This window comes from Carassius carassius, chromosome 12, assembly GCF_963082965.1.
Source record: "Carassius carassius chromosome 12, fCarCar2.1, whole genome shotgun sequence".
In the NCBI taxonomy this organism is placed as follows: domain Eukaryota; kingdom Metazoa; phylum Chordata; class Actinopteri; order Cypriniformes; family Cyprinidae; genus Carassius; species Carassius carassius.
The window spans coordinates 18,149,140-18,221,006 of record NC_081766.1 but is presented as its reverse complement, the minus strand read 5'-3'; the positions used below and the strand labels follow the sequence as shown (position 1 = coordinate 18,221,006).

At 42.9% G+C, this 71,867-nt stretch overlaps 3 protein-coding genes and 1 long non-coding RNA gene across 4 annotated transcripts in view; 1 reads left to right on the top strand and 3 right to left on the bottom strand.

The window, feature by feature from the left end:
* LOC132155001 (vasoactive intestinal polypeptide receptor-like) overlaps window positions 1-26,253 on the bottom strand; it is a 41,487-nt gene extending 15,234 nt beyond the window's left edge. The window contains exons 1-3 of the mRNA XM_059563763.1: window positions 25,891-26,253; window positions 23,762-23,849; window positions 18,117-18,221 (exon numbers count right to left, since the gene is read on the bottom strand). Coding sequence (XP_059419746.1) covers window positions 18,117-18,221; window positions 23,762-23,849; window positions 25,891-25,944 — 247 coding nt within the window. The 5' untranslated portion in view covers window positions 25,945-26,253. The remainder of the gene's footprint in view (window positions 1-18,116; window positions 18,222-23,761; window positions 23,850-25,890) is intronic.
* A 17,189-nt stretch (window positions 26,254-43,442) lies between these two features.
* Window positions 43,443-44,191, top strand: LOC132154225 (uncharacterized). The gene is made up of 3 exons (XR_009437115.1): window positions 43,443-43,566; window positions 43,655-43,693; window positions 43,840-44,191. It is a non-coding gene; the product is annotated as an uncharacterized LOC132154225 (long non-coding RNA).
* A 1,340-nt stretch (window positions 44,192-45,531) lies between these two features.
* si:dkey-29d8.3 (uncharacterized protein LOC556220 homolog) lies at window positions 45,532-48,705 on the bottom strand. Its single transcript, XM_059563762.1, has 7 exons — window positions 48,219-48,705; window positions 48,002-48,146; window positions 47,794-47,892; window positions 47,530-47,674; window positions 47,178-47,323; window positions 46,472-46,611; window positions 45,532-46,309 (listed from the first exon to the last, which is right to left on the bottom strand). Exons 1-7 carry the CDS (start codon window positions 48,325-48,327, stop codon window positions 46,173-46,175), a joined length of 921 nt encoding a protein of 306 aa, XP_059419745.1. The 5' UTR covers window positions 48,328-48,705; the 3' UTR covers window positions 45,532-46,172.
* Window positions 48,706-56,003: 7,298 nt separating this feature from the next.
* LOC132154998 (dnaJ homolog subfamily C member 1-like) lies at window positions 56,004-68,910 on the bottom strand. Its single transcript, XM_059563758.1, has 12 exons — window positions 68,530-68,910; window positions 67,322-67,423; window positions 67,140-67,186; window positions 66,450-66,615; window positions 65,785-65,882; window positions 64,991-65,081; window positions 64,817-64,904; window positions 64,508-64,671; window positions 64,310-64,429; window positions 61,299-61,347; window positions 56,663-57,108; window positions 56,004-56,549 (listed from the first exon to the last, which is right to left on the bottom strand). Exons 1-12 carry the CDS (start codon window positions 68,680-68,682, stop codon window positions 56,481-56,483), a joined length of 1,593 nt encoding a protein of 530 aa, XP_059419741.1. The 5' UTR covers window positions 68,683-68,910; the 3' UTR covers window positions 56,004-56,480.
* Between the last annotated feature and the right edge of the window lie 2,957 nt (window positions 68,911-71,867).

The following is a 71,867-nucleotide window of genomic DNA, read 5'->3' as shown; positions in this document are numbered from 1 at the left end:
TGTCCTTCTCTTTCAACCGCAAGCTGCTTGACGTATTATGACAGCAGATCTAAAAGTGGAACTGCTGTGAGAATTTGCAAGAATGTGGGTAATTTAAATATTCTGGTTTCAATACAAGTTAAGCTCAATCAACAGCATTTGTGGAACACCTCCAAAAAATAATTTAGTTTCCTCCCTTGTTTTGGTAACAAAACATTGAGGTACAACTTACAACAGAAGTGGATGGGGTAAATTTTTGGAGGGTTTAAAAGCAAAAATGTGAAACTGATTTGAATTATTTTGTTAAAAATTGAGCATTCTTTGAGCCGTAAAGCTCAGTTCAGGGGTTTTAAGGTTAATATCTTGTGTTGTCATGATGAAAATGCACAATTGGATGTAACTTTACCAACAACTAAAAACATTGAGATGAAATAAAATATAAATATTGGATGAATAACTTTCGAAGAATATATTCAAGGTTTTTTTTTTTTTTGCATTGCCTGCAAACTGAAATAAACTTTTAAGCTGAAGAACTAAAATTATTTTAATTAAAAACTACAATTAAAATAAAAGTTTCAATTAAAAACTGAAATAAAATTAATTTAATAGAAAAATAAAACATTACACATACTATATATAATAAAATATATAAAAACTACTATAAACAAATTTAAAATAAAAAGCACATAATAAAATGAGTAACAGAAAATAGAAAACATTATAAAATGACTAAAACTGAAAATACAAAAATAAAAGCTAGTTCAAAATAATCAGATTGGCCCCATTCACTTCTATTGAAAGTGACTGATTGTAGACAAGAATTATTATTATATTAATTTTTTTGTGGTAATCAACAGGACACAAATTTTAGGACTTGATTTTCCTTTGCTTGCAAGCATGTAAAGTGACCGTGAACAGCTTTGGCTTGGTAAACTTTACTTTCTGAACATTTATAAGAGGTGTGATCATGAGGTCACTGCACTATTGACAGTGTGTTTGACTAAAGCATGAAAGTGAAGTCTGAGTTATGAGCAAAGAAACCACTTTGAAGAGTTGAGAAGATTAATGACTGTATGTTTGCTGTAAAGCTCATGGGTGAAAGGTTCACATGCATTAGGACACTACAAGCTCCACCCAAAATAAATTTATGACATGTTCATGGATCTGTTCCTGCCAAGTTTCGTAACACTTGTTTTCCTTTCCATGCTCCTATAAAAATGAATGCTTCTTGATTAGACCATAACACAAGATCTGGTAGATTCTTTTGAATCTATAATGTGATACTACCACTGGACAGATTAAGCTTCAAGGAAAGTATTTTACTCCTGCTGGATAGGAACAGCTGGAATACCGGGAGTGAGATTTAATCTTCAGGCTTGATTACACAAAGCATCAGTGCTATTAGGAAAGAACCATAAATTGATATTTCTACACAGAGTGGTCTCAAATGAATTCATTTGAACAAATTAAACCACTTTAAAATCTCTGAATGTGACTAAACAAATGCTTCTAGAGCTTTTCTCAGAAATAACCTCACTTTTCTGAGCCTTTTTCCATTATTCTTCACCAACTGCTCCCAAGGTGACTTTTTTTATGGACGTGTGAAGTCATTTCTCTGTAAGTTCATACAGGTGAACATCCAGAAAGGGATGAAAAGTCTTTAAATCTATTTTTTTATCCTTTGTAATCTAATAAAATAATGTATTCAATATTTTGTTTGATAAGTGGTTTTACACTTTCTATAAAATAAGTGCTAGAATGTTTGGTATTGTCTTATTAACCTGCAAATAGATTCAAGTGAGGCTAAAGTAATTTTTAGGGCCACTGTACATCTGTTTGGCATACAAACGGAAAAAAAGGGGAAACTACACAATACGGTCTAATCAAGCTTTGGTGGACAAAACTGTGCATGATTCGTTCTGAGGGCATTAAAAGAAATGAATACAATGAACTGGCTTTCCAAAAGCAATCCAATCCAATTTACGGTTGCATAACTTTCACATAGTTCTGATGAAATAAGCATAATCGCAGCGATCACTGATGCAGCGTAAACTCTAGTGTGTATTGTAGGAACCCTGATAAAACAATTGTAGCTAAAATCATCAACTGTATTTTAAACACTCTTTCTGGACAATAAACAGGGAGCATTTCTGGGAAATCGGGGCTAAGGAGAACAAATGTTTCCTTTGATTAGTCCAGAAAGCCTCAATCTGTTTGCTCTAAATGTCACATTGTCTGGGTTGTGTCCCTGGGTTTCCACTAGATGTCCTCCTTTCCCACGGTGTCTGTCACCTTATTAACTGTCTGTTCCCTTATTTGGTCACCTTCCTCCTTGTTGAGTTAATTGATTATTCCCCACCTGTCTCCAGTTCCCTCAATCACCTTCTGTGTATTTATACCCGGTCTGTCTGTGTATGTGTCACGGAGTCCTTGTTGATTGTTTAATTCATGTCCGTCAGCTCTTGTCCTTGCCTTGTGTTCGTGTCTTGTTTATGTTTGGATGGATGTTTTGGTCTCGACCCCTGCCTGGACTGTTTACTCTATTTGGATTACCCTTTAATAAAAGACTTACCTGCAATTGGTTCCCTCTCCCGTGGTTCTTTGTAAAACCGATCGTGACAGAAGGACTCCGTCATGCAAGGAACCAGCGGTATGTCTTTTTCCCGCTCCCCAGCCAGGATGGCGGAGCGGAGGGCGAAGTATCGGAAGTTGATCGCCCTCCGCCAAGAGGGCAATGAGGTGGGTGCCCTGGCACAGGTGTTCTGGTACCTGGCCGAGGGCATGGGATACAATGACGCAGCCCTTAAAGACTATTTTAATGGCGGGCTGGATGATCCAGTGTCTCAGGAGGAGATGGCGCAGTTAGAGACACTGGAAATCTGGGAATTCGTGCGCTACCTGCAGCATCGGCTTCGGTGGGATGCCCCAGCCACTTCTGTCTCTTCCGGCGGGGTGGTCGTCAGCCCAGCACCACTGCCCAGGATGGCAACCAGCCAAGCGCCACAACCCAAGATGGCCGCCAGTCCAGCACCACTGCCCAGGATGGCTACCAGCCAAGCGCCACAACCCAAGATGGCCGCCAGTCCAGCACCACTGCCCAGGATGGCTACCAGCCAAGCGCCACAACCCAAGATGGCCGCCAGTCCAGCATCACTGCCCAGGATGGCTACCAGCCAAGCGCCACAGCACAAGATGGCCGCTAACCCAGCGCCAATGCCCAAATTGGCCACCGTTCCAGCGCCACAGCCCAAGATGGCCGCCAACCCAGCGCCAATGCCCAAATTGGCCACCAGTCCAGCGCCACAGTACAAGATGGCCGCCAGCCCAGCGCCAATGCCCACTTTGGCTACCGGTTCAGCGCCACAGCCCAAGATGGCCGTCAGCCTAGCGCCACAGCACAAGATGGCCGCTAACCCAGCGCCAATGCCCAAATTGGCCACCGGTCCAGCGCCACAGTACAAGATGGCCGCCAGTCCAGCACCACAACCCCAGATGGGCGCCAGCCCAGCACCACAGTACAAGATGGCCGCCAGCCCAGCACCACAGTACAAGATGGCCGCCTGTCCAGAGTCATGGCCCAAGATGGCTGCTTGCCCAGCGCCGCTGCACAGGATGAGAGTCTCAGCTGACCCTCCAGAGTCGAGTCAGGTGCCAGTGGACCCTCCAGAGTCGAGTCAGGTGCCAGTCACCGCTGTTCCTCCAGAGTCGAGTCAGGTGCCAGTCACCGCTGTTCCTCCAGAGTCGAGTCAGGTGCCAGTCACCGCTGATCCTCCAGAGTCGAGTCAGGTGCCAGTCACCGCTGATCCTCCAGAGTCGAGTCAGGTGCCAGTCACCGCTGATCCTCCAGAGTCGAGTCAGGTGCCAGTCACCGCTGATCCTCCAGAGTCGAGTCAGGTGCCAGTCACCGCTGATCCTCCAGATTTGAGTCAGGTGCCAGTCACCGCTGATCCTCCAGAGTCGAGTCAGGTGCCAGTCACCGCTGATCCTCCAGAGTCGAGTCAGGTGCCAGTCACCGCTGATCCTCCAGAGTCGAGTCAGGTGCCAGTCACCGCTGATCCTCCAGAGTCGAGTCAGGTGCCAGTCACCGCTGATCCTCCAGAGTCGAGTCAGGTGCCAGTCACCGCTGATCCTCCAGAGTCGAGTCAGGTGCCAGTCACCGCTGATCCTCCAGAGTCGAGTCAGGTGCCAGTCACCGCTGATCCTCCAGAGTCGAGTCAGGTGCCAGTCACCGCTGATCCTCCAGAGTCAGGGCTAGTCACCGCTGATCCTCCAGAGTCAGGGCTAGTCACCGCTGATCCTCCAGAGTCAGGGCTAGTCACCGCTGATCCTCCAGAGTCAGGGCTAGTCACCGCTGATCCTCCAGAGTCAGGGCTAGTCACCGCTGATCCTCCAGAGTCAGGGCTAGTCACCGCTGATCCTCCAGAGTCAGGGCTAGTCACCGCTGATCCTCCAGAGTCAGGGCTAGTCACCGCTGATCCTCAGGGACTGAGTCAAGTCACCGCTGATCCTCAGGGACTGAGTCAAGTCACCGCTGATCTTCAGGGATTGAGTCAAGTCACCGCTGATCTTCAGGGACTGAGTCAAGTCACCGCTGATCTTCAGGGACTGAGCCAAGTCACCGCTGATCTTCAGGGACTGAGCCAAGTCACCGCTGATCTTCAGGGACTGAGTCAAGTCACCGGTGATCTTCAGGGACTGAGTCAAGTCACCGGTGATCTTCAGGGACTGAGTCAAGTCACCGGTGATCTTCAGGGACTGAGTCAAGTCACCTCTGATCTTCAGGGACTGAGTCAAGTCACCTCTGATCTTCATGAACAAAGGCAAGTCACCTCTGATCTTCATGAACAAAGGCAAGTCACCTCTGATCTTCATGAACAAAGGCAAGTCACCATTGATCTTCATGAGCAAATGCAAGTCACCAATGATCTTCATGAGCAGTGTCAGGCAAGCACCAATCTTCTGGAGTCCAGTAAGGACACCAGGGAATTACCAGAGTTTCGTCGTCCCGTTGGTCCAGCCGCACGGAGGTCTGCTCCGCCTTGGGGGGCTCTGGTCCTGACCATATGGCTGTGGTGGTCTTCTGCTCCGCCCTGGGGGCCTTCCGCCCTGACCACACGGCTGTGGGGGTCTTCCGCTCCGCCCTGGAGGACTCTGGCTTCTTCCACAAGGACGTGGTGGTCTTCTGCTCTGCCCTGGGGGGCTTCCGTCCTGACCACATGGTTGTGGTGGTCATCTGCTCCGCCCTGGGGGGCTTCCGTCCTGACCACACAGTTGTGGTGGTCTTCTGCTCCGCCCTGGGGGGCTTCCGCCCTGACCACACGGTTGTGGTGGTCCTCTGCTCCGCCCTGGGGGACTCCAGTCTCCACCACACGGACGTGGTGGTCTTCTGCCCCGCCCTGGAGGGGCCTTGTTTTTGTGTTCACTCCTGTCCCTGTTCCTCTCTGTCAGTCTGGCCCTCCGTCCCTCACCCTGAACCTCCTCCAGTCCTCCTCCCTCCTGGTCTCCCTGTTTGGTGTTCACACTTCTGGTGTCTGTTCCCCATGTTTTTCTTTTCTGGCCCTCCGTCCCTCCCCCTGAGCCTCCACCTGTCCGCCTCCCTCCTGGTCTCTGTTTTGTGTCTGTCGTGGAGCGTCTGGGAGCCGCTCCGTAGAGGGGGGGTACTGTCACATTGTCTGGGTTGTGTCCCTGGGTTTCCACTAGATGTCCTCCTTTCCCACGGTGTCTGTCACCTTATTAACTGTCTGTTCCCTTATTTGGTCACCTTCCTCCTTGTTAAGTTAATTGATTATTCCCCACCTGTCTCCAGTTCCCTCATTCACCTTCTGTGTATTTATACCCGGTCTGTCTGTGTATGTGTCACGGAGTCCTTGTTGATTGTTTAATTCATGTCTGTCAGCTCTTGTCCTTGCCTTGTGTTCGTGTCTTGTTTATGTTTGGATGGATGTTTTGGTCTCGACCCCTGCCTGGACTGTTTACTCTATTTGGATTACCCTTTAATAAAAGACTTACCTGCAATTGGTTCCCTCTCCCGTGGTTCTTTGTAACACCGATCGTGACACTAAATTAATGAGGAGTTTTGTGTCCACTGGATCCGTGCATGTCCTTTGTTCTTCTCTCTGGTTCATAAATTGTTCCATCAACATGTTCGTTATATATGTCTCTGTCTCCCCTAAAATCCAACTCAACATTCCCAGTCAGTTAGTTATCAGTTTTTTTCCCATCACATGATCTTCAAGTCAGCCCACCCCCAATCTAATACATGCAGGTCTTTTCCCAATCAAACCTGGCCTGTATCACAGCTCACCCAAGGCTATATCCCACATTAGCCGCATTTCCACTGTCGGACCAGTGTGAGCCAGGGCTTAAAATGGGCCAGCGGGGCTAATAGCCTCGGGCCAGTAGCACCGAGGCCAGAATAGTGCAGTGTTTCCACAGTCAGGGCCTGAAGCTCCGCTGCGAGTCACTAAAACACGCCTCTCATGAACAACGTCATGCAACCTCATCATTTCACCGACAAAGAGAAGTTATCAGAAAACTGAAAAATAAGTCACTGGAACATGCCCGATCACACACAAACATGATACTATAGAATAACAGATACATTGATCATAATGAATTAATTTATCAGGACTCAAAATTAAACACACAGAAATAAATGTATTTCTATTTTATTTATTTATTTTTAACGCTTATGAAAATAGCCTGCTTATTCAGTCGAGTCTGTTTCTATTTATTTGTAGCCACAGTAGCCTATACGTCACATTTAGAATGAATGATAATATCGCTATTTTTATAAAAGCTCCCAAACATAAAACTTTATTATATTTTTATGATAGGCTACGTGGAGCTAAACTCTAGAGACGAGACTTATGACAGATAATATAAGTTACTAAATAATTACACAATTGTGATAGAGAATAAGAAGCTGACATCTGATTTCCTCAAACGGTTCATATTTACCATGTTTACTATGGTAATGTTAATGCCCAGCGTGCACAGTCTTTTGCATCGCTTATAAATATTTCTTCCTAGTATAGTGATTATAATCCACATTGGATCAAGTTATTGCAAACACTCCTGCTGACTGAAAGTGAGTTTTGAGCTCAACTTATTTAAAAAAGTGTTTAATGCTGGTGTTATAGCATTTAACTTTCCGAAATGCTCCGCAGCGCAGACTCTCTATTTTTATAAAAGCTCCCGAACAAAAATCACTATAATATTTTGATGATTGGCTATGCTACGTGGAGCTAAACTCTCGAGACAAGACGACAGACGCTCTCCAGACACGGAGAAACTCCGCCTTTGTTCATAACCACTCCTCTTGCCCCAGCTGGCCCACTTTGGCCCAAGGTTTTCGTCGGGCCAAAAAAGCTTGGCCATTGGTCCCGAGGAAGCCCCGATGAGGCACGATCAAGCACCGGAAGTGACAGTGGAAACGCGACTGGCCCTGGCACGCACTAGCATGCCTGGTTTTAACTCCATGAGGAAGATAAATCCAGAGCATTTCACCCTGTACCATCTAAATCCCTCAATCCATGTTTTGGATTTCTTCCAAAAGCACTCTCTCAGAGCACTTAGGTAAGACATGCCCCTTTCAGCAATACACAGTTATGACCTGGAAACCATTAGATGTGTGTAAACAGTTCATAGGATGAAAATTAAGGTTGTAAATCACAGTTGAAATTCTGACAGAAAGCACAAGTGAGAAGGACATGGAAATAAATAAATTTAAATTCTGGATCATCCTTATGGAGATCCCCTAAAGAAAAACAAAGACAAATTCTATAAATGAAAGTCCATGTGTCACAGCTACTTTTTCGACTTTATAAGAGCTGAACCAAAAGTGCTGTATTTTCCACAATGATGTGTCATTACATAAATGGGCCCTACATTACATGCCGCTTTTAAAGCAGGATCATTTTGAAAAAGGTATTGATCTACACAGTCATTTTCACTCACTATTTCATGATTATTGAGCAACCCAACCTCTTGAAATACTTTCATTGGTGTTCTTGCTGCAAACTTAACAGCTATAGACAGTACTCAGTTCCTAGACATTTTATTTCAACTTCAAAAATGACTCTGTGTGCTTGAAGGGAAAGGTAGAGTCCTTAAAAAAATGTAAGAGGTAGAGTCAAAACAAAATGAAAATTATTACTGTATGAAAATAAAAGCTGATACATTAACTATGTGACAAAAGGTCAGTTTTTTTTAGATGGTTACGTACACTAAAATAAATCAGGGTAAGTTTTCATTTTAATGACATCTGGCATGATATAAGTGCTCATATCTAAACCTGTCTATCAAAGGTCTGTATGATTGACAGGTCCATTGGACAGTCTAGCAGAATAGAGAGGTCAGCAGTGATCCACATGACTGCAAGCTAGTAATATTTTGCTGAAAGCAGCTTAGTTACTAGCCAGTCACCAAATAGTACCTCAATAAGTCAAGGACTCAAATGGACATTCACTCATTCAGCAACATATATATGAATGAAACAACATAAGTCAGTAGTACACATTCAGAATGTATCTGTATGTATGTATTTACCGTTCAAATCTATATATCATGCGCACCAAGGCTGCATTTATTTGTTCACAAATATACTTGAAATATTATTACAATATAAAATAATTGTTTTCTATTTGATTATATTTTAAAATGTATTTTATTCCTGTGATGGCAAAACTGAATTTTCAGCATCATTACTCCAGTCTTCAGTGTCACATGATCCTTCAGAAATCATTTTAATATGCTGATTTGATTACTGGTACCCATGTCATCTCTGGGTTTTGCACTTTGTGGGTGAAGTCTGTGTGTTACGCGTCAGCACTGATTAGTTTGTGGGCGTCTCCGTTAATTGTCATCAGCAACAGCTGTCACTCATTACTCATCCCTATATATTGGCTTGTCTAGCGTCTTGTGTTCTTGTTTCATGTTTGTGACCTATGCTTTGCTTTCTTGTGTGTTTCTGCGTTGGATGTCCGTGTCTCCCCAGAACCCCATCAACTCTACGCAAACCCACCACGAAGCAACACCACTTACCTTCGGCTCGCTTCCCCGCAGTTCCTGTGTCACCCTCTCCTGCTGCCAACTCACCTCCGCCTTCCGGATTCATCATTCATCACCACCATCTTGGACTGTGCATTCCTCCCAGCATTATTTGTGTCTCAGTATTGTATTGTTTCATTGTCTTCATTAAATCTCATTAATCTCGCACTTGCTTCCTGCCACTCCTTCACCCAGTTGTTACAGAACGCTCTCACCCAAACATGGAAGCAGCGAGCACCACTTCACTGTCTGAATTCATTCACCACAGCATCAACCGCATGGATCAGCAGCAGGTGAGCATCGTGAACACCGGGCGCACGATCCAAGCACTGGTGACACAGGTGTCCGAGCTCACCCAGCGGATTCTGCAACTCACCTCTCCCACTGCGCCCATCGCACCGCCTGCGCCGCCCGTCCCCCGGGAGACCTCCAAGGACCACTTCCGGCCAGAGCCGCGACTTCCGGCATCAGAGAGTTAGTCCAGTGAGCCAAACTTTTGCAAGACTTTCCTTAACAAATGTTCCATGCATTTTGCATTGCAGCCCCGCACCTTCGCGACAGAGGAGTCCAAGGTTGCATTTGCTCTTACCCTACTCTCTGGCAGAGCCGCCTTATGGGGGACGGCGGTGTGGGAGAATCAACATCCGTGTTGCGCCTCGTTCCACTCCCTCTCCGAAGAGATGAAACGGGTCTTCGATCGAGCCGCGGCTGGCAGGGAGGCCGCTCACCATCTCTCGGACCTTAAACAAGGAAAATCATCAGTGGCGGACTATTCCATTCAATACCGCACCCTGGCGGCCGCGTGCCAGTGGAACGAGGCGGCGCAGTGGGATCGATTCCTGCATGGGCTGGCCGACCGTGTTCAGAAGGAAATCTACTCGAGCTGCCCCCAACACTCAACGGCCTAAACGACCTGGCACTCCGGGTGGATGCTCGGATTAACTGCCTGTAAGATTTAAAAACAGTAAGTTTGAGGCTACTATCAGGTGGGATCTCCGCCGGGAAGTCCTCAACCACATCATCGACTCTCCTTCCGGTGAAACTGCAGTAGGAGAACCACACTCACGACTGTCATGCCCTTCTGGACTCTGGGGCTGAAGGTAATTTCATTGACTCTCTCCTTGCACGTCACCTGAACCTTCCAGTCCTTCCTGTGTCTCATCCCATCCATGTCACCGCACTCAATGGCCAGGAACTGCCACACGTCACCCACTACACTGAACCCATAACCCTGCTCACCTCAGGCAACCACAGTGAAACCATATCCTTTTACCTCATGGACTCCTCTGTAGCTCCCATTTTTTTAGGTCACCCCTGGTTAATCAAACATAATCCACGAGTGGATTGGGATTCCAACACAGTCACCTTGTGGAGTGAAAGTTGTCATGAGTCTTGTCTGGTTTCTGCTTGTCCTGTTGTGCCTGTTTCTGTCTTTCAGAAAGAGACCATGGTGTTATCAAACGTGCCCGCAGAGTACTTGGACCTGAAGGAGGTGTTCAGTAAGTCCCGTGCTGCTTCTCTTCCTCCGCATCGTCCCTACGACTGTGCTATAGATTTAGTGCCAGGTAAGTCTCCGCCTAAAGGCAAGCTTTACTCTCTTTCTCTTTCGGAGAGGGAGGCCATGGAGAAATACATTTCTGATTCCTTGGCATCGAGGTTCATCCGCCCTTCCTCTTCTCCAGCGGGGGCGGGATTCTTTTTTGTGGGTAAGAAGGATGGTTCTTTCCGACCTTGTATTGACTACCGAGAGCTGAACAACATCACGATAAAGAACACCTATGCGTTACCATTGATGTCTTCAGCTTTTGAGAGGTTACAGGGAGCATCCGTATTCACAAAATTGGATTTACGTAACGCTTATCATTTGGTCCGCATCAGGAAGGGGGATGAATGGAAAACCATCTTTAACACCCCTAAAGGGCACTTTGAATATTTGGTGATGCCGTTCGGGGTCTCCAACTCGCCAGGGATTTTCCAAGCACTCGTTAATGACGTGTTGAGAGACATGGTAGATCAGTTTATATATGTTTACCTGGATGACATACTGATTTTTTCTTCATCTCTCCAGGAACACGTTCAACACGTCAGACGAGTGCTCCAGAGATTACTCGAGAATGGGCTTTTTGTCAAGGCGGAGAAATGCATATTCCATGCACAGTCTGTCCCCTTCCTAGGGTATATAGTCTCGTCCGAGGGAATACGTATGGATCCTGACAAAGTTAAGGCTGTGATAGATTGGCCATCTCCAGATTCCCGTAAGGCCCTACAGCGGTTTCTGGGGTTCGCCAATTTTTATCGACGTTTCATTCGTAATTTCAGCCAACTAGTCTCACCTCTGACGGCCTTGACCTCCCCCAGTACTCTGTTCAGGTGGTCGGATGCAGCTGAGACTGCATTTACCAACCTCAAGAGACGCTTCGTTTCGGCTCCCATCCTTGTAGCCCCTGATCCCACACGGCAGTTCGTGGTGGAGGTCGACGCATCAGAGTTGGGGGTAGGAGCAGTTCTTTCCCAACGTGCTGCCTCGGACAATAAGATGCATTCCTGCGCATTTTTTTCTCATCGTTTATCTCCTGAACGCAATTATGACATTGGTAACAGAGAATTGTTGGCCGTCAAATTAGCTTTAGAGGAGTGGCGTCACTGGTTGGAAGTGTCAGGGGTACCTTTCATTGTTTGGACCGATCACAAGAATTTAGAGTACATTAGAACTGCCAAAAGACTCAATTCCAGGCAGGCTTCGGTCGTTTTGATTTTACTCTGTCGTACCGCCCAGGTTCCAAGATTGTCAAACCTGATTCTTTGTCACGTCTTTTTGATCCCTCTGCCCACCCGGTGACTCCCGAGTGTATTTTACCTGAGAAAATAGTCGTCTCAGCACTCGTATGGGAGGTCGAATCGAAGGTCAAGACGGCCTTAGAAGGGGTAACGCCCGGTTGCCCACCGAATCGTTTATTTGTGCCGGAGGAGTTACGGTCCGAAGTTATTCAGTGGGGTCACTGCTCTAACGTTGCTTATCATCCAGGGATAAGCCGAACCAAGGGGTTAGTTAAACAACAATTCTGGTGGCCACTTATGGTTCGTTATGATTTTGTTTTGGCTTGCTCAGTTTGCGCCAGTGGTAAGTCGTCTAACCGGCCTCCTGATGGGCTACTTCAACCGCTGTCTGTCCCTTCGAGACCCTGGTCACATATCGCACTAGATTTTGTTACCGCCCTCTAATGGCATGATGGTCGTTTTGACCGTAGTGGACCGGTTCTCGAAGGCGGCACATTTCATTCCCTTGCCCAAATTACCTAAAGCCAAGGAGACAGCGGTCACTGTCTTAGATCACGTCTTTCATTTACATGGCCTCCCCGTAGACGTGGTTTCTGACAGGGGATCCCAATTCATATCCAAATTTTGGAAGGAATTTTGTAAATTGCTAGGAGCGACGGTTAGTCTATCTTCGGGTTATCATCCCCAGAGTAACGGGCAGTCTGAGCGAGCCAACCAAGATTTAGAGAGAACGTTGCGATGTTTGGTCTCCAAGAATCCTTCTTCCTGGAGCCAACAACTCTCTATGGTGGAGTACGCTCACAATTCGTTACCAGTGTCAGCCACGGGCCTCTCTCCGTTTCAGTGCAGCTTAGGTTACCAGCCACCAGCTTTTCCTAGTCTGGAATCGGAAGTCGCAGTCCCCTCTGCTCACGCATTTGTCCAGAGGTGCCACCGAGAGCCCGCGAGACTCTGCTCCGGATGCGGGAGCGCACTAAGGCCAAGGCCGATCGCCACCGGTCAAAGCCTCCTGTTTACGTCATGGGTCAAAAGGTGTGGCTTTCTACGAACAATATTCCTCTCCGTGCCGTTTCTAACAAATTAGCTCCCAAATTCATTGACCCGTTTACTATCACCAAGATCATTAGTCCAGTGACAGTCCACCTCAGACTACCTCCAGTGTACAGGAGGATACATCCTGCCTTCCATGTGTCCAAAATTAAACCCTCGTTTAATTCACATATTAATCCGCCTACCCCGGTTCCCCCGCCGCCGCGTCTCGTAGATGGGGAACCGACCTATTCGGTTAATCGTATTCTGGACTCGAGACGGAGGGGACGAGGATTCCAGTACTTGGTGGACTGGGAAGGTTACGGTCCGGAGGAGAGGAGTTGGGTACCTGCTAGGGACATACTGGATCACTCCCTTATTGATGATTACAATCAGCAGGTAGGCCCTTCTGGGAACTCCAGGAGGCGTTCTTAGAGGGGGGGGGGTACTGTCACGGTTGGTAAACCGTGATCTCTGGTTTTGCACTTTGTGGGTGAAGTCTGTGTGTTACGCGTCAGCACTGATTAGTTTGTGGGCGTCTCCGTTAATTGTCATCAGCAACAGCTGTCACTCATTACTCATCCCTATATATTGGCTTGTCTAGCGTCTTGTGTTCTTGTTTCATGTTTGTGACCTATGCTTTGCTTTCTTGTGTGTTTCTGCGTTGGATGTCCGTGTCTCCCCAGAACCCCGTCCACTCTACGCAACCCACCACCAAGCAACACCACTTACCTTTGGCTCACTTCCCCACAGTTCCTGTGTCACCCTCTCCTGCTGCCAACTCACCTCCGCCTTCCGGATTCATCATTCATCACCACCATCTTGGACTGTGCATTCCTCCCAGCGTTATTTGTGTCTCAGTATTGTATTGTTTCATTGTCTTCATTAAATCTCATTAATCTCGCACTTGCTTCCTGCCACTCCTTCACCCAGTCGTTACAACCCACTATTAATATTGCGTCTTATTATTAATGCTGAAAACAGTTTTGCTGCTTGATATTTTTGTGGATACTTTTTGTGATACATTTCTTTCAGGTTTTTTGATGAATAGATAATTAAAAAAATAGCAGCATTTATTTGAAATAGAAACCTTGTGTAACATAATTGTGCTTACTCTCACTTTTGATCAAACTTTATGAATACTGTGACGATGTCACAATGATAAATGAAGGATCCAAAAGCAGAGATCAAAAAATAAACAGTCTTTAATGGAATAATCTTAACAAAGGCAGTCTGTCGTATAAGCACACAGAACTGGATCTTGAAATTATGAGCAGACTCCTGTCTGAGGATTAACAAAGCAAGGCTTCCTTGAAGCAGGCAGTAGCAGCACAGGAGTTGAACACAGTCAGGTGAGCACCGCAGGTTCACTCACTCATCGGTACAGCAGGAAACAGAGACTACAGGAAAACTCGACTGTTCCAGACAAACAAGACAGAATAAACGTGAGTACAATTCTTAATTCAAGCTAGCAGCAATACGAACGTGTGACATACAACAATAATCCGACAGAGAAACTACTAAAACCAACACCAGATAAAGGGTGAACACTCAGAGCAAAGTAGGAACAGGTGTCAAAGCAAATCAGCGCGAGCGCTAATAGTAATGACTACCAGGTGAATAATGAGGTGTGTGTGTGAGTGTGAGTGTGTGTGTGTGTGTGTGTGCGTGTGTGTGTGTGTGCGTGTGTGTGCGTGTATGTGTGTGTGCGCGAGTATGCGCGTGTATGTGTGTGTGCGCGAGTATGTGTGTGTGCGCGAGTATGCGTGAGAGAGAAGAGACAACCTGACTCATGACAGACGAGCGCTCCCAGAGGAATCAGCGTCGCCCTGGCAACCAACAGAAAGCACCTGCACGTCCTCGTCACCGGCTGATCGGTCACAGCTGCTCCCCGTCAGCCTACACGCTCTTAAACAGCACACGCTGCACTCAAACGTCGGTCTCGAACCGAATGCAATGCTGGTCTAATTCCTGTCTCATTTCTTCGCAGAAAGCAGCGAGTGACCGACAGCCCACCCACTTTGGAGCACTTCAGGACACCCACTTTCACCTTAACTTGCACCGAAGAGCACAGAGAGCACAGAGAGCACACGGGAAGCAACGGCCACCAGAAAGCGGAGCAGCACGTTTCACCAGGCGCCCTACACTGTTCAATAAATCCACCCTCCGGGGCATTTGATTTCACGCACCTCGTCGAGTGATTCTTCACCCCGTGACAGTGGTGGAGAATGCGGGCAGTACAGTGAAGAATTACCGACAAGATCACCGCCCCAACTCCTAATTTTTTTCCCTCTTTCCCTGTTTGTGTCATCAGCACCACGGAAGGCGGCGCGCGCGTCCCCGCGATGGAGGACGTCTTACAACGCCTCGCTGAAGTGAGCATCCGCCAGCAGCAAATAGCGGAACACCTCGCCACTCGCCTGGGCAGGACGGAGGATGAACTCGCCGTCTGGGCCGCCGCAGCCCAGCGCGTTCCGCTACCTGAGCCTCGGGCACAAGCCACCCGCCTGTTACCCAAGATGACAGCCGATGACGATGTGGAGGCCTTCCTTCAGGTCTTCGAAAACGTACTCGGTTACTAACGTAACCTCGGTTCTCTCTAGAAGAGGGAACGAGTACTGCGTCTTAGCTAAGACGCTACGGGAAAAGTCTCTTTTCACGATACACTGAAGCAAAAAATTATCCTTAATTTTGAATTATTGTAAAGCGCATTTGCAGCAGCACACAGCCATAGGCGAGACGGCTCGCTCGCTCATTGGCTGCTCTGCGGCAACTGCATAAGCCTATCGAGCGCAGGCTGATGCAACATCAGACCAATGAGGGTGCTTCGCGCCCTCCATGCCACTTCCCGCCGAAACGGGTGTGGCTTAGCCCTATAAAGGGAGCTCGAAAAGGCTGTTGAAAGTATTCAGACCCCCTTAAATTTTTCACTCTTTGTTATGTTGCAGCCATTTGCTAAAATAATTTAAGTTCATTTTTTTCTCATTAATGTACACACAGCACCCCATATTGACAGAAAAACACAGAATTGTTGACATTTTTGCAGATTTATTAAAAAAAGAAAAACTGAAATATCACATGGTCCTAAGTATTCAGACCCTTTGCTGTGGCACTCATATATTTAACTCAGGTGCTGTCCATTTCTTCTGATCACCCTTGAGATGGTTCTACACCTTCATTTGAGTCCAGCTGTGTTTGATTATACTGATTGGACTTGATTAGGAAAGCCACACACCTGTCTATGTAAGACCTCACAGCTTACAGTGCATGTCAGAGCAAATGAGAATCATGAGGTCAAAGGAAACGAAAGGAACTGCCTGAAGAGGCTCAGAGACAGAATTGTGGCAAGGCACAGATCTAGCCAAGGTTACAAAAAAATTTCTGCTGCACTTAAGGTTCCTAAGAGCACAGTGGCCTCCATAATCCTTAAATGGAAGATGTTTGGGATGACCAGAACCCTTCCTAGAGCTGGCCGTCCAGCCAAACTGAGCTATCGGGGGAGAAGAGCCTTGGTGTTAGAGGCAGGGGCGCTGCACAAGATCCCGGGCCCTATGCATAGGCAGTCCTAATGGGCCCCCCTCCCCTTGAAAATAAATATTCCAGACTTTTCAAGGGCCTTCTCTTCCTTTGGGGCCCTGGTAATCAGTACTGGTTTTACCCCCAGTCCAGCGCCCCTGGATAGAGGTAAAGAAGAACCCAAAGATCTCTGTGGCTGCTCCAGAGATGCAGTCGGGAGATGGGAGAAAGTTGGAGAAAGTCAACCATCACTGCAGTCTCCACCAGTCGGGGCTTTATGGCAGAGTGGCTCGACGGAAGCCTCTCCTATTATGGACGAAAACCTTCTCCAGCGTTCTCAGGACCTCAGACTGGGCCGAAGGTTCACCTTCCAACAAGACAATGACCCTAAGCACACAGCTAAAATAACAAAGGAGTGGCTTCACAACAACTCCGTGACTGTTCTTGAATGGCCCAGCCAGAGCCCTGACTTAAACCCAATTGAGCATCTCTGGAGAGACCTGAAAATGGCTGTCCACCAACGTTTACCATCCAACCTTACAGAACTGGAGAGGATCTGCAAGGAGGAATGGCAGAGGATCCCCAAATCCAGGTGTGAAAAACTTGTTGCATCTTTCCCAAAAAGACTCATGGCTGTATTAGATCAAAAGGGTGCTTCTACTAAATACTGAGCAAAGGGTCTGAATACTTAGGACCATGTGATATTTCAGTTTTTCTTTTTTAATAAATGTGCAAAAAGTCAACAACTCTGTGTTTTTCTGTCAATATGGGGTGCTGTGTGTACATTAATGAGGAAAAAAATTTAACTTAAATGATTTTAGCAAATGGCTGCAATATAACAAAGAGTGAAAAATTTAAGCGGGTCTGAATACTTTCTGTACCCACTGTGTATATATATATATATATATATATATATGTATATATATATATATATAGTACTGTACAATGGTTTTAAGTCAGTTACTGTATTTCTATCTTTTGCTGTAGTGTGTCAGTAGTAAATATCAGTTTACATTTCCAAACATTATTTTTGCCAATAAATGTAATAATCCAGTGAGATTTTTGTTTGTACAAGAAGTCTGACAGCAGCCAGTGCTCCACACAGAGATCTGATCTCGGCATAATCCAGTCTGTCTGGAATAACATGAAAAAACAGAACAAACTGAGACAGACTCAATCCAGAAGAACTGTGGCAATGTCTCCAAGACATTTCAAGAAACCTGCAAAGCTACCCTATCATGTTCAGTTGCTAAATACACAGCTAATCCTGATTACCAAAACACAACCACAGAAGGCTTACTAAACAGTATTAAAAGTTACCCATGGCTTTTCTCATTAGAATAAATTACAGCGGTCATGAATTCTCAGCAAATAATTGGCCCATGAGGCTCTCCCCTGAGAAAGTCTCATGAATACAGATTGTGTGTCAATGTCTCTGCTAAATTACAGAAGCAGGTCTCAATAGCCATGCAATCTTTCTCTTTTCTCTAGAGTTATCAAAAACTAATCAGAGGAACTCAGAAGAAGGCTTTGGGATAGTCTTTAAACAATGTGACATTTGTTATTATGATGCTAATTAAGTCATAGTGAAAACATTTGCTTTCTCGGAAAATAAGCCTCCAGATAAGTTGTAGAACATTAGGACTTTAAAAGACTTTATCAAGAATGGATAGAAGTGGAATAATGGTGAAAACACAAGGTGAAAACAGGTTTATTGGAACAAATTTAGCATCTTCATACTTACAGAAAAAATATTGACATACCTCTTTGATCACTGACATGGCTGAAGTAATTCGGACAGGGGATGGTGACCAACTCTCCAATCCTAGCTGATGGCCAGCATGCTAGATCCCATTCTCCTGTACAACCTTAACAAAAAGTGAAAAAAAAAACTGATTAGGAAATAACCATGATAATCATGCTAGAATTGTCTCTTAAATTAGTTGATAAAGGTCTGTACAATATCTTTGGTTCTTGACACATCAAATGTCTATTAAGTCCTCTTTAAGGCCAACTGACACTGTACTGTACTGACAGATGCAGACAAACAACAACAGACACAATGGTCTAATTTTGTCGGATCATTGTGTTACCCCTGTCGATGCCTGTTTGTTGCCGTCTGTTAGTGAATTAACCCTCAGTGTTTTCAACAAGTTCTGATCCATTCTGGATCTCTGAGTGAATAAATTAAAGTTGTGATGTAATCTTAGTAGTGACAGATGTGTTATGTTATGGCAAACATTCAAAAGAAACGGACAATAGAAAAAGAAAAAATCCATCTATCCATCATTGCTGACTGGATGAAGGCATATCTGATACAGTTAGCTTGCAGTCAGTTGTAAGAAAGGGGCTGGTTTAATCAGACTGAATGATTGGAGAAGTCCATCATACATCAAAGAGAAGTCTGGGATTTCACCGGAAGCTCAAATCATTAAATTTTGATTTTAAAAAATTTATCAGAAGAAACATAAGTATGAATGCTCACAATAAGATCAATATCATGCATTTAGATAATAGAGTGCATTTTCATTTTATGCTGATTTTAATGTGGTTTACACCACTTAATCTAACTGATATTAGAGATTTTATAACAGACTGGGCTACATGACAAAAAACCCTAATCAAACACAGTGTCATGGGAGAGAGTTTTATCAAAGTTCATCTCACAGTCTGAGAAAACAATTTGCATATTGGTCTCTGATATATTACTCGGGGGGGTTTATCATTGAGATTTAAATAACAGGAAACACAAATGACAACACTCAACCTTGACCTTAATCTTAAACAACCAGCTTTTGTAACTGCTTTATCCGTTAAAAACTAAATCAATATTAGATCGGGCTGGAACAGGCAGCATTTCGGTTTGATGAGGTACATGCCCAATAGTCTTGATAAAGTCCACTTATAATTTACTCATTCTAGCATTTTCACACATACAAATCACACAAAGCCCTGTGAATGATTCCAGTAATTAAGGTGCTCCAATATGTGATGTGTTATTAGAATTTGCTATTAATTATATGTTATCATAGTGTCACAGTGTCTGGGTTGTGTTCCCTGGGTTTCCACTAGGTGTCCTCCTTTCTCACGGTGTCTGTCACCTTATCACTTCCTGTTTCCCTTATTTGGTCACCTTCCTCCTGTTGAGTAATTGATTGTTCCCCACCTGTCTCCTGTTCCCTCATTATCCTTCTGTGTATTTATACCCGGTCTGTCTGAGTCTGTGTTACGGAGTCCTTGTTTAATGTCTTATGATCATTCATGTCCGTCAAATCAGTCTTGCCCTTGCCTTGTCTTCTTGTCTTGTTTTCTTGTTTGGATTATGTTTGGTTTTGACCCCTGCCTGGACTGTTTACCCCTTTGGATTACCCTGTAATAAATGACTTACCTACAATTGGTTCTATCTCCGTGCCTCATTGGATCCCGAACGTGACAGAAGGACTCCGTCACAGTAGGAACCAGCGGTATGTCATTTTTCCGTTCCCCAGCCAAGATGGCGGAACGGCGAACCAAGTACCTTCGGTTGACCGCCCTCCGCCAAGAGGGCAATGAAGTGGGTGCCCTGGCTCAGGTGTTCTGGTCCCTGGCCGAGGGCATGGGCTACAACGATGTGGCCCTCAAGGACTATTTCAATGGCGGGCTGGATGATCCAGTGTCTCATGAGGAGATGGCGCAGTTAGAGACACTGGAATTCTGGGAATTCCACTAACCCAGCGCCAATGCCCAAATTGGCCACCGTTCCAGTGCCACAGCCCAAGATGGCCGCCAGCCCAGCGCCAATGCCCAAATTGGCCACCGGTTCAGTGCCACAGCCCAAATTGGCCACCGGTCCAGCACCACAGTACAAGATGGCCGCCAGTCCAGCGCCACAACCCAAGATGGCCGCCAGCCCAGCACCACAGTACAAGATGGCCACCTGTCCAGAGTCATGGCCCAAGATGGCTGCTTGCCCAGCACCGCTGCACAGGATGAGAGTCACAGCTGACCCTCTGGAGTTGAGTCAGGTGCCAGTGAACTCTCAAGAGCCGAGTCAGGTGCCAGTGAACTCTCCAGAGCCGAGTCAGGTGCCAGTGAACTCTCAAGAGCCGAGTCAGGTGCCAGTGAACTCTCAAGAGCCGAGTCAGGTGCCAGTGAACTCTCCAGAGCCGAGTCAGGTGCCAGTGAACTCTCCAGAGCCGAGTCAGGTGCCAGTGAACTCTCCAGAGCCGAGTCAGGTGCCAGTGAACTCTCCAGAGCCGAGTCAGGTGCCAGTGAACTCTCCAGAGCCGAGTCAGGTGCCAGTGAACTCTCCAGAGTCAGGGCTAGTCACCGATGACCCTCCAGAGTCAGGGCTAGTCACCGATGACCCTCCAGAGTCAGGGCTAGTCACGGATGACCCTCCAGAGTCAGGGCTAGTCACGGATGACCCTCCAGAGTCAGGGCTAGTCACGGATGACCCTCCAGAGTCAGGGCTAGTCACGGATGACCCTCCAGAGTCAGGGCTAGTCACGGATGACCCTCCAGAGTCAGGGCTAGTCACCATGGACTTTCCAGAGACTAGGCTGGACACCGTTGACCTTTCAGAGTCAAGTCAAGTCACTGGTGATTTTCAAGGACTGAGTCAAGTCACCGGTGATTTTCAAGGATTGAGTCAAGTCACCGGTGATCTTCATGAACAAGGGCAAGTCACCTCTGATCTTCATGAACAAGGGCAAGTCACCATTGATCTTCATGAACAAGGGCAAGTCACCATTGATCTTCATGAACAAGGGCAAGTCACCATTGATCTTCATGAACAAGGGCAAGTCACCATTGATCTTCATGAACAAGGGCAAGTCACCATTGATCTTCATGAACAAGGGCAAGTCACCATTGATCTTCATGAACAAGGGCAAGTCACCATTGATCTTCATGAACAAGGGCAAGTCACCATTGATCTTCATGAGCAAATGCAAGTCACCATTGATCTTCATGAGCAAATGCAAGTCACCAATGATCTTCATGAGCAGTGTCAGGCCAGCACCAATCTTCTGGAGTCCAGTAAGGACACCAGGGGATTACCAGAGTTTCGTCGTCCCGTTGGTCCAGCCGCACGGAGGTCTGCTCCGCCTTGGGGGGCTGTGGTGGTCTTCCGCTCCGCCCTGGGGGCCTTCCGCCCTGACCACACTGTTGTGGTGGCCTTCCGCTCCGCCCTGGAGGACTCTGGCTTCGTCCACAAGGACGTGGTGGTCTTCTGCTCCGCCCTGGGGGGCTTCCGTCCTGACCTCACGGTTGTGGTGGTCTTCTGCCCCGCCCTGGAGGACTCTGGCCTCGACCCCAAGGATGTGGTGGTCTTCTGCTCCGCCCTGGGGGGCTTCATGTTGTTTTTTTTTGCTTTTTTGTGTTCACCCCTGTCCCTGTTCCTCTCTGTTAGTCTGGCCCTCCGTCCCTCCCCCTGAACCTCCTCCGGTCCTCCTCCCTCCTGGTCTCCCTGTTTTGTGTTTACATTCTGGTGCCTGTTCCCCATGTTTTTCGTTTCTGGCCCTCCGTCCCTCCCCCTGAGCCTCCACCTGTCCGCCTCCCTCCTGGTCTCTGTTTTGTGTCTGTCGTGGAGCGTCTGGGAGCCGCTCCGTAGAGGGGGGGTACTGTCACAGTGTCTGGGTAGTGTTCCCTGGGTTTCCACTAGGTGTCCTCCTTTCTCACGGTGTCTGTCACCTTATCACTTCCTGTTTCCCTTATTTGGTCACCTTCCTCCTGTTGAGTAATTGATTGTTCCCCACCTGTCTCCTGTTCCCTCATTATCCTTCTGTGTATTTATACCCGGTCTGTCTGAGTCTGTGTTACGGAGTCCTTGTTTAATGTCTTATGATTATTCATGTCCGTCAAATCAGTCTTGCCCTTGCCTTGTCTTCTTGTCTTGTTTTCATGTTTGGATTATGTTTGGTTTTGACCCCTGCCTGGACTGTTTATCCCTTTGGATTACCCTGTAATAAATGACTTACCTGCAATTGGTTCTATCTCCGTGCCTCATTGGATCCCGAACGTGACACATAGCTCATCTGTGGTTATTGTCTGCCTTAATGAACAATCATGATAAAACTTGATATCAGTGTTGATCTCCTTTTCATGTTTTTCATTAATGACAGCAGAATCAGACCTTAATACTGAAGTGAAAAAGCTGTTTATTTAATTTCAGTTATTTTTAAAATAAGCATCATTAGTTGGAAAATGTTCCACAAGACTATGAGGGACTTAATCACAAAGATTGTGACTGAACTGAACTGAATTCTGTTGATAGCGCATGAATGTGCTCTCAGATCTGATTTACTACCTAATAATGATGAAAAAAAAAAAACCTGCTAAGGCAGTGCTCTAAAACCACTACTGATTTAATCATACAGATAAACACTGATGTTGTGAAGATTGTGCTTCACAGAATGACGTTTCTGCCTACTTAACTAGCATGTATTTGTAACCTCTTCCGATACCAGATCAGACAAACAAACACAAAGCAATTATTAACTGCCCAATTCACATTATCTACAGTAATGAGAAGAGAGGTTTCCGCTGCATGCAGTCTGTGGGAAGAAATGAGGGAAAAATATTGACATTTTTGCAGATAAAGCAGCATAGCTTAACTATAAGTTAACATGGCACATAATGTAAAAAAGAAATATATACATGGATTAACATAAAAAAAGCAAACTGTTTGTTGCAAAAGTGCAAAGTGTTTGCTGCATTATTTTAATTTCATGTGCATTATAATGGTTTTTGTCTTTGTACGTATGACTCTGTTCACACACAGTAGTACTAGCCATGATTTAAGGACAGGTGACTTACAATGAACTCTGATTCGACATGTGGATTTCTGTTATACAACCTGTATTGTTATGGTGGTTATCAGTGGATTTTAAGGTAAAAACAAAGTTCCTTTTAAGCAAGTCATTTCACTCTGTGTCCATCTTTGGAACACCTGTCAGGCAAACAATTCAGTCATGCAAATACAGCTCCTATAGTAGTGTGTTTAGGCAGCACGCAAACCATGGCAGCTGAAGTGATCTGATGACTTTACCAATTATTAACTGGCTCTTTTATTTAGAAGACGGGACTATTCTGCCATGATGCACATTGCACTTTCTCCTATTCATTAGTAACATGAGTGCACCATCTTTGCATATCCAAAGTCTTTGGTAAAAATTTTAATTTGGTATATTAACATCATATCACTTAATAAAATATATGGTTGTAAAATATACACACACTAATATGTCATGCTGCAATACCTCAAACATTTCCACTATACTGTCATATTAAATTTCTGGCAACCACAGCTATTTTTACTGTGTATTTAACAGACTATTTTTACAGTGCATATCACCAGTATACAGACATCATTGTGTCTTTACATGCCTACAGTTGTCATATAGTGATTTATATGCCGTGTACATACCTGATGTGATGTTTTCCAGCTTGGACAAACATTCTCTTTTCTCCGCTTCCAGCTCCCACATGACCTCACACATCTGGACAGATAGCATCTGTTTAAATCAATAACACAATCACAAGATTCTGAAATAAAATATATACGTTTTACTTGCAATAAAACATATCTTAATTTTTGAAGTTTGAGAGAACATTGCATCACATTTCTGAATAGCAATAGACCTTTGATCACGTAACAAGCTGCACATAATGACTTTTTGAAGAGGACGAAGTGAAATGGTTGCACATGTGACACTGCCTCTCCCTTTTCCTGCGTGTCATGGAGATTTGATGAAGGGTAGGACAATTCATGTTGTTTCTTTGTTTTTACATAGCAATTTAACAAGTGTAGCATAAGTTCCAGCACTTACTGAGCTCTTAATAATGTCTCCTTTCACCTCTGCAAATCCCTAAAGGACTAACCTCTGGATATATCTATATGGTTGAAAAATTCATAACATAAATTATTTGTCGTCAAGTTGTCTCAATGCAGCTATATCCAGTTTTCCTTAAAAATGTAGGCTGTATTATACAAGAAAGTGCTCTTGTGGATTCTTTCATACAGCACCAGAGGACAGTGAGATTTATGGCAGGTATTCGCTGGCAGATGAGGCCATTGAGAGGTCACATCAATCAAAGAGTCACAGCAGAGCTATGGTTACTCCCAAACCTGTCCATATTGCCTACAGAAAGTATGACCATCTGGGTCAAATGTTGCTCTGGTACCTGAACGGTCAGTGTGTGTGATCTACAGCAGTGTTTTACAACTTGTTTTGCATGGCAGTAGCTCCATAAATAAGACTCAAGAGCGCCTTCTTCAAAACTGGAGCTGAAATGTGTCCCATTTAACTTTTATTACGCTGAATATCATTTGTTATTATGGTTCATTTGATTATTATCACTTCTAAACAAAAAAATTATCAATAATTTGGGTGAAAACAGACTTATCTTGTGTCATACATTTAAGAGATTTATAAAACTAGCACACATTATTAAGCATTATTTTTTCTGTTGTATATTTTTAACCCAACAGAATCTAAATCTTTCTATGTACTGGACTGATCTTGAAACATCTTGAGATATGTGCCATTCAAAGTATCTTTTAGCTCAATGCTGTATGTTAAGTCAGTTGAAAGCACAGGTTCTTTATAGTTCGTGTATGTGCCCAGAGCAAACAATCACATTCTTTTATACTGTACTGTGTGGGGTGACATATTCAGAAGTAAATTCACCATTGCATGGTAAACTGTACTTTATAGAGACATGAGTCACTACTGTCTGCAGTGGGGAAGGAGCTATGATCAAGGACAGTGCTGGAACGGACACACTGATGATGAGGGTTGTAACCATGGCGTCAAAATAAGAGAAGAAAATCATTCTTTACTCGATTTCAAATAGCATGATTAATACTACTGACATTGTTTAGATGGCACATGCTGTACATAGAGGAATCTTTCCATTGTAGCACTGGTACTGTGAATGCATGCTGTTTTTAGCAGTATCATTCTGGAGCACTAAACCTGAAGGATTTAAAAGTAAATACTGACTGATTTCCTTCGTTCACCTGCAGACACGATTCGATTTCTAACATTATAGCAGCACAAAAAAAGTGTTATGTGATGCATCATAAATATGATGCAGAGTAAAGCATAATTTTAACAATATATATATAACTCTATTATCAACAAACTCTATTATCAACATATGTCCTTCTGCTTAGTTTTTATCTTACATTTGATTTATTTCGGACGGATAATGCAGGAAAGTTTAAATTGATTGCGTTCTTATCCAAACAAACACCAAGCCAAAACTTCAGTCTCAACAATTTAATTCAGTTCCGAAAAAATCTGCTCTGTGATAGGAAACACACAGCAGCTGCAGCTCGGAGACAGAAGAGCAGACGAGCAACAGTTCACCACTGCTCACTGATCTATGTTTTATTTTGTCAGCACAACTAACCCAGCTTTAGATTTGAAAAGCACAATTCTTCCTGGAGATTAGTTTGAGGACTAGGTGCTAAATACTTGAGAGCTTTTCTTTCGTCGATGTCTAATTAAATAGGAAACTTGACAAAATTACAAAAGTGTTGATACTCACAGGTCCTACCGAGCAGGTTAGGTATAAAATCAGCATTCGTTTAGACATATCCATTTTAGCCGATTCAGCAGTTGCCTGAGAGCCCTTCGCAAAAGTATGGATGCAGAGAGACAAGTTGACGGACGAAAAGTAAATGACAAAGAATCCGAAGCATCAGCCAACTATGAGCCGTGCGCGCGGGTTCACCAGCCGGACTTCACCGACAAACCTGTCCATGTTTATCCCTAATATGAAAAAAAAACACTTCATTCATGAACGACTCTGGAATAATACGAAGCCATTCACAAAAGGCGTTTGCTTGAACCACATACGTGACGAGCGCGAGGTGGACTGTAATTCCAAGGCTGTCGACTCACGTCCTAAACCCTCACTTCCAAAGTAGGAATGTGTGTGTGTGTGAGTGTGTGTGTGTGTGTGTGTGTGTGTGTGTGTGCGCGTGTACAATACAATGTACAGTCATAGCCAAATGTTTTGGCAGTGACACAGTTTTTTTGTTTGTTAATAAAGTTTGCTGCTTCAGTATTTGTAGATTATTTTTCCACATGTTTCTATGGTATACTGAGAAACAATGTTAAGCATATCATAAGTTTTAAAGGCAACAAAATATGAGTCAATATTTACAATGTTGACCCTTGTTCTTCATAACCTCTTCATTTCGCTCTGCCATGCTGGATATTAGCTTCTGGACCAATTAAATCCTGACTGATGGTGATCAATTCTTGCCTTAGTTCTCGGGGTTGATCACAATTTATGGGCTTCTGCCTGTCCACTCGCATTTGAGGACTGACCACAGGTTCTGTCTGGGATTGAGATCCGGGTAGTTGCCTGACCACAGATCCAAAATTTCAATATAATCTTAGAGCCACTTCTTTATCACTCTTGCATTGTGACATGGTGCTCCATCATGCTGGAAAATGCATGGATCATTACCAAATTGCACATGGATCATTGGAAGAAGTCACTCTTGCAGGACATTTGATTCCATTCTTTATTCCTGGCAGTGTTTTGGGCAGAATTATGAGAGAGCCTACTCCCTTGGTTGAAAAGGAACCCCACACATGGATGGCCTCATGATGCTTCACTGTTGGCACAACACAGGACTCATGGTAGTGTTCATCTTTTCTTCTCTAAACAATCGATTTTTCAGATGTCCCAAACAGTCGGAACGGAGCTTCATCAGAGAAAATATCTTTGCACCAGTCTTTTGCTGTCCAATTCTTGTACTTCCTGCAGAATTTCCGTCTGTCCTTGACATTTTTCTTGGAGAGAAGAGGCTTCTTGCTGCCCCTCCTGACACCAAGCTAATGTCTTGGACTTCACTGTCCATGCAAATGCTCTCACACCAGTAAAGATTTGTGATCTCTTGCCTTCTCAAGTTGCCAATAATCACCACTGGAACTGACTGTTGGAAGTGCCTTGGGAATTTTTTATAAATGTAAATGATTTCCTGGGAATTGTTTTCATTTACAGATATATATCAAAATATCTTGTATATAAATGCATATGTGCTTATTGCATGAAATCAATCATTTCAAAAGTATAATGGAGAGAGTCTAATATAGATTAACCAGCCCATGGAGATCTTATATGTTCATTTCTTTTCAAAAGAACCTGCCAGAAGAACAAGAGAAGTGACTCTTGTGCAGCCAGCAGACAAAAACATTCCCAAGGAAATGTATGTTAAATGGTGCCCATGCTGAAAAGAACTGATAGTCCTCCGAATTAATCAATACTGGGATACTCTCAGACCTTTAAAAAATGTATATATAGCCTACTCCTTCAGATGTACTGCTCAAATCATTTACTATAGAGATGAACTGACTTTATGACGTGCTGCACCAGCAAACGATATCGCACCTTTCATCATTACTATAACAATAAAATATTGCAAGCAAAGAATTTATTCAACAGGAAAAATAAAAAAAGTCAACAATTTATGCCAAAATTTGTGCTGCATTTCTGTTATTTATTCACTGATACTTAGTGTCTAAAAACAAAAAGGTGTGAAATACGCATTCAACTTGCCATGCATTAAATGAGTGACTTTGCACAACTACATAAAATTGGCCCAAGATCTGTGAATACCAATTTATACAAACATGAAAGAAGCAAAAACATATTATGTTCATTTAACTTTTGTGTAATAGCATCCTGGGTTTTGTTGAATGTGCTTTTAACTCTAGTGAAATGGTATCCTGGTGTTTTGTTGCGTTTCGTTTGGATGAGTCACAGAACTAATTGGTCTGCAGAATGACATAAAATTCTACCAACCATGGAATGAACCAGCTGAAATGTTATACAGGTGCTGCTCTTATAATTAGAATATAATCAAAAAGTTGATTTTTCAATAATTCCATTCAAAAATTTAAACTTGTGTATTCATTCATTGATATATAGACTGATATATTTCAAATGTTTATTTCTTTTCATTTTGATGATTATAACCGACAAGTAAGGAAAATCCCAAATTCACTATCCCAGAAAATTAGAATATTGTGAAAAGGTTCAATATTGAAGACACCTGGTGGCACACTCTAATCAGCTAATTAACTCAAAACACCTGCAAAGGCCTTTAAATGGTCTCTCAGTCTAGTTCTGTAGGCTACACAATCATGGGGAAGACTGCCGACTTGACAGTTGTCCAAAAGACGACCATTGACACCTTGCACAAGGAGGGCAAGACACAAAAGGTCATTGTAAAAGAGGCTGGCTGTTCACAGAGCTCTGTGTCCAAGAACATTAATATAGAGGCGAAGGGAAAGAAAAGATGTGGTAGAAAAAAAGTGTACAAGCAATAGGGATAACTGCACCCTGGAGAGGATTGTGAAACAAAACCCATTAAAAAATGTCGGGGAGATTTACAAAGAGTGGACTGCAGCAGGAGTCCTTTGGAAATAGGCCTTTTGTGTATGTCACAGGCCGGGGGTGTGAAGGCGCTACTTGCCAACCGACACTCCCTTCTACTGTACCTCCCCCCGAGGAGCTACCCCGCCGCTCAAGGAAAACGGACAACAGAATAAAAGCAATCTCAAGTTTATTTATTTAATTAAAAGGCAATCCCAAGGAGAAAGATCAGGCCAACCGGCCCTCCTACGTCGACAGGTCCAGACTAGATGACAGCAGTGGAGATTGTACTCGAGTCGCTAGACCAGCGAGACTTCAGCATAAACTGGTGAGCAGGGCGGGTCAGTATGGGTTCAGTATGCTCACTCTTTCTTCCTGGATACAAGCCTGGATGCAGCAGCAGAGATGTGGCTCAGTTCACTACCTCCGCGGAACTTCAGCATAGACTGGTAAATAGAATGGACAAGTATGGATCCAGTATGCTCACTCTTTCTTCTTGGTTACAGGACTGGATGCAGCAGCGGAGATGTGGCTCGGTTCACTGGCTAAGCAGGACTTCAGCATAGACTGGTAAACAGAATTGATTAGTATGGATTCAGTATGCTCACTCTTTCTTCTTGGATGCAGGACTAGATGCAGCAGTGGAGATGTGGCTCAGCAGGACTTCAGCATAAACTGGTAGGCAGAGTGGATCAGTATGGATTCAGTATGCTCACTTTCTTCCTGGATACAGGACTGGATGCAGCAGCGAAGATGTGGCTCGGTTCACTGGCTCAACAGGACTTCAGCATAGACTGGTAAACAGAATGGATTAGTATGGATTCAGTATGCTCACTCTTTCTTCCTGGATGCAGGACTAGATGCAGCAGCGGAGATGTGGCTCAGTTCACTGGCTCAGCAGGACTTCAGCATAGACTGGTAAACAGAATTGATTAGTATGGATTCAGTATGCTCACTCTTTCTTCTTGGATGCAGGACTAGATGCAGCAGCGGAGATGTGGCTCAGCGGGACTTCAGCATAAACTGGTAGGCAGAGCGGATCAGTATGGATTCAGTATGCTCACTTTCTTCCTAGATACAGGACTGGATGCAGCAGCGAAGATGTGGCTCGGTTCACTGGCTCAGCAGGACTTCAGCATAGACTGGTAAACAGAGTGGATTAGTATGGATTCAGTATGCTCACTCTTTCTTCCTGGATGCAGGACTAGATGCAGCAGCGGAGATGTGGCTCAGCGGGACTTCAGCATAAACTGGTAGGCAGAGCGGATCAGTATGGATTCAGTATGCTCATTTTCTTCCTGGATACAGGACTGGATGCAGCAGCGAAGATGTGGCTCGGTTCACTGGCTCAGCAAGAGTTCAGCATAGACTGGTAAACAGAATGGATTAGTATGGATTCAGTATGCTCACTCTTTCTTCTTGGATGCAGGACTAGATGCAGCAGCGGAGATGTGGCTCGGTTCACTGGCTCGGCGGGACTTCAGCATAGACTAGTAAACAAAGTGGATTAGTATGGATTCAGTATGAGTTCAGTAACGTCGAAGCTCTGTTCGTTTGGGTACCACACAGTCTGAAACTTCCCTCCACTCGTGCATGCACTGCAAGAACTCAACTGCACACGTGATGAAAATAACCAGCACTGCATTCACAAACCTCAAACATTAAAGCAGCATGTGGGCCCAGACGAAAACCTCGGCGGATGGAAACTCTGTTACAGATATAAACAAGCTCTGCACTGCAATGTCACATCCAAAACACTCCTCTTCTTTCACAGGATAATGCCTTCAACCACAGTCGAGTTACAAACTTTTCAAGAAATAGACAAAGTGTAATGAATTTCCCACCCAATAGTACTATAGTGAATCCTCATGTCATACTCGGTAAAAGAAGACTGTCACTTATCTCCTTAGGTCCAGTGTTCTCCACCGCTGGCCACTTCCCTGTTGTATCTCCACAGAAAACTCTGCTGTGTCTTCCCTGTTTGCTCTCCGCTCCCCCACCGCACACCTTCCTCTCAACACAAACCTCTTTATATCCTCATGGTCCAATCGCCCCCTCAGGATCTTTCCCGCTGCACAGCTGACAGCAATCGCGCTCGTCAGCTCTCTTTCATTGCTCCTCGCTGCTTCCGTGTTTTCCCAGAACCGGCCTCGTGTTACGCCGGAAGCGCTCCCCGTACACAATTTCCGCAAATAAGGTTCCGTTTTTAGTCACCCGTGACACTCTCCTCCACCAATAAGTTCTAGTCCCTAGAACTCCTGAGCAGAAACCCACTCACCATACCTCGCTGGTGGTTGCCCTCGGGTGTCTCGCTGAGAGCGTCATGGCGGGGACGGGTGAGCCTCTCCTACTGCCACCGGCTCGGGTCCCACTAGGACCACCGACCATTCTCGTTGTCGTTCTACCATATATGGCTTAGCCCCCCACCGGTCACTCAGCTTGCTCTTACCTTGCCGTCGCACATCTCTGACCAGGACTCGCTCCCCGGGCAGCAAGGGGGCCTCTCGTGCTGTTCGATCGTATAACCGTTTATTTTTCTCAGCCGCTCCCCCAATTCGATCTGTAACTCGCTCATAGGCAAGATGGAGCTGCTGATGGTGCCGTCCCAACCATTCGGTGGTACTCAGAATCCCGGTTGCTGGGACGGTCCCCAAGAGTAGGTCGGCAGGTAGATGTACATGTCTCCCAAACATCAGATAGGATGGAGCGTAGCCTGTGGTGCTATCCACACTGTTATTATATGCCTGCATCAATGAGGGGAGGCGGTCTGCCCATGAACCCTGCTGTTCTGCTTCAAGGGTCCCCAGCAAACTCAACAGGGTCTGATTAAACCTATCACACCCCCCGTTCCCTTGGGGGTGATATGGGGTCGTGTGGGTCTTACGGCATTGGCGTTGGCATAGTTCTGAGACCACCCTCGACTCAAAATTCTGACCCTGGTCTGAGTGGAGAATCTCAGGGCATCCGAAGGGCTGGAACACAGCCTCCCAAAGAGCAGTGGCGGTAGTAATCGCCGTCTGATCGAAAGTAGGAATGGCCCAAGCATATTTAGTGAACAAATCAGTGGCCACTAAGATGTTCTGATAACGATCCGCTGGCCGTCCCAACGTCAGGAAGTCCACCCCATGATGTGCATTGGAGCCCGGGGCCGCATCGGGACTAATGGAGCTCGCACCTCCTTCCGGGTTTTGAACAGCAAACAACGGGGGCATACCTGTATATAGACTCCTACACCAGCATCCATCCTGGGCCAAAAGAAGCATCTCCTCAATAAGGACAGTGTCCTCTCCTGCCCCTGGTGCCCCATCTGGGTGTAGTAAGCACGTAACAGCGGCTGGATCTGGTCTTCAGGTACCACCACCTGTTCTAAACTCTCTCGGGTTTCAGGGTCCTGGACGGAGCGACATATTACTCCCTCTTTCAGGCCAAGCCTCTCCCACTGCCCCAAGAGTCGTCGCACCATTGTTGTCTGCGTCCATCTCTCAGCGGCTCGAGGCAAGAAGCCTCTGTCCAACCAGGACCGAACATCCGCCAGGTCTCTGTCCCTTCCCTGCAGCTCTCTCCACCACCTTGGGTCCCATCCCCAACTAGCGGGAGCATCCTCTCTGTCCGATCCTGGGGCCTCCACTATCCCCACCAGGAGCCCCTCTCTGGTTTCGTTAGAAAGAGCCAAGGCTGGACGTCCTGTATCCGCCGCAGGGAGCCTAGAAAGCACATCCGCGTTCACATGTTCCAGTCCTGGCCGATACTGCAGCTGATAGTCATAATTAGCCAACTGAGCCACCCACCGCTGTTCGACTGCCCCAACTTATCCGTGCGTAGGTGGACCAGAGGGTTATTATCCGTTACGACCAGCACCTTAGCCCCCCACAGATAATCTTTAAACTTTTCGCTCATTGCCCACTTCATTGCTAAGAGCTCGATCTTAAAGGAGCTGTAGTTCGAATCATTCCTCTCCGCCGGGTAGAGGCTCCGGCTCGCATAGGCGATCACTCTCTCTACGCCTTGCTGCCTCTGGGCCAACACTGCTCCCAGTCCCAGATTACTAGCGTCAGTGTAGAAAATAAATGGCTGGGTGAAGTCAGCATAGGTGAGGATTGGGGCCTGTAACAACTCCTGTTTAAGAGTTTGGAACGCTGTCTCACAAGTCAAACTCCAAGTCACTGAAGGAGACCCCCGGCCCCGCGACCGCGCAGTGCCCACGAGAAGTTGGTTTAAGGGCTTGGCAGTTTTTGAAAAGTTTTTAATAAAACATCGGTAATATCCGACAAAACCCAAAAAAGATCGCACCTGTCGGACTGTCGTACCCTTGTACGACTGACACCTTCTCCGGATCTGGGGAGATTCCCGCAGCACTGACGCAGTGACCCAGAAACTTTACCTCCTTCTGGAACAGGTGACTCTTTTCTGGTCGCAATTTCAGTCCGAATTTCTCCATTGCCTGGAAAACTTGCTCAAGATGAAGCAGATGGGCCGTGAAGTCTGGAGAAAAGATGATAATGTCATCTAGATATACCAATGTTGTGTCAACCAACTGTCCCCCCAGGCAGCACTGCATGAGCCGCTGGAAGGTGGCAGGAGCGTTGCAGAGCCTGAAGGGCGTCCTATTCCACTCAAAGAGCCCGAAAGGGGTGGTAAAAGCCGTCTTCTCATGATCTTCTTCCGCCACCTGGACCTGCCAATACCCACTAGCTAAGACCAGCGTGGAATACCAGGCGGCCTGAGTTAAGCTGGTAAGCGAATCCTCAATTCGTGGTAGGGGGAAGGCGTCTTTCTTAGTTACGTTGTTCAGCTTTCGATAATCAACGCAGAACCTCCAAGCTCCAGTCTTCTTCTGCTCTAGGACGATCGGGGCCGCCCAAGGGCTACTTCTCTCCCGCATGATGCCCCCTCCTAACGTTCCCCTCAACAGGGTGCGGATCTCCGAAAATAGGGTTGGGGGTACAGGGCGGTACCGCTCCCGGCTTGGGGCTGTGTCGCCCGTGGGGATCTGGTGCCTCACCACACTAGTACAGCCATAGTCCTCGTCATGAGTGGAGAACACATGCTGCCACCGACTCAGAAAATCCTGGAGCTGGCACCGCTGATCTTCCTCTAGTCCCTCTCCCCACAGGGATCCTCCCACCAGGTGTTCCGGCACTTCTCTTCCACTTGGGCCGACCCGCTGATCCTCCTGGACAATGGCCACTTTGACCACCGCCACATCCACCTGACTGAAACACACATCCCGGCTTTCTCTTACTTGCTGGGGCTCTACCGATGTAACCCGGGCCAGTCGTTGATGCCAATGGAGTGTGACCGGATATGAACTGGTGTTCCTTACCCTCACGGACACCCGTCCCCGGTGAACAATGGCAAGCCCTCGGGCAACCTCAATCGCTTGACAATCCCAATGGGGCTCTACAAAGACCCAGTCATCCGATCTATCTGGGCGAGCCAGCAACCGAGCCCATACGATGGCTTCACTCCGTGCAAGAACAGTTAGGGCATACCGGCAAGCCACTCAACCGACATCCTCCCGATCCCACTGGGCTCTAGCAAAATGGATTCTCGTCAGTCTGCTATTATATGTTCCCACTTCTGCTCCTCCGTAGAAGGGGTCTTGGGGCGGCCCGACTCCGAAACAGCTCCTCCCAACACTCCGAGATGCTGTTCATACCCAACAGGGCTCGATGGGCTCCCAGGCACCGGTCCCGAACGATGACAACTCCATGACAGACCCCATGAATGTGAAAGTCCGCCACTGCATATCCAACATAGGGGATGTCCAGTCTGTTGGCCCCTCGAAGAGTGAGCCAATGTGCTTTAGTCCCCTGCTCTTGGTAATCCTCAAAGAGTTCCCTGGACAGACTTTCTGAAACCAAAGTAACCTGGGAGCCAGTATCAACAAGGCACTGGAGCTTCTTGCCGTTAACTTGGACTTCGACAATAGGTAAGTGTCCGACCAATTGGTCCCGGGCAGCAGACAAAGAATGGGGGTCAATCAAAGGGGTCCCGACCACTTGACCCACAGTGGCCGGTGAACCTAAAAACCCCCTTGCGAACCACGCCGTGAACCACACTGACGACTCATATGTCCCGGCTCCCCGCAGTTATTAACCCTTTAGGCGCCAGAGGTTTTTTTCTAAAACGTTCGATTTTGACATCTTAATTTCAGAAGGCTATATCTTAAAATTTATAAAAGATAGAGACTTTCTGTCAATTATACAAATATTAAGGAAGACCCAATGTTTATGTGGGGATTTTATTTTCCCATCTAATTTGCATATTATGACGTCATATGGGGGTGGCCATCTTGAATTATAGAATTTTCATGAAAAGTCACATGTTTAAATAATAAAATGCAGTACTTCTTTCCCCCCAAAAATGTCCCTCACCTTCTGTGTGCTATATTGCACAATACTGAATGCTCAGGTAAATAGTAAGTAGTAAACAAACTGTGTAAATCATTACTAATAAAAGGAAGAAACAAACCGAATACATGTAGCAGTTGGGATTTTCAATTTACTACATGCAGCAGGCACTCTGTTTCCATGTATGGGGCACATATATATTATTCATATGACACACAAACACAAGTAGACAAGACCTGTTTAGTTCAAAAGCTATGGCCCGTGTCACATCGCCTCTGCTCCTGCAATGAGCTGCGCGGCCAGATCTGCCTCGCGCACGCGCCGAGTATGCACAGCTCGGGCTACTGTCAGTGTCATTGCGACTCCCCACCTTACCTCCTAACTGTCCTATGAATACTTCGACCTCGTCTAACATACCCAGTGGCATTAGACAAAGTCTCCACTACAATACTGTTGCCGCGATTTCGGAGAGCTGCGGTCAGAAGACAAATATACATGTCTAGCGCGGTAAAAATCTCCCGCCTCGTCCCCGCAACAATAACACGCCTGCTAATTTCGCGATGAACACTCTGACCCCGGCAAACATTGTTCACACCTCTGACATTTGGCAAAGGACCATTTACATTAGGCAAAGGATTCACCGTTTGTGCTTGGTGTAGGGCTATACTTTCACTTTCAGTATCACCGGCATCTTCTGAATGCAGCTATTCCCCTTCAGAATCAGTGTCCGCGAATAGAAGTCCCAACACCTCATTGCGGCTTTATTGAAGCTTTATTGATGCCATTAGATAATAATAATAATGATGATAATAATAATCTAATGCCAATACTCGCTGACGTTGACAATATTGGTCAGATAAAATGGCTCAGTCTCACACTATCTCCGCACTTTTTTTCGCACTGATTCAATGCGCTCTAGCTCGAAGATTTTGTATAGGAGCATTACGTCTTTTTGAGTCAGAGATGAAGTATTACATGTCTGCTATCTGGTGCAGGGGAGGTTGCATGAAATTTGACACCCTATTTGACAAAATCGGCCGTTTTATTCAGTGCCGCATCTTGTCGAGTAAACTCGACCGTGGCGCCAAGAGGGTTAAAATTGGTCGCCCCTGATCATCCCACCGGAATTTAGCAGGATTGGATCGTCCAGGGCGGCGTCCCATCGTTCGACTCCCCTCAGAGTAAGACTGCTCACAGGGCAAAGGTGCCTCCCCAAGCCGTCCCCGGCGAAGTTCTGTCAAAAGTGTCTGAGAGAGTTCGGCCATCTGCTCCTGGACATTCTTCATATGTTCTGTACGTAACTCCTGTTTCCAGTCAGTCTGTACTGAAGCAGCGGGAAGGTTCCGCTAGCAGCCATGCAAGCAGTTGAAGCAATAGCTTCGGTGTGATCGGTTTCCTGAGCCAAGGTTTCTCGACGAAGATCGAACGTCAACATGGGGTCTTGTCGGAGTTGTAGCCGTAAACTCTGTCGTATTGGCCCGTCACGGAGCCCCAAGAGGAATTGGTCCCGTAATAGGGTGTCTTCATCCCCAAGTCCATGGTTACGCCTCCCTTTCAAACGAGCAAACTGCTCTCGGAGATGTAAGGAATACGATCGAAGGTCCTGTTGGGGGCCTTGCCGGTAATTAAAAAACTGAGCCCGGAGGGCAGCCACTGGGGTGGTATCCCCGTACAATTCGGCCAAGAAGTCGAAGACAGCCGGTGCATTAACTTGGGCAGCCCCTGAGGCAGCTTGAACCTCCCTCTTGGCCTCTCCTTCCAGGGACCCCAGTACGAACTGTAACCTCTGCTGTTCATTCAGCCCTTGTAGACCAGCCAAGTATTCTATTTGTGCCTTCCACTCCGACAGTTTTAATTCCGAGCCAGGTCCTCCGAACCTTTGTGCCCAGGGGGCCCCCATGAACACTGGCATAACTTGGGGTCTGGTAGCCGGTACATCTTCGTCCGCCATCTCTCGAACTATGGGTGCTCAACTCAGGGAAGGAAACCCTGCCAACTACGCCAAATGTCACAGGCCGGGGGTGTGGAGGCGCTACTTGCCAACCGACACTCCCTTCTACTGTACCTCCCCCCTGAGGAGCTACCCCACCGCTCAAGGAAAACGGACAACAGAATGAAAGGAATCTCAAGTTTATTTATTTAATTAAAAGGCAATCTCAAGGAGAAAGATCAGGCCAACCGGCCCTCCTGCGTCGACAGGTCCAGACTAGATGACAGCAGTGGAGATTGGACTCGAGTCGCTAGACCAGCGAGACTTCAGCATAGACTGGTAAACAGAATTGATTAGTATGGATTCAATATGCTCACTCTTTCTTCTTGGATGCAGGACTAGATGCAGCAGTGGAGATGTGGCTCAGCGGGACTTCAGCATAAACTGATAGGCAGAGCGGATCAGTATGGATTCAGTATGCTCACTTTCTTCCTGGATACAGGACTGGATGCAGCAGCGAAGATGTGGCTCGGTTCACTTGCTCAGCAGGACTTCAGCATAGACTGGTAAACAGAGTGGATTAGTATGGATTCAGTATGCTCACTCTTTCATCCTGGATACAGGACTGGATGCAGCAGCGAAGATGTGGCTCAGTTCACTGGCTCAGCAGGACTTCAGCATAGACTGGTAAACAGAATGGATTAGTATGGATTCAGTATGCTCACTCTTTCTTCCTGGATGCAGGACTAGATGCAGCAGCGGAGATGTGGCTCAGCAGGACTTCAGCATAAACTGGTAGGCAGAGCAGATCAGTATGGATTCAGTATGCTCTCTTTCTTCCTGGATACAGGACTGGATGCAGCAGCGAAGATGTGGCTCGGTTCACTGGCTCAGCAAGACTTCAGCAAATACTGGTAAACAGAATGGATTAGTAAGGATTCAGTATGCTCACGCTTTCTTCTTGGATGCAGGACTAAATGCAGCAGCGGAGATGTGGCTCGGTTCACTGGCTCGGTGGGACTTCAGCATAGACTAGTAAACAGGGTTTATTAGTATGGATTCGGTATGAGTTCAGTAACGGTCGAAGCTCTGTTCGTTTGGGTACCACACAGTCTGCAACTTCCCTCCACTCGTGCATGCACTGCAAAAACACTCAACTGCACACGTGATGAAAATAACCAACACTGCATTCACAAACCTCAAACATTAAAGCAGCGTGTGGGCCCAGACGAAAACCTCGGCGGATGAAAACTCTGTTACAGATATAAACAAGCTCTGCACTGCAATGTCACATCCAAAACACTCCTCTTCTTTCACAGGATGATGCCTTCAACCACAGTCGAGTTACAACCTCTTCAAGAAATAGACAGAGTGTAATGAATTTCCCACCCAATAGTACTATAGTGAATCCTCATGTCATATTCGGTAAAAGAAGACTGTCACTTATCTCCTTAGGTCCAGTGTTCTCCACCGCTGGCCACTTCCCTGTTGTTTCTCCACAGAAAACTCTGCTGTGTCTTCCCTGTTTGCTCTCCGCTCCCCCACCGCACACCTTCCTCTCAACACAAACCTCTTTATATCCTCATGGTCCAATCGCCCCTTCAGGATCTTTCCCGCTGCACAGCTGACAGCAATCACGCTCAATTGCGCTCGTCAGCTCTTTCATTGCTCCTCGCTGCTTCCGTGTTTTCCCAGAACCGGCCTCGTGTTATGCCGGAAACGCTCCCTGTACACAATTTCCGCAAATAAGGTTCCGTTTTTAGTCACCCCCGTGACACGTACATAGAAAAAGTCTTAGAGCTTTGAGTTCAGCTCATGAAAAATGGGGGCAAAAACAAAAGTGTTTTGTTTATATTTTTGTTCAGTGTATAATGCCATAAAAAGTCTATAATAATCTTTTAAATAATAATTAGTCACCAAAAATGTTTATTCCATCATCTTCCTCACTCTCATAGATAGACAATCTGATTCTATGGCATTTTATTCACCTTAAAGCTGTGCCTCCAATAAAAATACTCACTTGGCAAGGTCACATCACAGAGGTGCAGGAGTAAAAGCTAATTAAATCATAGAGGGTTGAGGCTTTGGATAGAAAAGGGGGTAGCAATTTATAAGCATTTGGTCAAATAAATTCTCCAAATGGATCACAGACAGACACAAAAGTGGTCCTGTTGAGTGGATTTACCCTCCACCAACTCAGTATGAAATCTGTTTAGAGATCAGTTAAACAAATTAAATACCTTTACCTGAAAGAAATCAGAAGCAATGATGGATGATTGTAATAGTCTATGGCTTTTTTGTCCTTGAGAGGGAGCAAACTGTGTAGAACTAGCACTTCTGCTAAAGTCGTATTAGCTATGCAGATCATTCTTACTTCGCCATCTGTTTGCTTCTGTTTTTGCACTCGGAAACATATTAAAGTTCTAAATTGATTACATACTGAACATTTTTATTGTAATGCAGATATTTGTGTTTGGCTGAGAGCTGATTAGACAAACCAATTCCAAGTGTTAAACCTGCTGTTTGAATACCATAGACCTTGCACAAGTTGAGGCCTGCGCAAGGAATCATGTGCCAGTGTTTTGGGAATATCACAACCGGTCTCAAAAAAGAGGGATAGATAGATAGAGAGAGAGAGAGAGAGACCTAAATCTACAAACCTGATTCCAAAAAAGTTGGGACACTGTACAAATTGTGAATTAAAAACAGAATGCAATGACGTAGAAGTTTCAAATTTTAATATTTTTTTCAGAATACAACATAGATGACATATCAAATGTTTAAACTGAGAAAATGTATAATTTTAAGGGGAAAATAAGTTGATTTTAAATTTCATGACATCAACACATGTCAAAAAGTTGGGACAAGGCCATGTTTACCACTGTGTGGCATCCCCTCTTCTTTTTATAACAGTCTGCAAAGGTCTGGGGACTGAGGAGACAAGTTGTTCAAGTTTAGGAACAGGAATGTTGTCCTATTCTTATCTAATACAGGCTTCTAGTTGCTCAACTGTCTTAGGTCTTCTTTGTCACATCTTCCTCTTTATAATGCGCCAAATGTTTTCTATGGGTGAAAGATCTGGACTGCAGGCTGGCCATTTCAGTACCCGGATCCTTCTTCTACGCAGCCATGATTTTGTAATTGATGCAGTATGTGGTCTGGCATTGTCATGTCGGAAAATGCAAGGTCTTCCCTGAAAGAGACGACATCTGGATGGGAGCATATGTTGTTCTAGAACTTGGATATACCTTTCAGCATTGATGGTGCCTTCCCAGATGTGTAAGGTGCCCATGCCACACGCACTCATACATAACTTGGGTTGTCCTTGTCCTTTTTAGTCTGGATGACATGGCGTACCAGTTTTCCAAAAAGAACTTCAAATTTTGATTTGTCTGACCACAGAACAGTTTTCCACTTTGCCACAGTCCATTTGAAATGAGCCTTGGCCTTTCTGGACCATGTTTAGATATGGCTTCTTTTTTGACCTATAGAGTTTTAGCCGGCAATGGTGAATGGCATGGTGGATTATGTTCACCGACAATTTTTCTGGAAGTATTCCTGAGCCCATGGTGTGATTTCCATTACAGTAGCATTCCTGTATGTGATACAGAAGATCCCGAAGATCACAGACATCCAGTATGGTTTTCCGGCCTTGACCCTTACGCACAGAGATTGTTCCAGATTCTCTGAATCTTTGGATGATATTATGCACTGTAGATGAGGATAACTTCAAACTCTTTGCAATTTTTATCTGAGAAACTCCTTTCTGATATTGCTCCACTATTTTTCGCCGCAACATTGGGAGAATTGGTGATCCTCTGCCCATCTTGACTTGTGAGGGACTGCCACTCTGAGAGGTTCTTTTTATACCCAATCATGTTGCCAATTGACCTAATAAATTGCAAATTGGTCCTCCAGCTGTTCCTTAGATGTACATTTAGCTCAGCTCTCATGAAATCCAAAATGAGTCAATATTTGGCATGACATTACAAAATGTCTCACTTTCAACATTTGATGTTATCTATATTCTATTGTGAATAAAATATACGTTTATGAGATTTGTAACTTATTCCATTCCTCTTTTACTCACAATTTGTACAGTGTCCCAACTTTTTTGGAATCAAGTTTGTAAATTTTATGATCATATTACCCCAATTTTACAGTCTCTGCACTGGCTACCTATTAACCCTCTCAAGGCAGGCGTTGCTGATTTGCAACAGTTAAAAACTAAAAACCTTATTACTCCAGATACATATTTTATGTATCTGGAGTACTAAAAACTTTACTAAAGGTTACTAAAGTTACTAAGTTACTAAAACTTAATTTGAGCCTGAGAGGGTTAAGCTAGAAGGCCCTAAATGGTTTAGCTCCTGCGTACCTAACTAGTCTTATACCATGCTACAATCCATCACACTCCCTAAGGTCACAAAACGCTGAACTTTTCATAGTTCCTAGGATAGCAAAGCCCACTAAAGGAGGTAGAGCTTTTTCACATTTGGCTCCCAAACACTGGAATAGCTTTCCTGATAATGTTCAGGGTTCAGACACACTCTCTCTGTTTAAATCTAGATCTAAAACACATCTCTTTCGCCAAGCATTCACATAATGTATCTCATAATTTGTGACTGAAGTTGTATCTGATCAAATATGCATTGTTATTCTTTAGCTTGGGTTAAACTAATTAATTTTACTTGGTTGGAAAGGCAGCTTATTATGTCTCTATTTGTTTCACTGTTTTGCCACAGGATGTAACTTGGATTTACACAAGCTCCAGTCGGATCCAGAACACCTGAGAAGAGATGATGCTGACCCCTCAGAGGACCTCAGATGATGGTAACCCTGAAACAACATACTAACAAATATTGCTACAAGTGTGATTGCATCATATAATAATTGCTCTTAATGGTGTTCATCATCTGGTTGACTAAGTCTTGTATTAATTTTTCTGAAAATTCCTGTCATATGCACACAAACTGACAGTCACCACTGATAAGATTCTACTAAACATTGTAGAAATTTCCTGTAAAGTTACTTTGCAATGAATTGTATCATAAAAAGTGCTATACAAATAAACTTGAATACAATAAAATTTTGCACATCCAACTGATTAAAATGATTTAACGATTCACCAGAAAAAAGACTGGTATTTTCACTGCAGTAAGCCACACAACTGTGTTAACTTCACACAAAAATAAAAATGTTGTCACTAATCACTTACCCACATGTCGTTCCAAACCCATAAAAGCTTTGTTTGTCTTCAGAACACAATTTAAGATATTTTGGATGAAAACTGTGAGGCTTGAGACTGTCCCATAGACTGCCAAATCAATCACAATGTCAAGGTCCAAAAAAGTATGAAAGACATCCGTCAGAATGTCAGAACTGCCATCAGTAGTTCAACTGTAACATTATGAAGCGATTAGAATACTTTCTGTATGCAAAGAAAAAAATAATTACTTTATTCAACTATCTGTCTCCTCTGTGTCTCTCCGCATCACTGTAGCACCATTTTGGAGAATATGAGCTGAATGCAGGCAGCGTACGCTCTTCTGTAAAGACAAGTTGTTGAATATAGTTATTTTTGTTTTCTTCAAAACAGATCAAACTGAAACACTCTCTTGCTTTAAACTCTCATATCTGTCCATGGTGTCATATTCTGTCATGTTGTAAGTTATCTAAGTGCCAGATGATGTGTGTCAATGAAGTGTCAATGATTTGTTTCCAAGCCAAGACAGAGGTCTTGACCAATGTGATCTCTGTGGATTTTAATCTCAGAGCTTAATGGCTGACAATCATCTTGCCCATGATTATCCAAATGTGTGTTACTTACAGCTGTGACATGAAATTCAATTAGGTTTAAAATACTGTGATAATGAGATATAGTGGTGGTACACAAACACAATAAGGGACAAAAAACTCCTCTTGTTCACCCTTTACTTCCTTTTTTACTTCTGCATTATATTGAAGTCTCCTTCACAAGTTACAGCTTCTGCACACGTGGTTACTTTCCAATAATGATATATAAGTCAGCTCATGTTTCTCTGTTGCAACAACTGTTTTCTGCAGAAAAATGAGGACACACGTTTAAGATGCCACCCCCAGCCCCATGTTCTTCTTTTCAGAGCGTGAGACAGAAACAGGTTTGCTGTTAAATGCTGTTAATTTACTGTGAGTGCTTAATTTACAGATCATCAACTGTAAATTTGCATGATTTAACTTTATTTAAATAGTAATATTTTGATGGAGGAATTTTTTTGAAAATAGGTTGTATTTTCACAGCAATTGTTTATGCAGTTTACCATGATTAATAGTGCAAAAAATACAGCTGACAATAATTATCCTTCTTATTTACAACCGAGAATCTCCAGAGGCAATACAGCAATAGATCTTATGTTCAGTTCTTAAAATAAATGACAACTCATTTCAGCTTGATCATAGAGGAAGTGCCTTTTAACCCAATTTTTTAGACTGTGCCTCAAAGCAATTAGGGTGAGACCTCATTGTTGCTGCTAGATGATGCTGGTTAGTACTGAGTCTACTTAGGATAAGGTAACATTTTACATTTTTAAATGAACACATTAAAGTGACTATTGCAAGTACATGTAATTTTACATGTAAATCCATTTTAATATTTCAGTTTCATTTTGAGAAGATATGACAGCAAAAGAGATCTGTGGTAAGAAATTTGCATTAATTTACTGCTTTCTGTGCCTTGGTTTGTTGTTATCTGAAATCATGTTCAAATCATATCAATCAATACTTCACTTGACGTATTTTCATCCACTTTTGTCATGTTTTTTTTTGTTTGTTGTGATTTTCAAGACTATTTTGGCTACTGGCCTCGCTACTTCTTGTTCTGTGTCTGGGTCATCGACATCGCCATGATATTTTTGGTTTATCACTTGGAAACACGTTTGAAAGAAATAACAGAAAAATTCCAAAGGGACAAACATCAAGAAGAGGACTATGCCAACTACAGAACGAGTGGATTGATGTGCGAGCAAGCCAGCTGAAGCAATCATTGAACAATTAATGTAAAATTACTTTCATACAAATATGACATTACAAAGAAAGAACTGAATTCTTGTAATGGAGCATCTTAATATAGACCTATTTCATTCAAATGCATAATTTTTGTGTGGAAATCTGAGGAAATTTAAAATAAGTACAGCTTGATAATGTGCTGCTCAGCTTTTCTGATAAAAATACTTTGCTTGGTTATACTGAAAAGATAATACGCTTGTATAATATCTAAATACAAAGATCTTATATATCCTTTTTTAACTTCCACAAAAAAGTCTCATAAGGAGTTTCAGGGGGTCTGGATATTATCCCTAAATAATCCCATTAAAGGAACTGTTCACTCAAAATTTGAGAAGACTCAATATGTTATATTTTTGTGTAAAAGATAACAATAAAAGTCTCTCAACTTCTTTTTTTGACACCTGTGAAGGATTGTTTTTAATTAATCATTACTTTTTTTTCTTGCTGTCTTAACATTTGTATGCTTTTGAGTACTAAATGTCCCCAACACTTGGAATTTCATCATTGTGTTGCAATAAAAGATGAAGTAGAAAAACAAAAATACTACAGAGGTCAATAAAAAATAAATATATAAAAGTATATAAATATTACAATATAAAGGTAAATAATATAATATTAAAGTAAATAAATTGTAATTAAACTGTATTATTTACAAATTAAAATTGTAGGTCTGACTAGACAGTTACCTATGGCTATTATTTTATTCATAGTTTTCTGATTGATTTTATACTCTCAAGCATTCAGAAATCATGCAAAATAATATCATATATAGCAAGAATATTATCTATAGCAAAAAGGTGGCCAAAAAATGAAAGATTAAGTGGATATTTGAATTAAATGTTTGGTCAAAAACCTAAATGAAACGGTAGCAATTACCAGGCCTTTAGCTCCCTTTGCAAGCATTTGTAATAACATGAATAAAATGTAAAAAAAAGCAAAAAAAAACAATAGACACCATCACAAAATGTGTTATGGATTTAATGGTTAAAAGTTGATGGTGTGTAATGTTTGTAATGGTATTTGTGATCTATATGGTTCTATTGTTTTTTTCAGCAGGGTTGCCTCATTGTTTTATATACCGTAATGCACTTTAAGTCATTTTAAAGGCAGTTGTTGGCTTAGGTTTGTTTTTATAACCACAAAAAACGTTCTCTTAATACTTCATTATAAATTATTATTTGAAGTAACAAAGCCACGGTTAATTTGCGGTTACAATGACCAAAGGGCAACGACATGCATGACAAGATGCTTCAGTTCACATCCACACCGAAGTAAATGCACAAGAAGAGCCATGATCAAAGCATCTATATTCACCAGACACAAATGTTGTGTGGCATCCCTGAATAGTTCTGTAATCACTGTTGAAAGACCAGTGGTTTCAGAAGCTTACAATCAACACCAAGGTGGTTTCCAGAGCACGTGAACTAAACATACAGAAGAGCTGTTTCTCACGAATCTTTAACAATGACATCAGATGCATTTCATGTGTTTTATTGAACATTCATAAATAAGCTTTAAAAGCTTAAATCCCAAACACAAGAAACAAAATCCCAACTTTTTTGTATGTACTTACACTTGAGACATTGTATTGAAAGTATTGTTGTCATACTCTTGTATGAAAAATTGCTTGTGATACTGTTAAGAAATTGCTTCCTTATCCGTCATTTGCTTTGGATTAAAGCTTATACTAAAATATTAAATGTTAATACAAATTATTAATAAAAGCAAATGATAATATTGTCAAGTATAATATTGATATTTTGGTCACAAGTTACTGTAAACATATGCATATAAACACAATTACATTCTAAAATGTTAAAATAAAAAGCTGTTATTTTAAAGTGTAATAGTGTTTCACAATATAACTGTTTTTTACTGTTCTTTTAATTATATAAATGCACACTTTCTGAGAATAATTTCACTTAAAAAATGGTAGTGTAGGCACAGTAGCAATTTAATATTGTATGCTGTTTCCTGCATATTTTCCATAAAACTGAAGACTCTGAAAGCATCTGTTCCAGCTGAAACACATCCATGCAGGTACTGCACACCTGGAAGGGTTAGTGTTCAGGGCACGTCATCTTTGAGTGATGAGTGTTTATGATGTATGATTATATATCAGTGCCGCTGTTTGGTGACATCAGGACCTCAGGACTGACTTCATGGTAGAGCGGCCGAGTCCTGTGTCTCCAAACCACCAGCCCCACGCGCACCACTAACACAATACAGGCCAACACGAGGAGCACCACTATGGAAAACAAAACCATGATACTGTAAGCAATGTGAGCACAATGCAGCCTTAATATTTAACATCTTTATGTGTGGCTTTATGGTTTGATGAGTTTGTAATTTAACAATGCTATATTTATGGTTAATCAACAAGACATGAATGTGTTTATCATTGACTAACCTGAAAAGACAGCGTTCCGGCCAGGTGCTGCTGCATCGTAATGCTTGCTTAGGCTTCCAATTAGAGCATAGATAATCACAGGGTAAACAGTGAGGATGTAACGGACATGCTTCTCTATGAGAAAGTTTTCAACTGTAAACCTGTAGAAGAACACGCAAAGAAACTTTGATTAGACACAGTGTGATGATCTAATAATGCCTTTAATCATATCTTAAATATGGGTCAATCACAAATTAAAAAATGATTTGGTTTAAAATATTTTAAAATGCGGTTGAAAATGAATGCAAAGTTTTGCTCGCCTCGTCATAAAATATTCAAATTATTTGATATTTTAGGAGACATCTTGACCTTAACACATGGGCATGACATCATTTCCTGTTTTATGTTTTTTAAATGTATTTTCTTTACATGTTTTGTTTTCTTACAAATAATAATAAAAGCCAAAATGCCAAACCCCTTAATAATCCTTAATTTCTTGTCAAGAATTTCATTTTTACATTATTCTAGTCTTCATTAATATATCATTTGTATCACCTGACATTGGACTTTATGCTTCTCCTTAAATCTATTCAATGTTTTAAGTATGATATATAGCAGAAGATGTGTACTCATATCACTTTATGTATAAACTGTATTTTTGGATATACAGATGTAAACAAAACACTGTATCACAAGATCATAGCAGAAAATAAATGATTATGATTACCATATAATTACTTCCAACAGAAGTATGCATAAAGAAGCTGTAGCAGCATTTGTTGGGGAAACTGATGCTAGATCCAACACAACAGTGAAGTTGAGCAGTGTGGCAATGGTTGTCCATGTTGCATAGGTAGCAATGCCATTTTGAGCCTAAGGTACATATATGCATGGTTATTTCAGACATTTCAAATCTACAGTGCATCTAATTTACCTGCTGTCTTTTGTTTGGGTTGATACTGTACTTAAATACCTTACATTTGAGATAATGTTCATGTTCATTTTGTTATAAATTAATTAATAAATATGAGTACTCTGCCTCTTGTCAAAGCTATTCAAAAATGATGTCCAATGCATACCAACACTATGATGCAGAAAAGGTCTTTTGGGTGCTGCAGTTTAAGCCAAGATCCATGAGCTCGTAGACCAATACAAGAGAAGAAGATCATCAGGTAGTTGGTGAAAGCAATCAGGCCAAGAACAATCAGTGCAGGAATCATCAATCTGAATCAATAAAATACAAATATGTGACCCCCTGGAACAGACATTACATGAAACCACAGGCAAAACATAGTTTAAACCTAGGATTATGCCACAAAATATGTTGGCTGCCTACAACTCACTCTCTGTCCCACAAGACCAGCCAGGTGCTGTTGAGGATCATGTTGATGATCCACGAGAGAAAGAATTCAGAGGGCAGGATTGCTGGACTTGAGTACAACCTGACCACCAGTAATTCAAGAGAAGACTGTCAAACTATAATAAATGGCTTTCAAACAGTGTGAATAAGCAAAGTGTTGATATGAGTGGAGTGTGTGTGGTTTGAAGTACCCTCTACAGAGCCAGGTCAGGATATATGCGTTCATCAGGAAGAGCCAGGAATAGATGACACCCCATATCGAAAAAGTCCATCCAGCAGGAGTGATCTCTGTCTTATATCTGTCAGATATATTTCCAGTGCTCCGCTGAAATGGACCTTTAAAAGCCAACGAGAAAATAAGTGTATATATGACTAATTACATATCTGTAACTTAGATACATTACGTACCTTTTCCTGATCCCGCGAGCGCGTTGATGATCAAAGTAGCAATGAAAGCAAACTGAGAAAGAACAATGAGCAAAATACGCACGATCCTGTGATCTCTCAAAAGAGACATGTTTTTGTCTAAGAAGTCAAACTATCAGCTAAAGTGATTTTTGTATTGCTTGATATTGCGACTGCAACGTAAAATTAGCAAAGTTAGCTAACTTAGAGTCGCTGTTACAACGTGTGTTAGTAAAACTTAAAATATAACGTTATATATATATCTGCGTGGAGATTAATACTGTCCTTCCTTTAGTCTGAATTATAATCAATACTTTTAATAAATTAATTTTCTCAGAAAAATTGAGAGGCGGTGTCCTCAAACTTGTTTACGTTACAAAAGATGCGCTGTTGTGTAAGAGTATAAGAGAGAGTAAGAGAGCCATCTGCTGGACAACAACACGACCAGCGAAATATTACTAAAATATCACATGTGAGGAACGACAGTCTTAACGAGTTAAAGATAACACAAAGAAAAGAGGCAGTTGTCATCTGTTCCTGTATTAATATGTCAGTAAACGACGCCACCGATCAGACACGAACCAGAGCCAGATTCACAGAGTGTCAGTCATATAAACATAATAGGCTACTTTACTGATTTGAATGTTCCGCTTTTCAGCAAAGTTTAGAGGCATTAGAAATTAATGTATCAAATATGAAACAGCAGGTTTTAGGGTTAAAAACATTGACAATATTTTCATTCCAAGGTGAACAGCACACTGTAACATCTGAAGTAGATTAAAATGATGAATAACTAGCATGTTTTATTGATTTAAATGCCTTTCTTTATCCTGTTTACTTTATTTGTTCTAAATATTTCCTGTAGATTATCACCACATTAAAGTAAGCGTTTGTTTTTACAAAATATGAAACTTCCATAAATGACATCCAGGTTCTGTTCTTAAATCAGGTACAGACCAGACCAATGTCATATACAGCTGTGTGAAGGGAAGCCAAGTGTTTGTGACGTTAAGAGGTTTGAACGGAGTTGAATTTCCTCTCACAGCCTCATGAGGGCGCCAGACTTCTCATATTGTGTTCCGATAATAAATCAAACTGTCCTCAACAGGCTGGAAAGTCATTAAAAATAAAATAAACTCTACGTCATTATCACTGAAACAGGGAATAACATGAAAATGCAACTAAGTTTCAAATTAAGTTTTTAATTGCAATATTTGACAATTTTAGAGTTGATTTAAAAACCTCTGAAAACCAATATAAGAACTAAGAACTAATGTAACTTAATAAATGGGGTTAAAAGCAGTCTCCTCTTGGCTTATGTCGCAATCCTCCGACATTTTTATTTATAAATCCTCATTTTGTGCTTCTAATTCGTGACCTGCGTTTTGTTTTGTTCTCTCTCCTCATTCGTCACTAATCAAGCAACGCTGACGTCCTACGTCATCCGCTGGAACACCTTCTGCACATGACAGAATACCGGAAGTGAGAGAAAAGTGTGTTACGTTTGAAATATGGATATTTTTCTTATGAAAACGCATGGATTCGCTACAGGAGGCCTTATCACGCCCAGAGCCATGTGAGGCACGTTTTATTATGGATATGCACGCTTTATTTGATGTCTTGTGGACTTTCAACTTTTCAGCCAGGACAAAGTCATGCATACATGTCATATGCCTCAAGGGTGAGTAAAACGCAGGTTCTCTTACGAGAGTACTTTCGTGTTGCGTAAGCTAGCTAACTGAAAACTGAAGCCAAAATAAATTTGGCGCCTATATCCTTTCTCTATATTGTATTTGCATTGTGTGTGTTCGCCCTGCAACACACGCCATTCTAAAAGAGCTGAGGCATTGTTTCAAATGCCTCTCTTTTCCAAGTGTGGCTCGTGCAGAGCCTCACTCAGTGATGGGGACTGTCACATCCTGTGCGTTTTCTGCCTGGGAAGAAACCACGCGCTTTCCAAAGGCGCCCTTCAGGCTCGTCTAGCCTCCTTTGACGTGGACCCCGCCCCTCCACTTCTCTCTTCTGGACTATGCCGTAAAAAGCGCCGTTCACCGGGAACGCCGGAGGACATCCCTGAGAGTGCTTGCATGTCGGCTAACTCCCCATGTGCATCGCTCTCTGAGTCCCCATCTTTGATCGTGGCCAGCCAGCCCCCCGCCGTGCATCTCGAGTCTGATGGGGACAATGCAGAAGAGACCAGCTGCTCTCTTCTAGCCTCTGAGAGCGAAGGATGGTCGGGCTCCAACCCGGACCCTGCCCCTTACACACAAGAGTCGAACTGTGTGCGGTCTAGCTTCGACGCGGATCTTCTCTGCCTTCTCACCCAGGCTGTCGAGGACCTCTGCCTCGATTGGTCTCTGCCTGAGGAACCCGAACCCAACAGGCTGGATGGCTGTTTCCTGCCCGTGCGACACTTGACGCCTCACACGAGGCCCGCTCCCTTCCTGCCGGAACTCCATGAGGAGCTAACTAAAAGCTAGAAGGCACCATTTTCCTCGATGTGCCTGTGTCTACAGCTTGTCTCTTCGGCCCGGCAATCAAGGGCTTCACGGAGAGGTACTCTGAAGTGCAGAAAACCTCGCAAGCCATGCGGCACTTCATACCAAAACGCTCTAGTTCCACGACAGGCCGCTCCAAAAACCAGCTGCCCAACCGGAACACAGCGCCAGCACCGCCTCTGCCGCCAGCTTCACAGCGCCGAGAGTTTCAGCAGTGCTCGTACTCTTTGAGCCGTCGCAGACCGCCTCCCCCTCGGGGACCCAGGCTAAGATAGCAGTTAAACCTGAGCCCTCAAAGTCTTCCTGACCACACTAGGAAGATGAAGATAGTCGAATCACACACACAGCGACCAGAGCCCAGATACCATTCTTCCCCTAGCGTTAAGTATAAAAGCATGGGAAATGATCCTGGGCATGTCAGACTGGGTAATGAACACTATAAAACAAGGCTATTCACTGCAGTTCGCTCGCAGACCCCCGCGCTTTCGAACCAGGGTCAAAACCACGGTGAAAGAAGTAGTAGCACATCTACTTGGTGCTGAGATTGCGAAACTGCTGAGAAAAGGTGCTATAGAAACCGTCCCGCTGATCCAGAGCAATGCAGGTTTCTACAGCAGATATTTCCTCGTCCCAAAGAAGGATGGTGGTCTCAGACCCATCCTAGATCTCAGGCATTTGAACAAAGCCCGCATGTAGAGGTCGTTCAAAATGCTCATGACCAGACAGATTCTCACGCAAATACGCCTGAGAGACTGGTTTATCTCAGTGGATCTGAAAGATGCATATTTTCAGATTCAAATAACGCCCCATCACAGGCCTTTCTTGCGAGTAGCCTTCGAGGGTCAGAGCTATCAGTACACCGTCCTGCCGTTCGGTCTATCGTTGGCACCTCGTACATTCACGAAGTGCATGAATGCGGCGCTCGCTCCCCTGAGACAACGGGGGATGCGAATTTTGAACTTTTTGGATGTCGGGCTAATTCTAGCACAGTCAGAAGCAGAGCTGATAGCGCACAAAGCTTTATTACTCAACCACTTAAAGGATTTGGGTCTCTAAATCAACTGGACCAAGAGCTCACTGTCTCCCAGCCAGAAAATGTATTTTCTGGAGACAGATTTGGACTCTGTATCAATCACAGCGTGACTGACGTCAGAGCGCGCACTGCGAATACAACGCTCAGCAGCGGTTTTCAGGGCCAGCAGCATTTTTCCTCTCAAGAATTTTCAGAGGATGCTGGGTCTTATGGCTTCGGCCTCGGCAGTGCTCCAACTGGGCTTGCATTATATGCACCCTCTACAGCACTGGCTGAAAACACGGGTCCCGTGTCAAGCGTGGACCTCTGGCACTATTCGCCTCAGGGTGACTCAGAACTGAATGACAGCACTGGAGCCCTGTAAGGTGGCAGACTGGTATCAGTCAGGCGTGGATTTGGGGACAATCTCGAAATGAAAAGTAATCTCGACAGATGCCTCCAACCAGGGAACTACACTAACCTTTTCCACTGGTGGAACTTGCGCGACTAACTTTTTCAGTTAGTGGCGCAAAACATGATTTGGTCGAACAAATATTTTATAGTAAGTCACTCTGGATAATAATTGAACTGTATTGCATACAGATGTGCTTTTTATTTTACTTGCCATCTTTTAAACCACATGCTTTCTTGTTTTATTTCTTACAGTACACACAGTGCATTGCTCCATCTTGGTACCTTAACCCAGAGCCGTAGCTGGGGTTAGAGGGGCCCTGGTGCAGGTTGTACAGTGGGCCCTGTTTGAAATGGTTTAATATTTACTGTATGTTCGTTCTATTTATTTATTTGTGCTATTTACACAATGTTTACTTTTTTCACCTAAGTTTGTAGGTGTCCAGAAACTAATTAAAAATAGCACTGCATAGTCTTCACTGTTAAATTAAATACACAGTCAAACCAAAATGTATTCAGACACCTTCAACATTTCTCACACTATCACAGTTTATTTGCTATAGTTTATAAATTGGTAATAAAATATGACAAGAACTCAAGAGTTAAACTGTCAGAACAAATTCATCTTGATAATGTCAGATAACTTTGATAGAAAGATATGTAATGGAATCAACCAAAACTTCAGACAACGGTCAGTATGACAATATTTACACAACTATCAATACTTTGTTGAACAGTTACCAAGCAAGCAATGCTTAATTTTGTTCAGTCTGTGGTGTGAAAAGGTTGCATTAGCAATTAAAGAAAGAAACACTTAAGCAAAACATGGTCAGGTCCCTAATTTATTTTTGTTTTAATTTTTTTTTTACAATTTCACTGGTAGCCTACAGTATGAAGAATTTTTGGGATTTAATATTTCACAGTTCGCTGTATTTTGATATACTCACTTACATAAATGAACTAGTGTCCTGCACCCACTAGTAAAACAATATGATCAATTATATCTGATTTTTGGTTTGACTGTGGATAAATTATTCTTAAAACTACAAAGTAATTCAATCAAGAGCAGTGAGTGATTTACTTTCATTTTCATACATTAAAGACACTGATAGCAGAGCTAGTAAATTAGGAGCGGTCACTTTAAGAGACACTGCATCCATTATAATGATACACATCCGATTTCTTTCTCAACTCTTTACTTTCACTTAAGACATAACCACATACTTTTTCGAACACACTTTCCAAGACAGGTATTTTGACATATTTAGTATGTATTTGTCAGTACAAAAGCAAGAAGACTTTGAGACATGTCTCTGCGTGCGCCCTGAACACCAGAACACTGCGGTGCTGAATTAAGCTCTTTCGCATCCTTTTCTGTTTGTTTAAACTGCGATTTGTATTTGTTCATTCAGGTGCAGGAGGACACGAACGTCCTGAAGGAGAGCTCGGTTCAGAGTAACTGCCCGTGAGATGCGGCTCCCTCATGCACACCGAACAGAGCACACGAGTAACCAGCTAACTTACTTAGTTGAGCTTTCCCGCATCGCGGGGCTAAAGCCAACTTGATGTGTTGAATGCTCAGAGAACGTTATAAAACGTATATTTAAAATACACATTTCTGTTTTAATAAATGCTCATAGTAAATCATAGCATATTGCCTAAAACATAAGGTAGGTACAAAAATATTCAGTGATACATTTGCGACCTCAAAAAAATTAGGGTCGCAATGTCATTTCAAAAGGTCGCATATGCGACCATTTTGGTCGCAGTGTAGTTCCCAGCCTCCAACTCAAGTTTCCAGTATTTGGCCTGTGGGCAGCCCAGAAAGGGTGCTTACACATAAACTGTCTGGAGATGAAAGCGGTCGAGAGCGCTTTGGGACATTTCCTCCCCTTCTTAAAAGGCCGCAATGTCTTAGTCCATACGAACAACATGGCAGTGGTATCTTACATAAACCGCCAGGGCGGTCTCAGATCACGGAGCCTCCACACACTGGCGGAACGCCTCCTCGTGTGGTTGCAGCACAACCTGCGCTCGCTGAGAGCAGCGCACGTGCCAGGATGTCAGAATGTGGGTCCAGACATGCTGTCCAGAGACAATGTTTCCCCAGGGGAATGGTCCCTGCACTCCCAGGTAGTCCAATTACTATCAAGCGATAGTATCAAGCGAATCAGAGAGAACGAATGCTCTGTGCTCCTTGTGGCGCCACTCACAAGGAACCAGGTTTGGTTTGAACCTCCTCTGCCTGGTCATGGCGCTGAAGATATATGTCGGACGGTCTGCTGCTTTCAGACAGTGAGAGCAGCTCTTTGTTTCTTTTGGTGGCCGCACTAAGGGACTAGCCACATCGAAACAGAGCCTGTCCAGATGGATAGTTGATGCTATCGCTCTGGGTTATAAGTTTAAGGGCCTTTGCTGCCCACTGGGCATCAAAGCTCATTGCACAAGAGGTATGGCCTCCTCATGGGCATGGTTCAGTGGAGTTTCACTCCAGGACATTTGTATGACGGCAGGCTGGGCCTCCCTGTCTACATTTATAAGGTTCTATAACCTGGAAGTTCCTGCCTTGCAGGCTAAGCTGTTGTCAGTCTAGGTGTAATAGTCACTCCACTGATCTGCCCGACTCAGCGTCGTGCAGACAGTGTTTTATGAGCGTGTTGCTAGCACGGGTCTAAAACTAACAGATCAGGCTGACTTAGGTCCTCCCAGACTGTAATTCTACAATCATATCTGTCCCTCTGGCTCAGATGTCCAACTGATGTTAGCCTTGCTTCTATGCAGTTCAGGCTGATTCATGTCGTTCCTGACTGTTATACTGTGATAAGCACCCATGTCCTTCGAGATGGTCATATTATATTCTCAGACCCACGTTAGTTGGTCTGGATTTACCCACTATTATATATACCTTGGGCACATGCCTTTGGGAATATATGTGTGAACATTACTACGCACACACAGCATTTTACATTGGGTTCCCGTAGCATAAGCTATCTTACGCAACACGAGAGTACTCTCGTAAGAGAACGTTCTCGGTTACTAACGTAACCTCGGTTCTCTCTAGATGAGGGAACGAGTGTTGCGTAACCCTGCCGTGCTTGTGCTACATTCTGGTTTCGCTTCATCAATGAAAAACCAAAGAATAACCTATCTGGACTCAGCTTATATAGATATAAGCCACGCCCATTTTGGCAGGACGTAATGTGCACGGGCGCCTGCACCCTCATTGGTGCTTACGTCACAAGCAGTCCCTCGATAGGTTACAGCAGTTGCTGCAGAGCAACTAATAGGCATGTGAGCTGTCTCACGTATGTCTGCTTGTGCAGCAATGCTTTTTAAATTAATGCAAAAATTAAGGATAATTTTTTGGCTTCAGTATTCTCAAGAAAAGGGATTTTCCCGTAGCATAAGCTAGCTTAGGCAACACTCGTTCCCTCATCTAGAGAGAACCGAGGTTACATTAGTAACAGAGAGTTAATTTTCATTTTTGGGTGAACTAACCCTTTAAATCTTAGACTCTGAAACAATGCATTATGGAAATAGCCCTTTTTAGAAATAGTATATTTAGAATAATGCTGCAAATAAAATGAACTTGAAATGTAGTGAAACTTTAATACTTTTATCAGTTTGCGTTATGGATAAAGTTATTCTACTTATCTGTCGTTGTTTGAGAAAGTCAGATTTAAAACCATGAAATGTCATTTGGTGTATGTTGATAATAAGGGTCATACTTTCAATACTTACAAGAAAATCTTGCTAATTGCACCTATACCAAGAACTAAAAAAATGTATATCAAAATTGTTTTTCTGCATACAGGAAGCACAACAGTGTAAACATCTTTGAAAAATCACTTAGTTTAATCTTAAATCTACAGAATGGAACTTATGAGGATGACGGTGTCATGTTCTTCAAAATGTATGAGCCAATATGTGCTGAAGCACAGTAATGACCACAAGAGAAACTATGAAACATTACATGTTTTATGCAAGTACTTTTTTATAACATATGACCAAAACAGATTACAGCACAACACATTGTGCTTCTGAAAAACAATGTTTCAGAATTCAGGGAAAAATAATAATAATAATTTAAAAAAAAAACATTAAAAATGTTCCTTCTGCTTCTCAGATTTATCTGGTTGCATAGATGAAACAAAAAACAACAAGTCTACAATCTGAAACCGTTTTTAAAATAAAAAGTTATTTAAATGTGCCGTTGGGATCTCTCCAATACTTAAATGTTGACAATTCAGGCTCTGGTGAACATGGCACGAAGGACATAGGGTTGCATTAATAAGGCACATAACAAGCAGGTGAGAGGTACGGTGAAATACAGAAGACCAGGAGTCAGCTCTTGGCCTGCTTCCGTTTCTGAATCAGCTCCGCCAGCAGTTTATAACGGGACATGCACTCCTCCTAAATAAAGAGAATCAACTCATTAACTAACATGAAATACAGCTTTTATGTGCAGTTAAATGTCAGGTCAAATACATTTTCCAGTGACTGTGGGTGATAAAGTTGATGCTCACCTTGGTTTTTCCAGGCACCACCTTAGCAATCTTCTCCCAGCGTTCAGTGGTGCCACGTGGGTATTGCTGTAAGGCCAGCTCCAAGAGCTTCTGCTGGTTCTGTGTCCAGACATCTTCAGCAGCACTGGGTTTTTCTTTGGAGGCTGATGGTTTCTTCTCATCTTCACTGTTGTCATCTACAGCTGTGGGGTCGAAGTCTCTTTGTCTGCGTCCTTTCACCCTTTCCTCCGCTAATCCTATTCCAGCGCTCCCGACCGTAGACTTTTTTGTCCGTCTTCTGAGAGCTTTGCTCTCAGAGTCCTCTGCCCCAGCAGGCTCTGCTGAATCCTCAAGCTGCTGCTCTAAGGTCTCCTCTCGCTGGGTCATCAGACTGTCTGGCACTGTGACGGTTCTGGAACTCTTTCCCATCACTGCACCACCCTTCAGCTCAGAAAGCTTCACCAACCCTAGAAATAGAGACAAAGAGGACAGATAGACATAAGTGTTGTGACAGACATGCTTAACCCTTGTGGATTGTTCAAATTCATTACCCTTTCGAGTTGTTCGGGATGAAAACATCCACTCAATTAAACTGCTGTAAAAATGTATCAGATTCATATTTCTGTTAATCAACCTCAGTCCTGATCAAAACTACCAAATGTTTTTTAAAAAATCCAAGATTTTAACTCTTTAATTGCCAAGTTCATAAATGATGTCACTGATTTGGGAAAAAAAAAACCCACACAAAATGACTTATTTTCAATATAAAAGTAGTTGTGGCTGGATTTTTTTTTTTACTTTTTATAACAGTCTTGGGCATGTCAAAGATTAGTAGCAACATTGGCTTTGATGCATTTTTAGTTTTTGTGCAACATTAGATTTAATTTATTTCTCCTTAATTTGTTGTTGGTGGCTGTTTTTGCCCCATTGACTTCCATTATAACGACATTTTTTGATTGCAAAGCCATGACACCATGTAATCATGCATTCTTGATTGTTTGTGGTTTTCCCTTTTGGGAAGAGGTAAAATTTGTTAATTTTACAGTTGATCACTAGGTGGGACCATAGACTGTAAAAAAAGATGGACGACGCCCCTTCGCTCTCTTCCATTGATGAGAACTGAAGCCGCCAGAGTCCCGATATGGCGCTGACATATTGAACTTGAGTCTGCGCAGTAGCGATCTCGGGACCAGACATGCGCAGTATTGAGCAGGAAGTAAAGCCGCGAAAATCAACGCTCCGCCCTCACTCTCGCAGAATGCACTCATGGAGAGTGGATTCTGCACACTTTTTAAAAAATTGATTGCAGTACGACAAAAGGCTTGTTAAAATAAAGTAAATACAATCTCCACAGTCCTCCGAAGATCCCGAAAAAAATGTCCGTTGGTGCTTCAGTGACTACTTCGCTCGAGAACCTGTCAATCACAGCTGTCAATCATGACGTTACACCACCGCATCACGTAACTAACTAAAAAACAACTTATTTTTGAAACAGACACTTGAACTTACATCAGCGTGATAAAAGCTACAGCAAATGAAAGAAACCACCTTTGGAAAAACGATATTTGAAGTGTAATTTTAATTGTTTAGTTTGTCTCACGTCCCGTTGAAAAACATGGGGAGGCGGGACTTATGACCTATACTAGGACCAGCCACCGGGGGGCGATCGAGACGTTTTGGCTTCACTTTTTAGGGCTTGTGCGGCACGCTTGGGGGGGACCATTAACCCTTTAGATAGGCCTGTGCAAAAAAAGGCTTAGTTTCTGGCTTGTATATGGAGTTATATGGAGTATAACAGCAAATTATAGTGTTTGTGTGTGTGTGAGATTCTTGATTGTTGGTGGTTTTCCCTGTTGGGAAGAGGTAACATTTGTTATTTTTACAGTTGATCACTAGCTGGGACCATTAACCATTTAGATAGGCCTGTGCAAAAAAAAAGCTTAGTTTCTGACTTGTATATGAAGCTATATGGAGTATAACAGCATATTATATTGAGTGTGTATGTGTATGTGTGTGTGTGTGTGTGTGTGTGTGTGAGAAAGAGAGAGAGAGTGTGTGTGAGAGAGACCTTTGCGCACTTACCTTAATGTATTTCAGAAAATCACAATGTACACCTCAGTTCTTAGAACTACATGGAGTAAACAAAAAGTGTATTTATGCACCTGCTGCCTTTTAATGGTGGTGAAAGTATTTGGTTGTTAAGTGATGACGTAAGAAGCGCTGTTTCCGGGTCCAGGCCTCAACTCGCTTCACTTGAGAATATGACCTCAGCAGCCGTTTATGAGCACTGTTTATTCATATTGATAATTTAAAGGGATACTCCACCGTGTTTTCATATTAAACTATGTTTTTCCCTTACCTAAGACGAGTTGATGCATACCTCTCTCGTCTCAGTGCGTGCACTCAATCGCTATGGCGTGCAGTGACACTTTGAAAGCACTTAGCGGAGCCCATTCATTCAATATGGGCCAAGCAGAGAAGCTACCAAACACCTCCACGTTTTCCCTAGGACGGTAACACAAAACAAAACGTTGCGCTTTTCTAAGCGTGTAAAATGGATAACTATATTGTATGGCGGAATACCATGGCAAGTGCTTGTAAGCACTTCGTCTTGGCGCAGTAATATCTTCACTAGAGGGAGCGGGGGCCGGTGAGAGGATTTTTCACGAGTGAAGATATTACTGCGCCAAGACGAAGTGCTTACAAGCACTTGCCATGGTATTCCGCCATACAATATAGTCATCCATTTTACACGCTTAGAAAAGTGCAACGTTTTGTTTTGTGTTACCGTCCTAGGTCGAGTTACACTACACGAGTAACTATTTAAATAGGGAAAACGTGGAGGTGTTTGGTAGCTTCTCTGCTTGGCCCATATTGAATGAATGGACTAAGCTAAGTGCTTTCAAAGTGTCACCGCGCGCCAAAGCGATTGAGTGCACGCACTGAGACAAGAGAGGTATGTATCAACTCGTCTTAGTTAAGGGAAAAACATAGTTTAATATGAAAACACGGTGGAGTATCCCTTTAAGTTGAACGCTTTCAAACTTACGATATACACTACAGTCTCCGTGCTCACAGCGTCCCAAACACAAATAATTTTTATATATTTTTTTTATATTTATATTTTCATTGTCTGGCTATCTGGTACTTCGGTAGGGAGTTAAAGGTTAATATTATAACTTTTTCGCTTGTATTCTATCACATTGTGAGTTTATATTAGCACCTTTTGTTGTTTTCTCGTGGTAACTGATAGAGCGTTTGGACACGGAAGCGCTGCATTGTGACGTCAGACTTAACAAGCGAATAGACTAAACAAAAGCAAAGTACGTGGATTTAAACACTTGCATGCCATCGTACTGGATATTTAATGGTGAGAAGAGCAGCAAGCAACACGAGAAAGGGCTTGACTTGTACCAAAGTTTTAGAAATGATTATGTAGCGTGACCCCTCCAGCGAGCTGCAGCTTATTTGAAGTTGGTATTGCATTTTGGTTCATAATACATTATGTTCATAAATTTGATGCGAAGTAGATTTTTTTTTACAGGATTTTAAGGTTTTAAACTGGCTTTACCATCAAGAAAAGAGGAGCATTTCACATATAGGCCATCTGTTCTTTTCACCATCAAAAGGAATTAGGTGCATAAACACACTTCTTTTTTTATTGTTTACTCCATGTAGTTCTGAGAGCATGAGGTGCATATTTTGATTTTTTCTGATACTGTACATCAAGGTAAGTGCACAAAGGTCTCTCTCACACCCTCTCTTTCTCTTTATCACACACACACACACACACACACTATAATTTGCTATTATACTCCATATAACTCCATATACAAGCCAGAAACCAAGCCTTTTTTTTGCACAGGCCTATTTAAAGAATTAATGGTCCCACCTAGTGATCAACTGTAAAAATACATTTTTTTACCTCTTCCCAAAAGTGAAAACCACAAACAATCAAGTATGCATGATTATATGGTGTCATGGCTTTGCAATCAAAAAATGTCGTTATAATGGAAGTTAATGGGGCAAAAACAGCCACCAACAACAAATTAGGGAGAAAAAATGTAAATCTAATGCTGCACAAAAACTAACAATGCATCAAAGCCAATCTTGTTACTAATCTTTGACATGCCCAAGACTGTGATAAAAGGTAAAAAAAAAATCCAGTCCACAATCACTTTTTATATTGAAAATATGTAATTGTGTTTTTTTTTTCCAAATCAGTGACATCATTTATGAACTTGGTAATTAAAAAGTTAAAATCTTGGAATTTTTTTTTTTAATTTGGTAGTTTTGATCAGGACTGAGGTTGATTAATAGATTTATGCAAAGAAAAATTGAAAAAAAAGATTTATCTGATACATTTATACAGCAGTTTAATTTAGTGGATGTTTTCATACACGAACATCCCGAAAGGGTAGTGAATTTGCCCACAGTGTACCTTTGAGTTTTTGAAAAATTTCAAAGCATTTTCCCAAAATATGGGTCAAAATTAGATTTGAGAAAGAGAAAGTTGTGGCCAAAATAAGACTCAACTTTACCCCCTAGTGGACGAAAACGTCCCCAACAACGCACAAGGGTTAATATATCTCCGTAGGTAAAAACGTACGGTAGCTGAAATTTTATTCAAAATATTTGAATGAATCAAACAGCTTACCTGATGTACTGGTGACACAGTCTTTGACTTGCTTTACCTTTGTTGTCACCTGTGAAGAAAAAAAAAAGGTTTATACCAAAACCATTTTGATCAGTGGTTAACACACATCTACCTAATACATTTTTTAAACATGTTTTTGAAAGAAGTCTCATTCTCACCGAGCCTGCATTTACTTAATGAAAAATACAGCAAAAGTATTAATAATGTGAAATATTACAATTCACAACTATTACAATTCTAAATGACTTTTCTACTTTAATATACTTTACAACATAATTTATTCCTGTGACACAAAGTGGAATTTTCAGCAGCTATCACTTCGGTATTCAGTGTCGTGATCCTTCTAATATGCTGATTTGCTCATTGATGATAATGTCGAAAACAATTGACCCATCAGTAAGTCCTGCGTACCACAGATGTACCATCATGTACTAGTCTGCCACAGAAGTGGCTCCATCCTCTCAGCATCCCTGGAATCAGTGTTAAGTACCCCAGGCACTTCATTTGACCATTTTTAAAACAAAAACGCCATCAAACCAATGGAAGCTTTGGATCTTCCAATATTTCTCTATGGCACTTGTGACAAGTGGGGTGGGGCAGGGCCGAGAGCCGTAAGAACGGAGCAAGGATGGTGGAGTGATTTGGAAATGAGCGACACCTGCACCGCTCACCGGTCTCGAGTCCCACAGAGGATATCGGAAGAATAAAAAAGTAGCTACGATAGCGAAGGAGGAGAGAGGACCAGGCCTGGGCTTTATTTTGTATTTTGGTTTTGTTTGTGCATGGCGGTCATCCATGAGGGGCTGTCGTGCTGTTTTGTGTTTATTTGGTTATTTTTAATTTATTTGATTTAAATGTCTGCCGGTTCCCGCCTACTTCCCATGACTATGTAGGTTTTTACATTGTTACACTGGTGCTGAAACCCAGGACAAGGAAGCCGGCACGCCGCCAACTACAGCAATGGCACTTGTTAAGCTTGTGAAGTTCCTCGCCGGGCTTCACCAAACCCAACATCAGGCGCTGATGGACCTCAAGTTGGAGCAGGAGGATTGGTTCCGGCTGTTGGTTCAAGTGCAGGATGAAGACCGGCGAGTCCTCTAGAGCTTGCTTAGCCGGGAGGACACCCCAGCAGCAGTCTCTTCCTTCGCTCATGTCCCGCTGATGAAGATGGGTCCACAAGACAATCCAGAGGCATTTTGGATCTCTTTGAGAGAACAGCGGAGGCGTGCGGCTGGGCGCGCACCCAATGGCCGGTGCGCCTCATCCCGCTGCTGACTGGGGAGGCACAGGTGGCGGCCCAACAGCTGCCTGTAGTGAACCTCCTGGTTCTCTGGAGTCCTCCAAACAACATCAGCAACGCTTCCGGTCAAGGGACAGCTGAGTGTGTCTGCTTCCACCGCCCGACGACACTGACACAGGCTATCCAGCTGGCTAAAGACCATCTGGTGGCATGCCCGGGGGTTGGCAAGCCCCCTTCTAGTCTCTCTCGCTCCTCTCCCTCTCAACCCTATTCCTGTTCCCAGATCGTGGAGTAACGTGCACCCACAAGTCCCACAGCAGAGTGGGGCCTTCAAGGGAAACAGACCAGAAACACGGGAGGGCACAGGGGCTACTGGTCCATCGGCCCCTTTCTCCTTTTTCCACCAATCTTTCGGCCATGCTTCTGTCGCTGGGGAGGCGGGAAGGCCTGGGCCGGCCTGCTGGAGATGTGGGGACCCAGGTCATTTTCTGGACCGGTGTCCAATGATGGAGGTGGGAGCGTTGATCTGGGTTCCAGACTCCCTGGCGGCTGCCCCCGATCAAGCTGGGCTGTACCAAATACCTGTGAGTATCAAGGGGGGTACATATCAGGCTTTGGTGGATTCAGGCTGTAACCAAACCTCCATTCATCAAAGCCTGATGCAACAGAGGGAATTGGATACAAGCCGCAAGGTTAAAGTGAGGTGTGTACAAGGGGATGTGGTGGACTACCCTTTTTGATTTTGGGGACAGCTTGGCCAGCTTTTACACAGTTATTGGGGGTTTTGTGTGCAGATGCTTCTTGGGAGACAGGGCAAGGAAGCGGAGAAGTGGTGGCGCAGGCTGGGGATGCAGTTGTGGGACCTTCACAGGCTGACTCAGAGGAAATGAGAGCGAGGGCAGGCTTCATGTCCCCTGAGCTAGATGACTTTCTGCTGGAGCAGTCTCGTGATGAGACGCTTAAAAATGCGTTGGACCAGGTCCGCATCATTGACGGACGGCTTCTACAGCTTGACCAACCTCTCTCTTTTTCCATGATAAAAGATAGGTTGTATCGGGTGACCCAAGATACCCAGACAAAAAGGAATATAACCCAATTATTAGTCCCAAATAGCCGTCGGGAAATGCTTTTCCAGGCGGCTCACTGTAGTCCCATGGCAGGCCACCAGAGGAAGCTGGATCTTTGGGAGAGCCAGAGCCGAGTGTGTGCGTGTGTGTGTGTGAAGGCAGAGAGCCAAGCTGCAGTTTACTTTTGTTTATCCTGTTTAATTTGAGTTAATAAAGAGGCTTGTTCACCACCACTGACTTCCTTGTCCATTATGTATCGAACTGTTCTACGCTGGTGCCGAAACCAGGGAGGAAGGAGGGACACGCGGCCGAAGGTCCTTCGCCGCTGTGGTGAATCCGTGGTGCCATCGAGCAGGGCGAAGTAGTCTGCCGCTGTGGACGAGAGGCGGTGGGCTGGAGTGAGTTGCCGGGGGGATGGACGAACGAAAAGGTTTTTACATTGTTACAGTGCTGAAACCTAAAGATGTCCAAGTTCCAGTCCCCGTGCAACTGATACTGAACTGCCATTGGCTCATCTGCATTCGAGGGGAGGGGCTTACCGATAGGTCAATTGTGCAGCTCAGTTTTTGTGGAAACCTATTTTTCACGATTCATCAATGAATAGAAAGTTCAAAAGAACAGCATGTATTTTAAATAATAATCTTATTAACATTATAAATCACTTGTCACTTTTGATCAATTCAATGTACTAATTACAGATTTACCTCGGTCACCGATCTGCCCAACTCATGAGCAATCTTCTCCCACCGGCCTGGCGTTCCACCAGGAAACTTTGCCATGCAGCGGGAGAGCTGGCTGAGATCCTCCTCCGTCCACTCTTGAGACTACATTCATCACCAACCATTGGTTAATGCAATATTTCAATTTAAATGAGTGTTCTCTGAACAGAAACAAAAACTTACTTTCATCTTTTGCTGTTTTTTGTCTTCTAACCAGTCATCCATTTGATCCTCAATATCTTCAATAGACGTTCCCTGATCATACACTGGCACAAAAGCTGCATTTGTATTGGGTTGATAGACTGGAAACTCCACTTTAGGTTTCTTCACCTTGGGCCGTTTTTCTTCTGCAGAGCAAAATCAGTCAGCAGCATGTATTATTAAGCATCACATAGTCACATCTCAGTCACAATAACATGAACACTACTCAAACACAATATTCGTGCAAGAGGTCAGAGTGTAACGTATAACGGTGTGTGATCATGATCTTACTCTGCTGCATTTCCTGTTCTGCCAGAGCCTCTGCCTCCTTCTCTTTTACTTTCATTTCCTTATAATCTTTATAATATTGCTTCACATCCTAAAAATACAACATATGGTCATGGCTACAGCTGCAGCCTTGGAGTAAAAATGCATCTCAGATCACAAGATCTGGTGGAACAGTACCTGTATGATATGAGGGAGAGACTTCACTGAATAGTACAACCAGAAGCTTAATTTGAGAGGCAAAATGTCATGCCAGTGTGGCCTGTCAGATCTACAAAAAAAAGCAAGCAAAGATTTATAGGTCTGGGTACCAGTGTCAACTTTTTTCTTTTCTTTTTTGCAAAAAAGCATCTAGTGTTAATTCAGTGTTTCTACAGGTTTTATGCAGAAGTTTTTTAAAGACCAAGTAAAGAAAATTTAAGGAATAAACTGAAGACAACAGTATGTTATCAAAATGTAAATGTACATGAGGCACACAATGCCTAAACACTTTCAAGTTTAGAAATACAACTTCCAACAGATCTCCATTACTTTACATTTACATTTTGCAAAAACAAAAAAGCTTAATACTGTTAATAATAAACAGCTTGTTAACATCCTTAACTTTTACTGTACCTGCAAAAAAATGATGTTCTTTCTCAGTATTTTTGTCTGGTTTTTCCAGTACAAAAGATTTGTATATCAAGATACACTTACTTGACAAGTAAAATTACATCAGATAAGTAGTTGTGTTTTCTGAGAAATTTATTAAAATGAAGTGAGTCGAGAGAAAACAGGTTTTCATCTATTAATTTTGCATCTCAAGTAAACACATATTGACTTAAGGATATCTATATATTTTTATTGGAAAATAAGTAAAAAAAGATATTTATGTTTAGCAGCAACATTTTTGTCATGATTTATATTAAGGCCTTCATTTATGAAAGGGTGATTTTAGACTTTAAAGCACAAAGAAATCCTGGTTTTTAGATTACCTCTCATTTTTGTCCTGTGCCAAGGACTTAATCTCATCTGTCATCTTACTGCTTTGCTTCTTTTTCTTCTCTCTCTTCTTCCTGCTCAGAAGTTCATCCTGAGGAGAATTAAGACATAGCAGTTATCACTGGGAAAGTACATATAGTATTAAAGAAGCTAGTCTCAGCATCAGACGTCACCCCCATGGACTGTTGGCTGAACCTCTAATAAATAAAGTATGGCACACAAAATAGTCGTCATGTAATTAGTTGAATTCTACAGGATTTCCAAGAGACGTGTGTCATGTTCTTTAACAGTCTGGCTGGAAACAAAGCTGTTGTGATGCCAAACCCCCTTATGGAAGAATAAAACTGTCATGTTTACAACTTTGACAAGGAGTACTCGTCAGGATCAACTAAATGCTGGACTTTAAAAATTATGGGGAATTCGCAGCACCGTTGTTACAGTAAACTTACGCAAAGTTCTTGAATTATTTGCATGCCAGTCTGTTATTGTAGGGACATTGCATCTAAACCATCCAAAAACTGTGGTTGCTCTAATTGCTGGTCAGGTGTCCTCTTGACCAGTGAAGGTTTTCTATGGGATCCAGTTTTGGTTAGGTGAGACTATACAGAGGCTGGCATTACAAGACAACAACTGTGCTATACAACAATTCAACACTTACCAACTGCTTCTCAAGGTAGATGGACCATATAACTGCATAGTGACCCACTGTCAGAATGAGGAAGAGGAGGAAGCCCAACTCTCCATTACTCATCTTCCTTACGCGTCGATAGTAGAAGACAGGCTGCTTCCAGTCCGGCAGCCCATTAACCAGGATGTCATCATATCTGTGAATGTAGTAAGAAACTATTGTTGAAAGACTTTAGCAATTGTAATAGACAGTTCACAGACCCTAGTCTGTACCCCACTGGTACAAACAGTGGTTAGGGATCTTACTCAGTGGCATAACGTCAATAAATGATTAAAGCTCCTATTTAAGAACCTCTAGGAGCACTTTTCACTGCTATACAAAGATAGTGGTGCTTAACCAGGAGGCCTCAGCAACATTCAAGGATGCCAAAGGATGACTTCAAATTACTTGTATTGAAAAACTAACCTTAAAATGATAAATAATAATTAACATATATAATAATAATAATAATAATAATACAAACACACATACAACAAATCCCAATAACATTTATTTTTTATTAAAAAAACAATCTTAAATTATGTGAAACTCACAGCAGAAATAACAGTGGAAATATCTTCAAATATTGTAGGCTTTCAAGTCAAAAAGGTTGAGAACAATTGGTCTAGGATTAATCATTTGTATTTACAAGTCTGCAAGCAAATCATGAGAACACCTCACCTTTGTCTTCTTTCCTCATCCTTGAGGACTTCGTAGATGGCAACTAACTATTAAGAGACGACAGAGAAGATATTTCAATTGTAATGCACTGAATTCCAAAAGGTAAGGTATAGAAGCAACAATAAACACGATCTACATTAAGCCAAAAGAGTACTTTCATTAAAGCTTAACAAAACACCTACCTTTCGAAACTGGTTTTCTGCATTTTCATCTTTGTTTTTATCGGGGTGTAATGTAAGAGAGAGCTTTCTATATGCTTTCCTGATCTCAGATGAGGATGCATCCTGTTAGAAACCGAACCAAGAACATAAACATCATAAACACTGAGACTACCTGCAGTACATGTTTAAAAAAAAAAAGTTTTTTGTAGCAAACAGGGGCATTGCACAAGATCTCGGGCCCTATGCATAGGCAGTCCTGATGGGCCCCCATGGCCCTGCCCATGAAAATATCCAGGTAAAATAAAATATATTCCAGACTTTTCAAGGGCCCTCTCTTCCTTTGGAGCCCTGGTAATCAGTACTGGTTACCCCCCAGTCCAACGCCCCTGTAGCAAAGACCGTGTGATCAGACTGCCTGTGGCATTTCAGAGAAAATGAAATAAAGGTCAGTAATAAAGGCTTACAATAAACATACTGGCAGCTGTAACTGGGAGACCATGCTTTAGGAACTAACCAGATACCAGCAGATCATACCAGTGTGGTTAAACTGGCTTCTGGAGCTAAGAACAATCTGAGACATGCTGGATACTAGCTAGCATGCTCCAAAACAGAGCTACAATCTTTTAACACAGAATTAGCATTTCTTCTGAAATGCATTGACAGCAAATTTCTGCAAGTCATATAACTGAATCTTATTTAAGGTAAAAGCCAATATGCCTGAATCAGGGTCGACGCTTTTGCAAGTAAAACCAAATGCCTTTTTTTTTTTTTTACTAAAAGCGGTTATGCTTAAAAAAGCACGGGTTCTTCTATGCATCAAATATCACTTAGCAACTGAAAAGCGAAAATACAGCATAACGATAAGACATCTGTTTATGAGCCAAGTAGTGACACGTCATGTTGTGTTGTACAGGCCCACAGCCGGGAGCTTTCTTTGTCAAAGTCCACCGTCGTCCAGGCTCTGTAGGAGGCAGAGTCCGTTTACCGCTTCCCTGAGTCCGGAGTGGGGCTGAAGAAAGATATTCAGCTAAACGGATCGAGTTGTTTCGATACGAATGCACTCATGTAAAAACGCACTGGAGGCGACCCTGCGATAAATAGAAGTTTGCGCTACTATATGTTCAAATTAAATGCATATCACATTTACAGGCACCGTTTGAATGGCCAGAGTTAAAGGCGCACGTGTCAAATTTGCGAAGTAACTTAACGTTACATCAAATTGGTCTTACCTGATTAACCGACAGGAACTCATAGAAGGTTTGGGGGATTTCCTCCACTAGGTCGAAAAGCTCCAGGTCTGCGTCCCATGCTAATGTTGGCAGGGGCTGAATAACGGCCAGCCCGGAAAACAACACTAATGTAAGGATCTCGGGCAAAGCCATTGCTGAAAGTTTATAAATATATATATATATATATATATGTTTGAGAAGGTTTACTACCTACTGCCCATTCGGACAATCTTGGTTTTGAGGCCACTTTAGCATAACTTCCCGTCCTTTGGCTCAAACGGGCGCATTGCTTGAGCTCAGCTCAGCCTGCTCTACGTAACGTTACACACGTTTCACATGCAGCCGCCTCAGCACGAGCCAATAAGCGTGAAAGCTTCAGTAACGCTGCTGCGTCATGTGCACACCCTGAGCTGGAGACTTCCAGGACTCATGGCACCTCGGTATCGATTATAATTCATAATACTATAAATCAAGTGAGCATGTGTAGCCTAGTGGTAGATTCGTAACTTTTTTCCAAAGTCCTTTTCCACATCTGTAATGACATTATCTATTGTCCTTTTCTTAGTTTAATCTCTAATTAGAAAAAGTTTTTTAAAATAAAAACTAATTTGATTGGAGAGAGCTAAAATTATTCTTCCCATGTAGCAGTTCTCTTATTAAAAGCCCAATAATCTCCTTTTCCTCTTAGGTTAATTTTGCTGACATTCCATTTAAACATTTTCAACCATTCATCGGCCGTCTCTGAAACCTGTTCCCATCTAAAGAGATGGTCACATAACCAGGGCTATTAGACCCGTTTCTTTCTGAAAACAACAGCATATTCCATGAAATTTTGATAAAAGTCCCTCTGATTAAAACTGTCTGGCAGCAATAGGCCTATATTCGAGTTAACAGACCAGTGGTGGCTAAATATTAATAAAATCATATCTTTAAAAGTAAGGAGAACTAAACCAAATCGACAGTAAAAATGTATATGAGATAATCATCATTTAAAATCTAGGTAGATTTAATTGTATCAGCCATATGCGGTGGTCACATAGCCTTACATATGACCTATACAGTAAATAGAAGTCTAAATACAATACATTATTTTTATATAATTTATATATGGGTTTTATTAGAGGTTAAATGAGGTTATGCTAATTGTTTTCTAGCTTTGATTTGGTCTTCAGCGAAGATGTATTCTAGGACATGCAAACATGCTTAATTATATAAAATAATCCTCTCTGACATTCTTTTGAGAAAACTTTCAAAAAGAAGAAAAAGCAGAAGAATCAATTCTGTATTTGAGAATCTCACGAGGGCGTTGTTGGGTTTGCATAGAAATCCATGTGTCAACGGGTTGGCCTTAACAACGGAATTCTGAAACAAAATTTACACCCCCATTGTCTTTTAATGGAAAATCGTTCATTTAGCCATTTCTGTTAAACTGTTGTCCTTGATTCGACACAGACGCAAGCTGTGACGAAGAAAGTGCTGCTATTTGGGCTTTCATTTTGTTAACTGTGCAGCAATAATAATAATAATAATAATAAAAAGCTTGAGATTTAAGCACTTGATGCATATGTAGGAATACTGCTGCAATGTAGGCATAGCCTAAACATTAGTCCATATTAGTTTAAATACTAAGCATGGCAGCATTTGCCACCGCCTTAATCTTCCTAAAATGTTAAATAAATCAATAAACCGCAAAAGCCATAATTAACGTTTCTATAGGAAATAACAATATGCATATTTTCTCTACTGGCCATAGTCCATTGAGGTTATTTTTGGAGATCTGTTAACAGTTATGCCTACAGATTGACTTCCATTTTCACATTTTAAAAATACATAAATAAATATAAAATATAACTAGGCTACATAAATATTAACAAGAAATTATAATTATTTTAATTATATTTTATTATTATTATTATTATTAATTTTTTTTTTTTTTTTTTTTTTTTTTTTTTTTACTTGCGTAAGTTAAATGTATTTTGAAATGCATTATAATTTCAAACCTATTAGCCTACACTCCCTTACTTGAAAGGTTGCCCTGGGAACATTTTTCCACCCCATTTTAGTCAATCCCATGTAACAAATCTGATCTATTAGCCTATATTTGATTTTTTTTTTCTAAACAGACTGGCTTTATCGAAAAGGAAGGAATTAGTTATTATTTACGAGGAGAGTACATAAATAAATGTTGAGCTTATAAGACACACGTCATTCAGATAACATAAAAAATAATATATTAATGTCTTACCAATGAAAAACTTGATTAGTGAGCCGTACGCGAAGAAGTAATTTATGCTATAGGCTAAGGGAAAAAAATGCAAATAAGATAATAACCTTTGACATACCCGGCAATAAATTTCAAGTAAAATTTCTATGAATTATGAAACCAGTAATATTAACATATACTGATATCTGACCTCTTTGTCTGCCCATTGTTTCATTCGTGTGCTTAGCTTAATATCATAATGGAACAGTGTTCATTTCCATTCATGAAAAAAATCATCATTCGATTTAGACCATCAAAGACATAACTAAAAACAAACTCAAAGCGGTTTTATCTGTACGTCCTGACCTCCAGCTCCCATTCAGTCCACAAATCAATTTTGTGGGATCTGTAAACAATCAATAATCAATAGAGTCGTTAAAGTTTAAGTCAATAGGTAAGACAAAAGAGGAAACGCAGTCACCGAGAATTGTCATTTTTTAGATCTTCTAGTTTTATTTGCCATTTATATATTTTATTTTACGATTTATTATAATCGCTTTTAGTCGTCTTCATAAGCTTTTAAGAAAGATCGAACAAATAATGACCAGATAAAAGAACCCGCGTTTTAAAATTATAATGTACTAGGCCTATTGATTCGTAAATAAGATTTGGGTCAACATTTCATTACCTTCTTAAATACGCAAGGAACCATGCAAAGGATTTGATCTTCACAAAAGTATTTAATATTGGAATAGTTTTCCATAATGCATAGGCGCTATGGAGTTGTCAGTTACTTTACAGCTTTTGCAAGAGGAGGGCATTATCTCTCTCTCGAGTTGTTGCTCAAGATTCAGTGTTGCATTAACACCCGCTACTGAGATACGGCCATTTTGAGTCACATCTGTAGTCGTAATAAAGAAATAGGTAGGTTATCGGTATATTTGTGAGAAAATGAAAAGTCGCTGAAATTACAGTTCACGTAGGATACCTTGACCAGTTCGATTGATGGGCGGAGATAATGGCTTGATTTTTTTTTTTTTACTTTTTCTTTTTCTAGCGATAGATTATGTGTGAAACGCAGCCTACGTGGAAATCGAAGAAGCTTTAATGACTTTCAGAACCCGGTACGGTTAAC

Excerpts from the sequence above, each read along its gene's own strand:
- si:dkey-29d8.3 (XM_059563762.1), bottom strand. The coding sequence starts at position 48,327 with ATGTCTCTTTTGAGAGATCACAGGATCGTGCGTATTTTGCTCATTGTT. Across the intron at positions 47,675-47,793 it reads CTGGTCTTGTGGGACAGAGA|ATTGATGATTCCTGCACTGA; the intron begins GTGAGTTGTAGG and ends TTATTGATTCAG. Across the intron at positions 47,324-47,529 it reads TTTTCTGCATCATAGTGTTG|GCTCAAAATGGCATTGCTAC; the intron begins GTATGCATTGGA and ends TATGTACCTTAG.
- LOC132154998 (XM_059563758.1), bottom strand. The coding sequence starts at position 68,682 with ATGGCTTTGCCCGAGATCCTTACATTAGTGTTGTTTTCCGGGCTGGCC. Across the intron at positions 65,883-66,449 it reads TCTACCTTGAGAAGCAGTTG|GATGAACTTCTGAGCAGGAA; the intron begins GTAAGTGTTGAA and ends AATTCTCCTCAG. Across the intron at positions 64,430-64,507 it reads AAAAACAGCAAAAGATGAAA|TCTCAAGAGTGGACGGAGGA; the intron begins GTAAGTTTTTGT and ends TGATGAATGTAG.